The 71409-nt window shown below is 43.7% G+C and overlaps 1 protein-coding gene, 1 long non-coding RNA gene, 1 other non-coding gene and 1 pseudogene across 3 annotated transcripts; 1 reads left to right on the top strand and 3 right to left on the bottom strand.

The window, feature by feature from the left end:
* Nucleotides 1–9896: 9896 nt before the first annotated feature.
* Nucleotides 9897–10359, bottom strand: LOC136336512 (large ribosomal subunit protein uL23-like; annotated as a pseudogene).
* A 30199-nt stretch (nt 10360–40558) lies between these two features.
* Nucleotides 40559–66055, top strand: HAPSTR1 (HUWE1 associated protein modifying stress responses). The gene is made up of 4 exons (XM_066274897.1): nt 40559–40968; nt 41534–41614; nt 50754–51029; nt 63644–66055. The coding sequence occupies exons 1-4, from the start codon at nt 40743–40745 to the stop codon at nt 63886–63888; spliced, it is 828 nt and encodes a 275-aa protein (XP_066130994.1). The 5' UTR covers nt 40559–40742; the 3' UTR covers nt 63889–66055.
* On the bottom strand, nt 48679–48754 carry TRNAA-UGC (transfer RNA alanine (anticodon UGC)). Its single transcript has one exon. It is a non-coding gene; the product is annotated as a tRNA-Ala (tRNA).
* Nucleotides 53906–59915, bottom strand: LOC136334556 (uncharacterized). Its single transcript, XR_010731179.1, has 2 exons — nt 57304–59915; nt 53906–57081 (listed from the first exon to the last, which is right to left on the bottom strand). It is a non-coding gene; the product is annotated as an uncharacterized lncRNA (long non-coding RNA).
* Nucleotides 66056–71409: the final 5354 nt, after the last annotated feature.

Genomic DNA, 71409 nt, shown 5'->3' with positions numbered 1-71409 from the left:
AGTCTCAAAGGGTCTGCTAGGCCAGGCATTGCCTTTTCTATGCTGACCTTGCCTCCCTCCAAAACAGCGGGGACCATGCCTTCCATCTTGTTTAGCATTAAAAAAAAAAAGATTCACGCTTAACTTCTGGGCAAGTCTACTAGCACATCTACATGCCTTCGGGCTGGGGAGCCGAGCTGGCCTGAATGTGAATGTGTTTTGTTCATTCTAGGCCCGTGGATTGATCAGGACTCATTGCGAGGTGAGAAATATTAAAAACCAAAAACAAAAACCTCAACAATCTCAACTTAAGCTGTTTAAAAAGAATAATAATTAAAACAAAGAAATGTATTCACTTTTATAACTGGAGGTCCTGGTGTATGTAGTTTGACTTCGGACAACAAGGCTGGATCAGGGGCTCAGACAATTAAACACCATCCACACCCTGAACCTCTGTGTCCCTCAGCCTTGTCTTCTCGGTGGTATCCTCATTTTCCTGCTTTTCTGGGGGATCCCTGGCAACTTCAGCTTCCTCATGTCACTGAACCAAATGCAGAGGAACACAGAGTTTCTCTGCCCAATAGCACTAAAGGAATCAAGAAATGGAGGCTTGCTTTCTCTGGCTGATCATTCTTGGGTTGTGGTGCTGCCCTAAGCCAAACACCGCAGCCTGGACAAGGGAGAGCACCTGTTAGCTCCCTCTAGGACTCAGTGGTCGGCAAACTCATTAGTCAACAGAGCCAAATATCAACAGTACAATGACTGAAATCTCTTTTGAGAGCCAAATATCAACAGTACAATGACTGAAATCTCTTTTGAGAGCCAAATATCAACAGTACAACGATTGAAATTTCTTTTGAGGGCCAAATGTTTTACACTTAAGCTATGATATATAGGTAGGTACATTGTTATTAACCCGCACGTGGTATTTTGAGGAAGAGCCACATTCAAGGAGCCAAAGAGCCTCATATGGCTTGAGAGCCGCGGTTTGCCGACCACGGCTCTAGATCAAAGGCTGTGAATTTTATCGCACAAGAGGTTGGTAAGAAGGGGCACAGAGCCCTGGCTGGTTAGCTCAGTGGTAGAGCGTAGGCCTGGCGTGCAGGAGTCCTGGGTTCGATTCCCGGCCAGGGCACACAGGACAAGCACCCATCTGCTTCTCCACCCCTCCCCCTCTCTTTCCTCTCTCTCTTTTCCCCTCCCGCAGCCAAAGCTCCATTGGAGCAAAGTTGGCCTGAGTGCTGAGGATGGCTCCATGGCCTCTGCCTCAGGTGCTAGAATGGCCCTCGTTGCAACAGAACAATGCCCCAGATGGGCAGAGCATTGCCCCCTGGTGGGCATGCCAGGTGGATCCCGATCGGGCGCATGCAGGAGCCTCTCTGACTGCTTCCCCCCATTTCCAAATTCAGAAAAATACAAAAAAAAAAAAAAGGAAAAAAAAGAAGGGGCACAGAGGGACTATTTTCACGAGAAAGGGGAGAGGATTTGGGCAGCTGGACCATAAGTAGCCACTGCAGGGTGGAACTGAGGTGCCCTGAGAACAAAATAAACATCTGCAGCTCTAATAGGCTTTAGCAGGTCAGTCACAGAAGATGATACAGAAATGGTCATTACACACATTTGAAAAGATGCTTGAGCACACAGGTAAGCTGAGAAATGCAAAGTAAAACATTAAATGAGATACAACTTTTCCACCTCCCCCATTCATAGAGGCAACATACATACAGTTGTAAACAATTCTACAAACAGAACCACTTTAAAACGGAGCTGAAGCTGCCACCCCAGAGGAGCTGTCTTGCACATCTTATATCTCAAACCTTTAAAACAGGACCAAATAACCTTTGGATTGGGCCTAAGTAACCATGTTTCCCCAAAATAACTCGTTTGCAAAGGTAAGGAGAAAGCAGCTATTATGACTACTAGACTGAAAATTAAAAACGGGGTTTAGAATTAACATGACTATGTTATGCTATCTGCACCCATAGAAATGCCTTCCTTCTGTTGAGGTCATTGTTCCCCTTCCCTTTCTCATAAATACCCATTGCCTTTGTCTCCTAATGGGAACATGCTTTGGGCTTCTGCTTGAGTCAGTGCTTCCTGAATAGCTATTCTTATTGATCTCAAATAAATGCTGGTTGCCTCTCACTTTGGAAGGTCTTTTATTCTTAGGTTAGCACAGTGTTTTTGTTTTTGTTTTTTTACAGAGACAGAGAGAGAGTCGGAGAGAGGGATAGACAGGGACAGACAGAGAGGAATGGAGAAATGAGAAGCATCAATCATTAGTTTTTCGCTGTGCATTGCAACAGCTTAGTTGTTCATTGATTGCTTTCTCATATGTGCCTTGACCGCAGGCCTTCAGCAGACCGAGTAACCCCTTGCTCGAGCCAGCGACCTTGGGTCCAAGCTGGTGAGCTCTGCTCAAACCAGATGAGCCCGCGCTCAAGTTGACAACGTTGGAGTCTCGAACCTGGGTCCTCTGCATCCCAGTCCAACGCTCTATCCACTGCGCCACCACTTGGTCAGGCAGGTTAGTACAGTGTTGGCAAGAGTGTGGGGATCAGGTGTTCCTATACTGGTGATAGTGTGTAAACTGGTGCATCCTTTTGGGTAGAAAACCTAAGATTATTTCTCAAAGGTTTAAACTGCCAGTTCTAGAAATCCCTAGAAACGAGTGCCCAAAGACATTTGAGCAAATGAGGATGCCATCTCTTTCTGATGTTAAGGCTTGTGTTCTTTCTTTAGAAATGAGATGTAAGCCCTGGCCGGTTGGCTCAGTGGTGGAGCATTGGCCTGGCCTACGGGAGTCCTGGGTTTGATTCCCAGCCAGGGCACACAGGAGAGGGGCCCATCTGCTTTTCCACCCCTCCCCCTCTCCTTCCTCTCTGTCTCTCTCTTCCCCTCCTGCAGCCAAGGCTCCATTGAAGCAAGGTTGGCCCGGGCGCTGAGGATGGCTCTATGGCCTCTGCCTCAGGCGCTAGAATGGCTCTGGTTGCAACAGAGCGACAGCCCAGATGGGCAGAGCATCGCCTCCTGGTGGGCACGCCGGATGGATCCTGGTCGAGCGCATGCGGGAGTCTGTCTGACTGCCTCCCCGTTTGCAACTTTGGAAAAATACCAAAAAAAAAAAAAAAGAGAGAGAGAGATGTAATTAGCCTGACCAGGCGGTGGCACAGTGGATAGAGCAATGGACTGGGATGCGGAGGACCCAGTTTCGAGACCCCAAGGTCACCAGCTTGCGCGCGTGTTCATCTGGTTTAAGGAAAGCTCACCAGTTTGGACCCAAGGTCGCTGGCTCAGGCAAGGGGTTACTCGGTCTGCTGAAGGCCCATGGTCAAGGCACATATGAGAAAGCAATCAATGAACAACTAAGGGGTGTCGCAACGAAAAACTGATGATTAATGCTTCTCATCTCTGTCCGTTCCTGTCTGTGTGTTCTTGTCTATCCCTCTCTTTGATTCTGTCTCTGTAAAAAGGGAAAAATTGAGATGTAATTAGTGTTTGAAATAAGGCAGGTATGCCCGGGGTCACTGCAGTGCTGTCCAGCTGAAAGCAGGAGCACTCTTCCGGATCTCACCTCTGCCGGTGTTCAGACCTTGCCACGGTTTCGATTCCTGAGTCTAGATCTGCATGGCTCTCTGGGGACTGCTGGCCTGGACCCACATCTGTGGTTTCAACTGGGTCAGATCATCCCAGCCAAGAGGCAGAGTTGGGATGAGAAAGGAGCCTGCACTATGTGGAGCCCCTGGCGTCATCCCAGCGTAGAACACAGGGGTGCCAAGAATTGGAGGAGTGAACAAGTCAGAACAGAAGGAAGCGGAAATGATGACTCACCTTTGGGTCATGATTTCGTGCTGCTCTGACTTCTGAGTCAAAGGTGATGAGTCATTGCTTTCTTGCCTTTAATTTTTGGACTTCTCACTCATCCGAGCAGGGCAGAGGAAGAGGGGGAAGGGAAGCTCCTAGCAGTTTCCCCGCTCTGCCCCCAGGTAGCCCCCGAGTTCAAATTCAGTGTCTACTACTTACTAACCACATGACTTTGGCAAATTACTGGGCCTGCATTTACCCACCTGCATCCTGGAACTGCTAATGCCTATCTTGCTAGGTTCTTTACCTAATCCAACGACTGAGTGATTGAGCGCTTCCTGTGTGCCAGCACAGGGCCTGGGGTAGTAAGCTAATCAGGCAAAATCTTTGACCCTATAATGTTTACACTTTAGGTACATCCAATATAACGTCAGTTAGAGATAAGCACAGTGAAGGGAAATTAAAACGGGTGAAGAGAAAGAGGATTAAGGGGGCTGGTGGACGCAGATCCTGTTAAATGTGCTTAGTGCAGGGCCTGGCACATCGTAGGGCTCAATAACCAAATATGCAGTTTAGGAATTAAGCACCACGTGGTTTGCAGGACTGAAAGGACCTTCCCTCTCTGGAAAAGTTGCAAAGTGACTCGCGCACAGGGTTCCCAGCCACTGCACAGTGAAGAGGACAGCTGTGTGTGTGAAAGAAGTTTTTTCATTGAGATGGAATTCCCATGACATAAAACGAACAGTTGCCACTTAAAAACGAACAATTTGGTAGAGCGTCGGCCTAGCGTGCGGAGGACCCGGGTTTGATTCCCGGCCAGGGCACACAGGAGAAGCACCCATTTGCTTCTCCACCCCTCCGCCACACCTTCCTCTCTGTCTCTCTCTTCCCCTCCTGCAGCCAAGGCTCCATTGGAGCAAAGATGGCCCGGGCGCTGGGGATGGCTCTGTGGCCTCTGCCCCAGGCGCTAGAGTGGCTCTGGTGGCAACATGGCGACGCCCAGGATGGGCAGAGCATCGCCCCCTGGTGGGCAGAGCGTCGCCCCTGGTGGGCGTGCCGGGTGGATCCCGGTTGGGTGCATGCGGGAAGTCTGTCTGACTGTCTCTCCCTGTTTCCAGCTTCAGAAAAATGCAAAAAAAAAAACAAAAAAAAAAAAAAACCCCGAACAATTTAGTGACATTTAGTATTCACAATGTCGCGTGACCCCCACCACTTCCGAGTTCCAAGGCGTTTTTCAGCACCCCAGAAGAAAACCCTGTCCCCACTAAGCAGTCCCTCCCCACTCCTCTCCCTCCCCAGTCCCTGACAAATGTTTATTGCTCAGAAAAAGCAAAAAAGTGCCAAGGCACAACAAATACACTCATTAAAGTAAAATTAGTACAGGTCTTAAATTCTAGAGGTTACAAACAGCCTGGCTGAGGTCATTCATGCCTAATTATTGCGCCTAATAATTACCTTGACTAATTAGAGCAAAGGTTTTGGAGTGTGTTTCTATTCCCAGACACTGAGTCATCAGTGACCCAGAATAAATCTCTTCCCTCTATTTGTGTCTTGGATCATCCACATGGAAGCACCCCAGCCAACCCCTCAGGGACATTCCACAGGCTTCATTAATTTAATATTTGGAAAACAGTATAATTTGTGTATGTCAGGCCTATAGAAACATGACATTAGTATGTTTTCTTTGTTGGATTCATTTATTTAATGATGCAACTATGCTCCAGGTGCATTTAATATTTATTAAGCTCTTAGTCTGAGCCAGGCCCTGAGACAAGAAGTGGGGATGTAACAGTGAATAAGACAGTTGGGCCTCTGGCCTCATAAACTTAGAGACTAGTGGGGGAAACAGATGCTAAATAAGTAAAGCAACAAATAAAATAATGACAACATGTTAAATGCTGTGAGGAAAACTAATAGAACTCTGCCACAGATTGTAGCAGGAGGGGTCTACTCCTGTTGAATGATCCTGGAAGGCTTCTTGGAGGAAGTGATCTCCAAGATGAGACCTGAACTCCGGGAAGGAAACAGCCAGGTAGAGCTAGTGTTCAGTATTTGTGGAAGGCATATAAAGAAGCAGAACAGCGTGGGCAAGAGTAGTGATGGGTGGTTGTGACATGCATAAACCTTCTGGGTTTGAATTCTACCCTGCCACTGACTTGCTGTATGCTCTTGTACAAGTTATATCCTGTTTTCCATGCCTCGATTTCTCCATCTGTAAAATGGGAACAATAACAATATTTGTTTCATGAGACTGTCATGAAGATTCAGTGAATTAATATTTGTGAAGCACTTAAAACTTTGCCTGGCATGGATCCAGCATCATGCATGCACGTAAGGATCCCAGAATCTTTTTCTTCTTTTTTTTTACATTTATTTATTAATTTGAGAGAGAGAGAAACATTGATTTGTTGTCCCATTTATTTTTATATATTTATATTCATTGGTTGAGTCTTGTATGTGCTTTGATGGGGGCTTGAACCCACAACTGTGGTGTATGGGGAAGACTAGAGTCTGTTGATGGCGATCCATATTCCCTGGCTCACCTGACCTCATCTATAGCTGCAAAGGAGATGGTTTCCAGTTCTCTCAGAGCTCCTCAACTCGACCTGCAGCTCTCCTCTCCTCCACCAAGGGGCACTCTTCGGCTCAAGCACGGGCTTACTCTGGAAATGTGAGAGTTAAAGTCCTGAGACCTACCCACAATCAGTGAGGATAGAAGTCGGTGGAAAAACGCATCAGCGGCTGCGCCCTGCACTGGGGCCCCTCTGACCTGTACTCCACACAGCCTTTCAGGGGAGCACCAATGAAAGTGCGCCTCCATTGCCCACCTTAGTAACCTGCTTGTTAATGCACCCTCTATTAGTTCTTCATTTCCAGTCTCATTTCACTCCCTCATATAGCTTCCTGGAATCACTTCCCAGGACGGGGATGAGGCAAGTCATGTGGCTAGAGTGTGAAAATTGAAAGAGGCACTGGGGCTTTTAGTCTAGGAGCCGTGAGAATCTCAAATTGTTTTCAACAGGCAGTGGTCCAAGCTGATATAAAAGTCCCCTCTACAGCAGCTAATGCATGGAGCTCATTCTGGAGTGGATCGCCTATGGAAATGGACAGTTAGGAGGTGCAGCAAAAGTACATTTTAAGTACTTTATATAAACATGCTCCTATACTCCTCAAAGCAACCCCATTTTGAACACAGGGAATCTGAGATCAGAAAGGTTCAGTGATGTACCCAAGGTCACACAGCAATTATCTGTAAGGTTGCTGGATAAGCTACAACAAAATATGGCATGGAACATACTTACAGTAAAAAAAACTTCACTGTTTATCTGAAAATCAAACTTAGTGGGTGATCTATATAGATATTTTTGCTAAATTTGGCAACCCTAATTACAGACTAAGCCAGGATTTCAGTCCAGGGTCTGGTTCCAAAGTCCTGGCCCTTCTCCCATACTGCCTAGAGTCCTGGGCAAGGATTTGCTCTGATTCACATCCATATCCCAGCTCAACTCACTGGGGCATGGCCGACAGACAGCAAGCCTCCAACAAATGTAGACTGAGTGAACAGATAGAAGGACGCGCCGTGTCAGAGAATTTGGTAGCCTTCTGGCTTCTTTCCCTCATGGTAGTTTTTGAGGCTCATCACAATATAGCAAGTACAATGTTTTTGAAGTCCTTCAGGCTGTAGACGGTGTCCAGGGCAGAGACCCTTCTCAGGAGCCCACTCCACTGGCTAACCCAATATTTCTCTTCTCTCAGCCCATCTTCTCTCCCAAGGGCCACGGACAGCGCCTATTATGCTCTCAGAGTGAAGCGGGAAGATGCATGGCGGTTCAAGGCGCAAGATGTTGAAATAATCCAGCAGGATGCCACCAGATAAGTTTTGAATTCGCCTGCCTCTCTCCAGGCTCGCCTGCCCTCTTCATCACGGTCACCCTAGTCCGGACACCTCCAGCTCTTGCAGTTCTCCCAGCTCCCACTAACAAGAGCCAAATTTTTATTATGGAAAATTTCCAAAAATATACAAGAAGGAGAGAGAATGAAATAGGAACACAATTTTAACAGTTCATCAGCTCATGACAGAGTATCACCCACTCCCCAGCCTCCTGGAAGTTTTCATTCCTCCTCCCCAGGTGATTTTGAAAAATTTGCAGCCTTGGCCCTGGCCGGTTGGCTCAGCGGTAGAGCGTTGGCCTGGCGTGCGGGGGACCTGAGTTCGATTCCCGGGCCAGGGCACATAGGAGAAGCGCCCATTTGCTTCTCCACCCCGCCCCCCTCCTTCCTCTCTGTCTCTCTCTTCCCCTCCTGCAGCCAAGGCTCTATTGGAGCAAAGATGGCCCGGGCGCTGGGGATGGCTCCTTGGCCTCTGCCCCAGGCGCTAGAATGGCTCTGGTCGCAAAAGAGCAACGCCCTGGAGGGGCAGAGCATTGCCCCCTGGTGAGCAGAGCGTGGACCCTGGTGGGCGTGCCAGGTGGATCCCGGCCGGGCGCATGTGGGAGTCTGTCTGACTGTCTCTCCCCGTTTCCAGCTTCAGAAAAAAAAAAAAAAAATCACAGCCTCAGGGACAGGATAATCTGACTTTGTATCAGTTTACCTTGCAGATGTATTATTGTTGTGGCCCTAACTTTATTCCAAGATTCCTTCAGAAATTTGCTTTTGAATCCAAAATTTGGATACTCAAAAGTTTAAAGACCACACACAAAAAAATTAAAAGGAATAAAAGAAAAAGAAAGCCTCTCTTTTGCAATACTCTCAAATTAAAAAAAAAAAAAGTCTTGTCTTCCAAGATTATTATCTTTGCCATGAATTTCAAAAGACTGCTTAGGAACTCATAAAAGCCAAGAATTTGGCTCTTCTGTGCTGTCCTTTTTCTTGAATTGGGTTGGGTCCAGCCTCTGCAAGGGCTGTGGCCAGACTGATTCAGGCCTCCACCTCAGAACCTGGTTTTGCAGAGAGAGGGTCACGGGGTTTCTGTTAAAAAGGGAAACACAACATCGCCAAATGTGCAAAAATATGTTACCCACTGCTGTGTTTATTGTTGTTAAAATAGCATGTTAGTGAATTTAAATGATTTCTCAGAATGTTCACAGGTGTAACAGCCACTACCCTGTTTTTCCACGTGCTTTTAAGTTCTTCAACTACAATTGCAGATGAACTTTCACCAGAGTTCCCAAGTTTGGGGTGCTCATTTTTTATTTAATATGTCACTCTGCTAGGCATTTCTTCAAGAGCAGCTTTCAGGGCTATGCACCACTGTGCACTTGCAAACCTGAGAGGAGAGAAACCAGAAGCATGCCAGGAGAAGGAGTCTGCGAGAATGACTGACTTAACCAGTTAAAGATTATCCACATCCTATAGGTCTCTAACCGACCTCCTGGAGACTCTTAAAACACTCACTAGAAAAACAGGATCTGTAAATAGATAGGGCCAGGGGGCCAGAAATCCCTTTCCCCTTGTTGCCCCGCCCAAACTCCCCCTCCCACCTTGAGTCATGAGGCGCATGTAGGACCTCAGACAAGGGAATCACGCGCCCCTCGCACGGACACTGTAAAAGGTGTATAAGATGTAAGAGGTGCCTGACCTGTGGTGGCGCAGTGGATAAAGCGTCGACCTGGAACGCTGAGGTCGCCGGTTCAGAACCCGGGGCTTGCCCAGTCAAGGCACATATGGGAGTTGATGCTTCCTGCTCCTCCCCCCTTCTCTCTCTTTCCCCTCTCTCTAAAAATGAATAAATAAAAATCTAAAAAAAAAAAAGATGTAAGAAGTCTAACCTCAGGGAGCTCGTGACCTGGTGCTACCAACTCCACATGCTCTACCGGCTCCTAATAAATTCCTCTTCCTCTATTAAGTTGCCTGGATGTCTATTATCCTCCATTTGGGTGTCATTTTCCTGCGACAAACTAGTGTCCTGGATGTCACCCAACATCCCTGGTCATTTGACAGTCTGACTGACGCTCTTGCTTAGCCTTGCATCATCTGATTTCCTCGGTCACAAGCATTGACATTAATGTTGAAGTTAGTCACCTGTTTAAAAAAAAAACAAAACAGTATGCTTTTTTTTGGGGGGGGGGTAAGTGTAAAATTTTTATATTTAGAATCAGCCAGCTGGACTCCATTTAGATGATCCCAATTTTGTTGGTAACATCCAAAGCAGCCTAGTCAGGAGCCAATCGAACATATGCCTTCTTCTCTCCATCAGGCCCAATCATGGTGTTGACCTTGGCCACGTCAATGCCACATAGCTTCTTCACAGCCTGTTTGAGCTGGTGCTTGTTGGCCTTGACATCCACGATGAACACAGACGTGCTGTCATCTTCTGTCTTCTTCACGGCTGACGCAGCTGTCAGGGGGAACTTGATGGTGGCACAGTGGTCATGCTTGTTTCTGCTGGGGGCGCTCTTCCCAGGGTATTTGGGCTGCCTTCTGAGAGGCTGTGTCTTCGGCCTTTGGAAGGTGGGGGCACGCGGATCTTCTTTTTGTGTGGCTGTGGACGCCTTTTAGCACTGCTTTCTCTGCCTTCAAAGCCCTTGCTTTGGCTTTGGGAGGGGCAGGAGCTTCCTGCTTCACTTTCAGCATCATCTTCCAAAAAGATATTTTTTATTTCCAAGCAGTTCCACTGAAATCTGCCAATATTTTTCAACATCAAAAGTCTCCCAGAATCAGCCTGACCAGGCGGTGGCGCAGTGGATAAAGCGTCCGACTGGGATGCGGAAGGACCCAGGTTTGAGACCTGGAGGTCGCCAGCTTGAGTGCAGACTCATCTGGTTTGAGCAAAAAGCTCACCAGCTTGGACCCAAAGTCGCTGGCTCGAGCAAGGGGTTGCTCGGTCTGCTGAAGGCCCACGGTCAAGGCACATATGAGAAAGCAATCAATGAACAACTAAGGTGTCGCAACAAAAAACTGATGATTAATGCTTCTCATCTCTCTCCGTTCCTGTCTGTCTGTCATTGTCTATCACTGCCTCTGTAAAAAAAAAAAAAAAAAAAAAAAAAGTCTCCCAGAATCAGGACTTAGCCAGACAGGATAATTCAGGCGCAGACACGATACAGAGAAACAGAAGGGGAAGGAAGGCTGGTTAGTGGTGAGAGCCACTTACTGAGAATAGAAGTGCTGGTGTTTATCCTCACCTCACCCAACAGCTTCTCTGGTGACCCAACATGCCACAGATGGGCTTAGTTTCCAAACGGGCAGTTTTCCTGGTGACAAAATCAGAATAGCCTGTATGTTCTTACAGCCAGAGGCAAAACTGTTGTGTTTTTGTTTTTTCTTTTTAAGTGCCCAGAATTATCACAATTGGGTGTACGCTGATTGTTTATTTCAATCAATCTTTTATTTTAGAACAGTTTTTTAGATTTACAGAAAAGTTGTAAACACAGTATGTACAGAGATTTCCTACAAACCCACACCTGCCTTCCCCTATGATTTTTCTGGTACTATAAATACCTTACATATCTTACTGTATATTTGTCACAATTAATGAATGAATAGTGATATATTATTGTTAACTACAGTCTATACTTTGTTCATATTTTCTCCTGTTTTACTGAATGCACTTTTTCTGTCCCAGAAACCCATCCAGGACATCACGTTACATTTTGCTTCACGTCTCCTTATGCTCTTCTTGGTAGTGATTGTCTCTCAGACTTTCTTTGTTTTTGTTTTTGTTTTTAAATTGAGATACAGTATTATTCACATATTATAATATCTACCCTTTTAGAGTGTACAATTCAGTGGGTTTTTGGTATCTAATTGTGGTATCTAATTACATAACATTTTCTTCACCTCTGTGAGAAACTGCATACCATGTACTAGTCACTTCTCCCCTCCCCTCCCCCCACCTACCTCCTGGCAACCTTTATGCTTTTATGGATTTGCCTATTGTAGACATTTCATAGAAATAGGATCACAGGCTTCTCTCACTGAGCATAATGTCCTTGAGGTTTATCCATGTTTATCCATGTTGTAGGATCTATCAGAACTTCATTCCTTTTTCTTTCTTTTCGCTTTCTTTCTTTATTTTATTTTATTTATTTATTTATTTATTTTACAGAGACAGAGAGAGTCAGAGAGAGGAATAGATAGGGACAGACAGACAGGAACGGAGAGAGATGAGAAGCATCAATTATTAGTTTTTCATTGCGACACCTTAGTTGTTCATTGATTGCTTTCTCATATGTGCCTTGACCATGGGCCTTCAGCAGACTGAGTAACCCCTTGCTCAAGCCAGCGACCTTGGGTCCAAGCTGATGAACTTTTGCTCAAACCAGATGAGCCCACTCTCAAGCTGGCGACCTTGGGGCTCAAACCTCGGGGTCTTCTGTATCCCAGTCCGATGCTCTATCCACTGCGCCACCACCTGGTCAGGCTCCCTTTCTTTCTTTTTTTTTTTTTTTTTTGTATTTTTCCAAAGTTGGAAATGGGGAGGCAGTCAGACAGACTCCCGCATGGGCCCAACCGGATTCCACCCGGCATGCCCACCAGGTGGCGATGCTTTGCCCATCTGGGGCTTTGCTCTGTTACAACCAGAGCCATTCTAGCGCCTGAGGCAAGAGGCCACAGAGCCATCCTCAGTGCCCGGGCAAACTTTGCTCCAATGGAGCCTTGGCTGTGGGAGGGGAAGAGAGAGACAGAGAGGAAGGAGAGGGGGAGGGGTGGAGAAGCAGATGGGCGCTTCTCCTGTGTGCCCTGGCCGAGAATCGAACCCGGGACTCCTGCACGCCAGGCCGACGCTCTACCACTGAGCCAACCGGCCAGGGCCTCCCTTTCTTTTTTAAGAGAGAGATAGAAGAGGAAGAGAGAGAGAGAGAAGCATTATCACATTGCTTCACTTAGTTGTACATTAATTGCTTCTCATACGTGCCTTGATTGGGGATCAAATCAGCAACCTCAGGCTCCAGAAGGCAACCTTGGGTTTTGAACCAGCAACCTTAGTGTTCCAGGTCAATGCTCTTTTTACTGCACCACTACCAGTCAGGCAGAACTTTATTCCTTTTTCTGGCTGAATAACATTCCATTGAATGGGTAGATCACATTTAGTTTATTTCTTGACCTGGCAAGCCCAGGGTTTCAAACTGGTGACCTCAGCGTTCCAGGTCAATGCTCTACCCACTGCGCCACCACAGGTCAGTCATGACTTCTCATTCTTGATGTGGACTTTGATCACCTGGTGGAGGTATTGTCTGTCACTGTTAAAGTGCCCTAATTTCTAGAGACAGTTGCATCAATTTCCTCTTCACTTTGATTGTAGTTATAATTGCAATATTAAATTTTTGGTGCATAGATCTATCAAAGGGAAGGCTGGCTTTCACTTATTTGACTTGGATTTATACTTTAAATGAAGAACTTTTATTTTTTTCAGATAGAAGACATTGAGTTACATTAAAAATGTCACGCCTGACTAGGCGGTGGCGCAGTGGACAGAGCGTCGGACTGGGACGCAGAAGGACCCAGGTTCAAGACCCCGAGGTCACCAGCTAGAGCGCAGGCTCATCTGGTTTGAGCAAAAGCTCACCAGCTTGGACCTAAGGTCGCAGGCTCGAGCAAGGGGTTCCTCCCTCTGCTGAGGCCCCATGGTCAAGGCACATATGAGAAAGCAATCAATGAATAACTAAGGTGTTGCCACGAAAAACTGATGATTGATGCTTCTCATCTCTCTCCGTTCCTGTCTGTCTGTCCCTATCTACCCTCTCTCTGATTGTCTCTCTCTGTTAAAATACAAAACAAACAAACAAACAAAAATATCATTTACAATAACATGGATAGACCTTGATAACATTATACGGAGTGAAATAAGTAAATCAGAAAAAACTAAGAACTATCTGAATCCATACATAGATGGGACATAAAAATGAGACTCAGAGACATGGACAAGAATGTGATGGTAACAGGGGTGGGGGGGTGGGGGGGATGGGGCAAGGAAGGTGAGAGAGGGGGTGGAGGAGGGGAGGGGCACAAAGAAAACCAGATAGAAGGTGATGGAAGACAATTTGACTTTGGGTGAGGGGTATGCATTATAATCAAATGTTAAAATAATCTGGAGAAGTTTTCTCTCAACATATGTAACCCGATTTATCAATGTCACTGCATTAAATTTTAATAATAATAATAATAATAAAATGTCACACAGCAGTGATTTGCAGAGATTTTTAAACAAATATTTAATATCCAATATTGGTGAAGATGTAGAGAAATAGATATTTAATAGGTTTTTGGGGTAAGGGTGAAGATGGGGAAGAAATTTGGCAATTCAGATCCAAAACCTTAAAATATGCCACCCAATTTCATCAATTCTACATTTAGAACTTTATATAAAGAAAATAAATATGTTCACAAAGATTTGGCCAAAAACAAACAATTCAGTATAGAATTATTTGTAGGAACCAAAAATTGAAAACAACCTGCCTGACCAGGTGGTGGCACAGTGGATAGAGCGTTGACTTCTTTGAGGATGCAGTTCTGAAACCCAGAGGTTGCCAGCTTGGGCATGGGATCGCCAGCTTGAGTCTGGGGTCACCAGTTTGAGTCTGGGGTCACCAGCTTGAGTGTGGGATCATAGACATGACCCCATGGTCATTGGCTTGAACCCAAAGTCACTGGCTTGAAGCCCAAGGTTGCAGGTCTGAGCCCAAGGTCACTGGCTTGAGCAAGGGGTCACTGGCTCAGCTGGAGCCCCCCCCACCCCCATCAAGGCACGTATGAGAAAGCAATCAATGAACAACTACATTTTTTTTTTTTTTTACAGGGACAGAGAGAGAGTCAGAGAGAGGGATAGACAGGGACATACAGACAGGAACGGAGAGAGATGAGAAGCATCAATCATCAGTTTTTCGTTGCGAGACCTTAGTTGTTCATTGATTGCTTTCTCATATGTGCCTTGACCGCGGGCCTTCAGCAGACCGAGTGACCCCTTGCTCGAGCCAGTGACCTTGGGTCCAAGCTGGTGAGCCTTTGCTCAAACCAGGTGAACCCGTGCTCAAGCTGGCAACCTCGGGGTCTCGAACCTGGGTCCTCCACATCCCAGTCCGATGCTCTATCCACTGTGTCACTGCCTGGTCAGGCAACAACTACAATTTGATGCTTCTCATATCCCTCCCTGTCTGTCTGTCCATGTGTCTGTCTCTTGCTAAAAAAAAAAAATGTTGAAAACTGCCTAAGTGCCCCAAATAGAAAATTAGCTTTAAAATTGGAGCAACCTCACAATCTATTGCCAAACAACCATTTAAAAAGATGTAAAGGCATGAAAAGATTATCAAATTTTTAAAGTAGAAAAAAGTGATTAAAAACAGTGTGTATATAAAAATTCTAATTTTGTATAACAATTAGATATATATGTATTTACATAGAAAAAATAATGGAGGGATCTCTATGAAAATGTTGCATTTGTTTTTCAGGCCAATAGTTTACAATTGCTTCTTTCCATTTATTTGTGTTTCCTTACAATTAATGTGTTTTGCTTCTGTGATAAGAAAAAATTAGTTTTAACTTTTTTTTTTTTTTTTACAGAGACAGAGCTAGAGTCAGAGAGGGGGATAGATAGGGACAGACAGACAGGAACGCAGAGAGATGAGAAGCATCAATCATCAGTTTTTTGTTGTGGCACTTTAGTTGTTCATTGATTGCTTTCTCATATGTGCCTTGACTGTGGGGCTACAGCAGACCGAGTAACCCCTTGCTCAAGCTAGCGACCTTGGGTCCAATCTAGTGAGCTTTGCTCAAACCAGATGAGCCCGCGCTCAAGCTGGCGACCTCGGGGTCTCGAACCTGAGTCCTTTCGCATCCCAGTCCCACGCTCTATCCACTGCGCCACTGCTTGGTCAGGTTAGTTTTAATTTTTAAAGTTATTTTTTTATTTACTATATTAAATTATGTGATTTCTGTGTGTTTAGCCATTAACATTTACTTAAGAAAGAAATCTAACAAATTGTCTCATTATACTAGGCCAAGTCCAACTCTACTCTTTATTATTTGTATCAGCCCTGGTCCCTACACCAAAGAGGCGGTCACTCAAATCGAGAGATATGCAGAGAGTGCAGAGCAGGGGATCGTGTTGTGTGCTAAGGCCTATGGCTCTGAGTCAACATTCCTGTGTTGAAAAGGATGAAGACAGAGGGTGGTCCCCAAAACTCAAAAACAGTAGCCCGATGGTGAGAGGGCTTACATCCTGGCACAGACCAACCTGCTGCAACCCTACAGGTAAAGAGCTAGGGCAAGAAATACCCCAACTCATGTCCCTTTCTCCCTTTGTTCTCCTTCTTGGGCTAACTGTTGGCTGAGGCTACCAAACCAAACCAAAGCAAACAAGGTTTCACAGTCCATTGTTAGCTTCTTGGGGCTGAGAGCAGAGAGAAGATGCAGAGTGGGTCTGGAGGGGTGGAGAGGACAATGTCCATGTGACCTTGAATGAGGAGTTTGACCTCTGTGGTACAGTAGTCCCCACTTATCCACAGGAGATGCTGAGTGGGTCTGGAGGGGTGGAAAGGATAATGGCCATGCGACCTTGAATGAGGAGTTTGACCTCTGTGGTACAGTAGTCCCCACTTATCCACAGGAGATGCTTTCCAAGATCCCCAGTGGGTACCCCAAACTACAGATAGTACCAAACCCAATATATACCTCCCCCCCATATGTATATCCCTCTAATAAAGTTTAATTTATAAATTAGGCACTGTAAGAAATTCACAATAATGATAAAATAGAACAAATATAACAATATACTATAATAAAAGTGTGTGAATATGCTCTGCCTCTCCCAAAATAGCTTGTACCGTACTCACCCTTCTTGTGATGGTGTGAGATGAAGCGAGGTACTCAGAATGGTGGGCCATTTAAAACTTATGAGTTTTGCTTGACCAGGCGGTGGCGCAGTGGATAGAGTGTCGGACTGGGATGTGGAAGACCCAGGTTCGAGACCCCGAGGTCACCAGCTTGAGCACGAGCTCATCTGGCTTGAGCAAAAAAAAAAAAAAGCTCACCAGCTTGGATCCAAGGTCGCTGGCTCGAGCAAGGGGTCACTCAGTCTGCTGTAGCCCCACAGTCAAAGCACATATGAGAAAGCAATCAATGAACAACTAAGGTGTCGTAACGAGAAACTGATGATTGATGCTTCTCATCTCTCTTTGTTTCTGTCTGTCTGTCTGTCCCTATCTATCCCTCTCTCTGACTCTCTCTCTCTGTCCCTGTAAAATAAAATAAAATAAAATAAAATAAATAAAACTTACGAGGTTCTTATTTCTGGAATTTTTCTTTTAATATTTTTGGACTGTGGTTGACAGTGAGTAACCAGAACTGTAGAAAGTGAAAACACGAATGGGGAGGGGCTATTGGATAATAGGAAATACATGGGTCTGTATCCCTGGTTCCTGGTACAGACCTACAAAAACCCTCGGAATTGCCTCAGTGACAGGAGGGTTTTCTGTTTTTCAAACAAGCCCCTTTTAATCATGCTTAAGTTTAGACTAATGAGGTGATTTAGGATAGGGCATCTAGGTAACTTCAGAATGGGGCTGGTCACCAGGTCACCAGAAAGACCAAGCATAGAACTCTGGGGAAGAGCAGGGCTGGAGATTAAATTCTGTAGCAACATTGTTTTGTTTTGTTTTGTTTTGTTTTGTTTTAGTGCATGTGCGGGAGAGAGACAGGTATGAGAAGCATCAATCTTCGTTGTGGCACTTTAGTTGTTCATTTGATTGCTTTCTTATACGTGCCTTGACCCTGGGGAAGGGGGGTCCTCCAGGTGAGCCAGAGACCCCTTGCTCAAGCCAGCGACCATGCGTTCACGTCTATGATCCCATGCTCAAGCCAGTGACCTCAGGGTTTTGAACCTGGTTCCTCAGCGTCCCAGGTCAGAACTCTATCCACTGCGCCACCGCCTAGTCAGGCTTGACGCACATTTAATGAGCTTCTGGGTTGGTAAACACATGGAGGGGCTGAGAGAGTGGGCCGTGCCTGGAGAGACACGGAAACTTGGAGTTTCGCCTCCCCCCACACTTTACCCACTGCATTTCTCCCATCTGGCTGCTCCTGAGTGGTAATAATGACTAGCTCTGGCCAATGCAATATGATCAGAAGGGATGGTCACTTCCTTTCTGAGGCAGCAAAAAGCCTTCGCGAGGTTTTCCAGGCTTGTCTTCCCCTTTGTGGAGGAGGCCTGGTGCTGGCAGAAGCCGCCTGGGTCCCTGAGTTACTGCGCATCCTCCAGCTGTGGAGACCAACTCTGGAGGGCCACCCGAACCCAAAGCCAGCTGTGCCTGAGCAAGAAATAAACTTTTGTAACGAAGTTCAGCCAGTCAGATGTCTTTGTTATTGTTATTGTTGCTTGCTCGTTCACAGCAGCATAGCCTGTCCTGACTAGTACAACATACCAGTGGATGTGTCCAGAAAATAACCAGCTGGTTTGTTTGGAGGATCCTGGGCACCGCGTCTCCCAGCTTTCATTCCGTGATCTGGTCTAACAAGCTGCTGCTGCAGCTGCTGGGAGAAACCACAGGAACGCCCTCTGCCAACTGTGTCAGCACCGTCAGTTCTGACGACCGACCGCTGGGGGGCGGGGGTGGAGCGAGGGTGCTAATTTCTTCAATAAGAAAAGAAAATGGCCTTGTGGGATGGTTCTGATCTGCCAGGCCACGATTAATGTGCCCGGTTCGGGCAGAGCCAGAGAACTGGCACATGTTCGCACTCCCATCAGGTCTGCATCTGTTTAAATGTAGCGAGCAGCCTCCAAGAGGGCTCCTCAAGTCTGCATCTCTTCTCCTTCACGTGTTTTTAGAATTCCCTTCCCTTGAATGAGTTGAATTTACTGACTTCCCACAAATGAATAGAATACAGCACCTGATGGACCCCGCATCCAGGAGTAGGTTGTAAAACACAGTGGCACCCTCTCTCTCTCTCCAGCTGCTGGAAGAAGCCAGCTGTCAGGTTGTGAGCGACCCCAAGGAGAGTTAATTAACATAATTATTACCCAGACTATTTTCTTTCCCAACGGAGATGACAAGGAGCCCCCGTTTTTACCCCTTCTCCCCCTCCCCCACACCCCAAGGAGACTTTGAACTGTTTTCTGTAACTAGAGATTAGTTTGCATTTTCTATAATTGTATGTAGAGGGAATGAATTGGAAAGCCCATATTCCCTTTTCTTGCCTGGCTTCTTTCACTCCCCATAATTATTTTGAGGTTCATCCATGTTGTGCTGTGTACCAATAGTTTAATTCCATCTTATTGCTGTGTTGTAGTGTCCTGAATGGACGTACCATAAGCTGCCTGTTCACCTGTTGATGGACATCCAGGTTGCTTCCAGTTTGGGGCTATTACAAATAGAGCTGATGAGAACATTCATGCATTAGTATGGCTTTTTTTTAATCTCTTCACTAATTGCGTAAGAGTGGAATGTCTGGGTCTTAACCTAAGTGTATGTCAAATTGTAACTTCTGGGTGTTTATAAAAAAACACACAAAAAACCCACGAATTCAATAAGCTATATACACCCCTGTGTTCATTTTGGCATGATTTACAATAGCCAAGATATGAATGAATGGATAAAGAGGTGGTAAATGTATACAACAACAGACTACTCAGCTATAAAAAAAGGAATGAAATCTTGCCATGTGACAACATGTGAAATCTATTCAAGTGACAACATGAATAGACCTTGAGGGTATTTTGCCAATAAAACAAGTGAGATGAAGAAAGATAATGCCATATGATTTCATTCCTATGTGAAGTATGAACAAAACAAATGGAAGAACAAAACAACAAACTCACAGATACAGAGAACAAACTGGTGGTTACCAGAGGAAAACAAAACAATTGGGTGAAGAAAGTTAAGGGAGTCAAGTGTATGGTGAATGATGGTAACTAGACTTTTGGGGGTGATCACTTTGAAATGGATATAGACGTCAAATTATAATATTGCACACCTGAAGCTTATATAATGTTATATACCAATTTTGCCTTAATAAAAGAAACAAATTCTTGAATTTTTTTTCAAAGCGATTATACCGTTTTGCATTCCCATAATTCTATAGGATCTTGCACAACCCTGGCACTAACCCACTAAATAAATACCAGAGGTCCCAGTCATTGTGACCACTTATTCCCCAACTCGCTTTACAAATGGCCCCTGGGATGGAGCAGTGCTGTCACAATTGAGGATCACTAGATCAGAAGCTCCTTTGTTCCAAGGGTAGGCAAAGATGAACTCCCATTTAGGAACCAACGAAGAAAACTGTGTGAAATTGAATTTGTGAACTGAATTTATGGTAGCCCGAGGTATAAGATGGTCACAAGAGTGAAAGGTACTATCAGTGGTACATCTTGGCTTGGTCATGGGGGTCTTAAGTTTCTGAAAAGACCAAAACACTCTTATTTAAAGAATTAAGGTTTACATGCAATGGTGGTTAGAGCCCACAGTCAGATGACCCATTTGCTTTCTATATTTAACTTTCTCTCTGGCCCTGGAGCCTCCCAGAACCTCCCTGGGGTAAAAATAAGTGGTGTTTGGTAATTCCTAGCTGAAAGGTGGTACTTAAGTCAAAAGTACACCTGAACTCAGCTAATGTGCGCTAATCACCTACCCCAGCCATGGATCAGTCAGAGGGGAAAAGATCGCGATGATGCAACCACAAGCAGGCATTGCAAGATGCCACCCATGCTCAGACACTTTTTTGATTTCTGAAACCTTCATCCCCAGCTCTCTGTGAAACAGGAGTATGCCTCAGAACCCCCCGAGAGCTTGTTAAAACACTGATTGCCTGGTCTCATCCCTAGAGATTCTGATCTCGTGTAGCTAAAGAAGTGCCTGAGAGTTTTCATTTCTAACAGGTTTCCAGGTGGTAATGATGCTGGTCAGGGGCACGCTCGACCATGCTCTGAGACCCACTTCCTTATTGGAAGCTTCAATTTAAAGTCCAGTGATTTTTCAACCAATGTGATTTTGTACCCCGCTCCCCAAAGGGACAACTGGTACGGGGTGGGGGGAACTGCAACTAGCATCTAGTGCAGGGGTAGTCAACCTTTTTATACCTACCGCCCACTTTTGTATCTCTGTTAGTAGTAACATTTTCTAACCACCAACTGGTTCCACAGTTATGGTGATTTATAAAGTAGGGAAGTAACTTTACTTTATAAAATTTATAAAGCAGAGTTACAGCAAGTGAAAGCATATAATAATAATTACAAGCCTGACTAGGTGGTGGTACAGTGGATAGAGCATCGGACTGGGATGCGGAAGGACCTAGGTTCGAGAACCTGAGGTCGCCAGCTTGAGTGCGGGCTCCTCTGCTTTGAGCAAAGCCCACCAGCTTGAACCCAGGGTCGCTGGCTCGAGCAAGGGGTTATTCGGTCTGCTGAAGGCCCACGGTCAAGGCACATATGAGAAAGCAATCAATGAACAACTAAGGTGTCGCAACAAAAAACTGATGATTGATGCTTCTCATTTTTCTCCGTTCCTGTCTGTCTGTCCTTATCTATCCCTCTCTCTGACTCTCTCTCTGTCCCTGTAAAAAAAAAAAAAGAAAAAAAAAGAAAAAGAAAATAACAATTACTTATCAAGTACTTTATGTCGGATTTTCACTAAGTTTGGCAGAATAAATCTTTATAAAACAACTTACTATAGTTAAATCTATCTTTTTATTTATACTTTGGTTGCTCTGTTACTGCCCACCATGAAAGCTGGAATGCCCACTAGTGGGTGGTAGGGACCAGGTTGATTATCACTGATCTAGTGGGTAGAAGCAAGGGATGCTGGTCAATCTTTTACAATATACAGGACAGCCCCCTACAAGAATTGTTTGACCCCAAATGTAAATAGTGCCTAGGTTGAGAAACCCTGAACTATAGGCTCTTTTCTTTTCTTTTTTCTTAAGTGAGAGGAGGGGAGATAGTGAGGCAGTCATATGCATGCACTCGACTGGGATCCACCTAAAAAACCCATCTGGAGCCAATGCTTAAGTACTGAGCTATTTTTAGCACCTGAGGCTGATGCGCTCCAACAGGAGCTATCCTCAATGCCCTGGGCCACACTTGAACCAACAGAGCCACTGGCTGCGGGAGAGGAAGAGGGAGAGAAGGGGGAGTGGTGGGCGGAGAAGCAGATGGCTGCTTCTCCTGTGTGCCCTGACTGGCAATCAAACCCAGATGTCCACATACTGGGCATACTGGGCTGGTGATCTATCCACTGTGCCACTGGCCAGGGCCACCTTGTTTTTTTTTTAATTTTATTTATTTATTTATTATTTTTTACAGAGACAGAGAGTGAGTCAGAGAGAGGGACAGACAGGCAGGAATGGAAAGAGATGAGAAGCATCAATCATTAGTTTTTCATTGCGTGTTGCAACACCTTAGTTGTTCACTGACTGCTTTCTTATATGTGCCCTGACCGTGGGCCTTCAGCAGAACAAGTAACCCCTTGCTGGAGCCAGCAACCTTGGGTTCAAGCTGGTGGGCTTTTTGCTCAAACCAGATGAGCCTGTGCTCAAGCTGGCAACCTCGGGGTCTCGAACCTGGGTCCTCTGCATCCCAGTCTGACGCTCCATCCACTGCGCCACCGCCTGGTCAGGCCACCTGGTTTGTTTTTCTATTTACTTCTATATTGCCTGTCTTCATTTCCTGAGATGTAAGCTCCTTTAGGAGAGCATTAAATAGTTGGTGGACATGCCAAATGGGTAAACCTGATGTCTTGGAGATAAAATCAGTGCTATGCTGGTAAATGTTTAACAACCGACTCTCTGAAAAGAAAATTCCTTATTGTAGCTGTTTCCAATTGCCATGGTGTAAAAACTCCCATCATGGCTGATTTCAAGCCCCCTCACGATGTCATCGAAGGAAGATTGGGTAAGTGTACACAGCTGGCTAGCCAAGCCCATAGGAGCTGGTCCTAGCACACCAGTGGAAAAAAAAATTATATTAATAAAAAAAGGCTGGAAGGGAAAATGCTAAAATATTAATGATGGAGCAGTGGGATCATGCATATATTAGAAACCATTAAGCTCCAGCTTAATAACAAATGAATTTGAGGGGATGGCTCTTTGTCTAGTTTATGTCTTCCAAGAATGCAATAACAGAGCCATTAATAAGATGAAGTTCCTAATTTCTGGTCTCTATCCAAATTTCTATCCAATTCTTGACTGAGACAATCAGCTGATACAATCTTACATCAACTGTGGTGGGAGTGGGGGAATGGTGCAATAGGGGAGTAAAGGGGGGCTTATAGTGTAGGTGTTCAGGTTCAGGAAGGCAGCACATCTGGAGGGAGCCTATTTATGTCATAGACACATATGAACTTGTACAGAAGAATGCAGGTGGGCTCAGAGGTTTTGGGCTTCTGAGTTCTAAGACAGCAGGGTTAATACCCTTTGTTACAAAGCCTATGGACCGACAGTCATGTACACACTCTGCAGAGCACACACACACATGTGGTTCTGTTACATATACACATGTGAGCTCCCCGTTTCTCAGAGGCCCAGGTCTGCCCCCTCAAACCCAGTGCTGAAGCTGACATGGCTGTTTCGCCTGAAGGAAAGGGCCCTGGGGAATCCAGGTTGCTGGTGAGACATGTATGTCCTACGATGCCTTCAAGGAGGTAAAATGAGGACATATTTGACCATCAGACAAGGCTGCTGCCCACGTGGCCGCAGCAAGGTACTTAGAATAGTTTAAAAACATTATTTGAAATACTCAAGAGCATTAAAAACACATGTTCACACAAAAACTTGCACACAAATACTCATAGCAGCTTCATTCATCATAGACCCAAAAGTGGAAACAGCCCAAATGTCCATCAATGGATGGATACACAAAGTGTGGACTTTCCACATAGTGAAACATTATTCAGCCATAAAGAGGATGAAGTACATGCTAATACACACACACACACATATATTTCAAAGACATTATGATCAATGAAAAAAGTCAGACACAAGGGTTACATGCTTTATCATTTTATTTTTGTGAAACACCAGAATAGCAGGTCCATAGGCAGCAAGTAGATGAGTGGTCTCCAGGGGTTTGGGCCTGGGGCAATGGGGAGTGACTGACTGCTAATGGGCATGAGGTTTCTTTTTTTATTTATTTATTTTATTTATTTATTTATTTATTTATTTTACAGAGACAGAGAGAGAGTCAGATGGATAGACAGGGACAGAGAGACAGGAACGGAGAGATGAGAAGCATCAATCATTAGTTTTTCGTTGCGCGTTGCAACTTCTTAGTTGTTCATTGATTGCTTTCCCATATGTGCCCTGACCGCAGGCCTTCAGCAGACCGAGCAACCCCTTGCTGGAGCCAGTGACCCTGGGTCCAAGCTGGTGAGCTTTTTGCTCAAGCCAGATGAGCCCGTGCTCAAGCTGGCAACCCCGGGGTCTCGAACCTGGGTCCTTCCGCATCCCAGTCCAACACTCTATCCACTGCGCCACCGCCTGGTCAGGCGGCATGAGGTTTCTTATAAGGGTGATGGCAATATTCTGGAATTAGATAGTGGTGACAAGTGCGCAACATAATGAATATTCTTAAAGCACTGAACTGTAATTTTAAAAAGGTAGATTTAGCCTGACCAGGTGGTGGTGCAGTGGATAGAGTGTCGGACTGGGATGCGGAAGGACCCAGTTCGAGACCCCAAGGTCGTCAGCTTGAGCGCGGGCTCATCTGGCTTGAGCAAAAGCTCACCAGCTTGGACCCAAGGTCGCTGGCTCGAGCAAGGGGTTACTTGGTCTGCTGAAGGCCCGTGGTCAAGGCACATATGAGAAGGCAATCAATGAACAACTAAGGTGTCGCAACGAAAAACTGATGATTGATGCTTCTCATCTCTCTCTGTTCCTATCTGTCTGTCCCTATCTATCCCTCTCTCTGACTCTCTCTGTCCTTGTAAAAAAAAAAAGGTAGATTTAATGGTGTGTGAACTATATTTCAATAATAAAAATGGTTTGAGACTTGTTTGGAGGTTCTAGCAGGGGAGCGCAGCTACTCGTATACCCTTGTAGAAGAGAAGAACGTTCCTCTCCTCTAGCGCGGAAGGTCGTCCTTTTCGACCGAGCGTGCAGCCTTGGGAGAGATGCACATGGAGCGGTGAAGGAGGAAGGGGACACTCACCTAGCCATCCAGATCAGCTGAATCAACCCTGGTGATCAATGGGGTGACAGATGTTGCAGCCAGAGATCGCCCTCACATCCAATAAAAATGGTTTGAGGAAGGTACACTTTGTTCTAGTTTTCACATAGGCTAGAAGTGTATGGGCTGACAGTGGTTCCAAAAACAAGGCTTCTAGGAGTTCATTTTAGTGACCTAGGCATGGGGTGGTGGCCGGAGGTCCCAGAAAGAGAGTAAACTTCTATTCTGGATAGACACTGTATGGCAGAGCACACTGGTGCCTGCTGGCATCTCCTTGGTAATCACCGGGCCTGTGAATGTCATTCCTCTGCTAGCAGCTATGACTGTTTGGCTGAGGCCTTAGTCCGGCTGCAGAAGTGTGCTCTACCTGCTCATGGGTGGCTGGAAAGGCTGGGACATTACTAACCCCACCCAGTCTCAACCAGTGATGGACAGACTCCCAGTTTTCTCACCTTAAAGGTCCTCAGAGAGATTGAACCCCAACTGACCATAGCAGTAACCTATCCATGAATGCACCCCGAACTGGCTCCTCTCCTTCGTGGCTTCCCTTCCCTGTCCTGGGGTCACCTCACGAATCAACTACCTTGTTTCTGATCCTTGTTTCAGGTTCTGCTTCTGGGAGAACCCAACCTAGGTATTTTTTTAATTTTTTCATAGTAGACACAGTACTTACCTCATCAGAAAATAAATAGTTTTTCAACTCCTGAGATACCCAAGAATAATCACCTCATCTCTGGAAGGACATTCTGGCTGAAGTAGAGGTTGAAGGTATTTATCAAGTGCCTACTATGTGCCAGAAACTGTTCTAGGTATTGGAGATGTAGAGATGAACAGGGCAGCCCTTATGGAACATTCTGGGGAAAGGGGTGAGGAGATATGAGCAAGTGAGAAGATGAATATGCCTCATTCATCCCAAGATTGGTAAGCACCATGAAGAGCAATCTGGGTGAAGTGGTTAAAAATGCTGGGGTTACCCTGGCTGGCCAGCTCAGTTGGTTAGTGTGTCGTCCTGATACTCCAAGGTTGCTGGTTTGATTCCCATCAGGGCACATTCATGAATCAACCAATGAATGTGTAAATAAGTGGACAGCAAATTGATGTCTAGTCAGGGAGGGCTGCTTGAAGGAAGTGACATTTGAACAGAGACCTGAATGACAACAATGAACCTGACAGACTAGGACCTGCGTTGTGAGAACAGCCAGACAGTGCCTTTCTACTCAAGAAGGTCTGTGGACCAGCAGCCTTGGCGTCGCTGGGAGCTTGTTAGAAATGCAGACTCTTGCCTGACCAGGTGGTGGCGCAGTGGATAGAGCATTGGACTGGGACGTGGAGGACCCAGGTTCGAGACCCCGAGATCGCCAGCTTGAGTGCGGGCTCATCTGGTTTTTTGAGCAAAAGCTCACCAGCTTGGACCCAAGGTCGCTGGCTCGAGCAAGGGGTCACTCAGTTTGCTGTAGCCCCCTGGTCAAGGCACATATGAGAAAGCAATCAATGAACAACTAAGGTGTTGCAACGAAGAATTGATGTTTCTCATCTCTCTCCCTTCCTGTCTGTCTGTCTCTATCTGTCCCTCTCTCTGACTCTCTCTGTCTCTGCCACAAAAAAAAGAAAGAAATGCAGATTCTCAGGGTCCAGCCCAGACCTACAGAACCAGACTCAGCATGTGAACATGATTCCTGGGTGATTTGTGTGAGTCGTGGATTGAAGACGAGGGCCAGCATTACTGTTGTTTCAGGGTGCGGGCTGTGGTCAGCAGTGTGACTCTACTGTGTAGACATCTTGTCTCAATGAGAAGCTGGTTCTCTTGTGACACCAGAGTTGACAAATCTAAGCCTTTTTGTTTTCAGAGCTGTGTTACTTTTAAAAGTTTTCAGAGCTGTGCCACTTTTAAATGTTTTCAGGAAAATCAAGGAATCATTTAGCAGTCAGAAGCAGACCTGAAAAACAGTCTATTAAGAGGTGCCTGGCCTGACCAGTCGGTGGCACAGTGGATAGAGCGTCGGACTGGGATGCAGAAGGACCCAGGTTCAAGACCCTGAGGTCGTCAGCTTGAGCGCGGGCTCATCTGGATTGAGCAAAGCTCACCAGTTTCAGTCCAAGGTCACTGGCTCCAGCAAGAGGTTACTCAGTCTGCTGAAGGCCCACGGTCAAGGCATGTATGAGAAAGCAATCAATGAACAACTAAGGTGTCGCAACGAAAAACTGATGATTGATGCTTCTCATCTCTCTCTATTCCTGTCTGTCTGTCCCCATCTATCCCTCTCTCTGACTCTCTCTCTCTGTCTCTGTAAAATAAAAAAAAAATAATAAAATTTAAAAAAAAAGAGGTGAGTGTGATGGTAAAATCAGCATTGAGCTGAGGTGTGCCTCCAACCCAGGCTCTGAGTACCACCTGCAAAGTTGCATCAAGTTGGGAAAGCCAGAGGCAGCCTTTCTGAAAATGCCTTGAGTTGCCTGTGATTCATCCCTCAGATGACAGAATGAGAGAGCACATTTTTGACCAGAGTACTACCTGATAACCCAGAGCAACTTGCAGCTACAGTTGCAGGCTGAAGACTAGCCATGGAAGGAGCATTCTGTTCTAATGGGGAAAAGTTGAATCAACAGTGGGTAAAAGCAAAGTGAAAGCACACACACAACAAACAAACGAACAACAAACAAAAGCTCAATCCCCCCAAAGCACAGACTATCACATTTATTTAGCACTGTGCAAATTACTGTGAACATTACATTATATAACAAGTAATGAGTTGTGTTCAGCTGACCACCTTTGCTTATATAAACTAGAGGTTTTTTCCCTCTACTTAAAAAATCTAGAGGTAGCCCAGGGTCATCACAAATTCATCAGAAACTTCCTCCTTTCTACTCCACCATCCTTAGCATATGGCTTCCTTCCTCAAGGTTACCTCATGGTCAAAGATGGCTGCTACAGCCCTGGCTATTTTGTTTGTGTTCCAAGCAACAGGAAGGAGGAAGTAGCAAGAGCCAGAGAGCAAGCCAAGTTAGTTCCCTTTAAATAGCTTTCCTGGAAGCCCCACCCAATGACTTCCTCTTATTATTTCATCATCCTCCCGCAGTTGCAAAGGGGGCTGGGAAATGTAGTCCTTAAGCTGGGCTCATTGCCCACTTGAATACAATTTAGGCTCTGTGAGCAAAGAATACTTGTGAAATGGATATGGAAAAGGGTCCTAGCCAACTCTGTTATGCATATAATATTCCATTATATGTTCAGTTTTGAGAAACCTTTAGGAAAATTTCCCTTGTGAGGTCTGAAATACTTTGATTCTCCTGGGTAAAAGTTTTTCTGTCTTATAGATAACACGCTAGCAGTATTTCCTACTTTTTTTTTTAAGCCCAAGATAAGCTGCATTTTAAAACAAGGGAAGAAAAACATGTAAGATTTCTCATTTCTGCTAAGAATCTTGTTCTTTAAAATTTAATCTGGTAAAGTGTGTTTTTACTTAAAATAGAGTTTAGAGAGAAACATGTCCTTCAGTATACCAAATGAGGTAAGAGAGTTTTGACTGGGCTCAATCCAGTAGTGGGATTCAAATAATTTAACAATTTGTTCTCTCCCCTAATGACCATTTTAGGTATAAAAAAAAATGATATACCAAAAGGTAGTTTATTGTTTCATGCATTTAATATTTAAATAAGAACAATAAAAGAGGTACACAAAACTAGATTATGAGAGTTTTGAAATATTAAATAATACCTGACAAAAAACAATAAAACTGTTATTTAAGATATTTCCATATTGCTTCTTGATTGGCATCCTCACTTGCAATGTTTTTCATCTATGGACAGAATGAACATTACTATAGGCACTTAGAATATGCTGTTGTGCAGATGAACATTAAGAAAGAGTAAGGAATGTAATTTGTGGTTTCCACATTGGGGGGCTGCCCAGGCGCCCACCTTAGAGAGAACGCTGATTACAATTGCCATTTTAGCAACTGGTTCGCCAAACTCAACAAAAAATTAGGTATTGGTTCTGCTGAACTGGTGCAAACCGGCTGAATCCCCACTACTGGTTCAATCATGAGCTTGCCATTTCTGCCCCAGGAAAGGAAGTAAAAAGTGGTCAGAATACATCTCTTTGCCCACTTGCTCCCACACTTTCCAGAACAGTCCTCTAGCTGCTGCTGTACAAGATGGTTGTAGAATGTGAGTGGTGGGCCCTCCAGGTCCACCCTCATCTTCAGGCAAGGCATAACATCTTTGGAGTCTAAAACTATGTGAACAGTCAAAGAGCTTCACCTGCAGTAGAGAGCTAAAAGCAGCATGAGTAAGATCTAGATGCGGTGGTTTTAAAATATATCCCTGAAGCCTGAACTGTGGTGGCACAGTGGATAGAGCATTGATTTGGAATGCTGAGGTTGCTGGTTCAAAACCCTGGGCTTCTGACCTGTGGTGGTGCAGTGGATAAAGTGTCGACCTGGAACACTGAGGTCGCTGGTTCAAAACCCTGGGCTTGCCTGGTCAAGGTACATATGGGAGTTGATTCTTCCTGCTCCTCCCCCCTTCTCTCTCTCCCCTCTCTAAAATAAAACCCTGGGCTTGCCTGGGCAAGGTATATATGACAAGCAGTCAATGAACACCTAAAGCAGGGGTAGTCAACCTTTTTATACCTACCGCCCACTTTTGTATCTCTGTTAGTAGTAAAATTTTCTAACCGTCCACCAGTTGCACAGTACTGGTGATTTATAAAGTAGGGAAGTAACTTTACTTTATAAAATTTATAAAGCAGAGTTACAGCAAGTTAAAGTATATAATAATAATTACTTACCAAGTACTTTATGTTGGATTTTTGCTAAGTTTGGCAGAATAAATCTTTATAAAACAACTTACCGTAGTTAAATCTATCTTTTTATTTATACTTTGGTTGCTTCGCTACCGCCCAGTATGAAAGCTGGTACGCCCACTAGTGGGCGGTAGGGACCAGGTTGACTACCACTGACCTAAAGTGAAGCAACTGTGAGTTGATACTTCTCATTCCCCACTCTTTTGTAAAATCAATAAATAAAATCTTAAAATAATAATCTCCCCAAATTCTATGATATTCCTCTTTTCAAAAGTTAGGATCTAATTTCCCTTTTTTGAATGTGGCCCATACTTAGTGTCTTGCTTCGAAGGAAAAGAATGTGGCAGAATGGTGCTATTGACTTCTGAGCCTAGGTCATAAAAAGGATGCCTTGGTCCCGGCCAGTTGCTCAGTGGATAGTGTTGGCCTGGCACACGGAAGTCCTGGGTTCAATCCCTGTTCAGGGCACACATGAGAAGTGACCATCTCTTCCCTTTCCTCTCCCCCTCTGTCTCTTTTCCCCTCTCACAGCCAGTGGCTCAACTGGTTCAAGCACTGGCCCTGGGAGCTGAGGATAGCTTGGCTGATTCAAGCATTGACCCCAGACAGGGTTGCCGGGTGGCTCCTGGTTGGGGCTCATGTGGGAGTCTGTCTCTCTATCTCCCTTCCTCTCACTTAAAAATAAAAAAAAATAAAAAAAATAAAAAGGATGCTTCTGCCTGGTGTTGTTTCTCAGCTCACTCACTCTGAAAGAATCTAGCTGCCAGGACACCCAGGTAGCCTTTGGTGAAGCTGAGGTCTCTCACCAACAGTCAGCATCAACTTGCCAGCCATGTGAGGGTGCCATCTTGAAAGTGGGTCCTCCAGTCTCACTCTGGACTTCAGATGACTGCAGGCCTGGTCAATACCTTGATTACAACCTCATGAGAGACCCCCATGTCAGAGCATCCACCTGAGCTGCTCCTGAATTTTTTGTTATCGTTGTTTTAGAGTCTAGACCAGGGGTCCCCAAACTACGGCCCGCGGGCCACATGCGGCCCCCTGAGGCCATTTATCCGGCCCCCGTCGCACTTCCGGAAGGGGTACCTCTTTCATTGGTGGTCAGTGAGAGACGCAAAGCATGGCATTGCTCACATACAGTACTACTTCCAGTGACGTGGGATGCACGCCTCACGGCTCCGGAAGCACGTCACATCACTTGTTACATCTAGCAGTGACAAATATGGAACCGGACATTGACCATCTCATTAGCCAAAAGCAGGCCCATAGTTCCCATTGAAATACTGGTCAGTTTATTGATTTAAATTTACTTGTTCTTTACTTTAAATATTGTATTTGTTCCTGTTTTGTTTTTTTACTTTAAAATAAGATATGTGCAGTGTGCATAGGGATTTGTTCATAGTTTTTTTTATAGTCTGGCCCTCCAACGGTCTGAGGGACAGTGAACTGGCCCCCTGTGTAAAAAGTTTGGGGACCCCTGGTCTAGACAATAAGTTTGGTTTGTTACACAGCAGTAGGTAACTAATACACCAGACATTAAATATTATGAGAGGAAATACATTGGCTGGTTTCTGCCTCTAGGTGTCCTAAAGCTTCTCATTTATGATTAATCAAGTGGATGGTGCAGGCTAGAGAAAAAAAATTACACTTAATTCTAGAACATTTGAAAATAGTCTTAGCCATCTCATGATGTGGTAATTACATGAATACTGCACTTGACAAACCAAGAGAAAATACAGAGTCCCCAGCCCCACTCCTGGGGACTACATTCTAGAGCTTTGACTGGGTCCCAAAGACGTATACTGTATTTCTAAAAAGCCCTAGTTAGTTCTGAGGAACAACAATTCACATGTTCTAGAAGCATACCTAGGCTATTCTAAAGCTCTATTCTTCTGCCTTTGGGAGAATTTTCTAGAGGAAATCCTGCTTGGCCCCAGGTTCACTTCATCATTGAACCTCTTCGTTCATCGCACCATCCTGGTTCACTGAAAGATCAGACTGGACTAGGAATATGTGACTTCTTAGTGAAAACGCTTGGACAGACAGGAAGGGAGAGAGATGAGAAGCATCAACTCATAGTAGCGGCACCTTAGTTGTTCATTGATTGCTTTCTCATATGTGCCTTGACTGGGGGGCTCCAGCCAAGCCAGTGACACCTCGCTCAAGCCAGTGACCTTGGGCTCAAGCCAGAGACCATGGGGTCACGTCTATGATCCTACACTTAAGCTGTAGACCCCGTGCTCAAACTTATGAGCTCGTGTTCAAGCCGGACACCTTGGGGTTTTGAACCTGGGTCCTCAGTGTCCCAGGCCGACATTCTATGCACTGTGCCACTGCCCGGTCAGGCTCAATCCTGGTTGTCTTGCCTGTAAACAATGTGGTTTTACAGGAGTTATTTAACCTCTCAATGCCTCAGTTTCCTCATCTTAAAAGAGGACAATTGAATAATATGGATCAGGGTTTCTCAACCTCAGCACTACCCATGTTTGGGCCAGATAATCCTTTGTTGTGGGGCTGTCCTGTGCATTGTAGGATGTTTAGCAGTATCCATGGACTCTACCCATTAGATGCCAGGAGTACCGCCCTCCTCCTCGGTTATGCCAACCAAATATCTCCAAATATTGCCAAATGTCTCTCAGGGGGCATATGTGCTCCCAGATGACAACCACTGGGCTAGGTCACTGAACTCTGTGCATCGTGCTTAGTAAATGATAATTATGATTATTTTCTCTTTTCAGATTGCAACACTGTTAGGTTTAAGCGACGTTTTCACTTGTGTTTTTAAAGATACTACTTGCATTTTTCTGACAAAATTATTACTTTTTAAAATTTAGGCAAAATGGTGAATCTCACATTATGTAAATTTTAGCTCATTTAAAAAAAGTATGTGAAAAAGTATGTGAGCATCAGCAGCAAAAGAAAAAAATGAACACATTGTATTATATCAAACTTTCTACCATTTGTGCTTTCAAGGATACCATTAATAAACTGAAAAGACAACTCACGAAATGAGAGAAAATATTTGCAAATCATTTATCTGATAAGGGACTGGTATCTAGAATATACAGTGTGTCCGTAAAGTCATGGTACACTTCTGACTGGTCACAGAAAAGCAACAAAAGAGAATAGAAATGTGAAATCTGAACCAAATAAAAGGAAAACCCTCCCAGTTTCTGTAGGATGATGTGGCAGCATGTGCGCATGTGCAGATGATGATGTAACACCGTGTATACAGCGGAGCAGCCCACGGCCATGCCAGTCGAGATGTGGACGGTACAGAGGAAAGTTTAGTGTGTTCTGTGGCTCGCTAAATTTGAATCCCTGACCAAAGTGCAACGTGAATATTGGCGCGTTTATAACGAAGCACCACCACATAGGAATAACATTACTGGGTGGGATAAGCAGTTGAAGGAAACCGGCAGTTTAGTGGAGAAACCCCGTTCTGGTAGGCCATCAGTCAGTGACGAGTCTGTAGAGGCTATACGGGATAGCTACCTAAGGAGCCCTAAAAAATCAGTGCATGAGCCCACATCGAACTGCACTGAATAGGTATGAATCTGGGAGAGTTTTCCTTTTATTTGGTGCAGATTTCACATTTCTATCATCTTTTGTTGTTTTCCTGTGTCCGGTCAAAAGTGCACCATGACTTTACAGACACACTGTAGAACGAATCAGACAACTCAACAATACAAAGACAATTCAGTTAAAAAATGGGCAGAGGACTTGAATGGCTAGATGAAAAACAAATGACCAATTAGCATGTTGGAGGATGTGGGATATTGTCCTGGCTGGGTTGCCTAGTTGGTAGAGTGTCCTTCCAATAAGCCACGGTTGCAGGCACATACAAGAGTCAATCAGTGAATTCATAAATAAACGAAATAATAAATCAATGTTTTTCTCTCTCTCAAATTAATAATAATAATAAAAAAAGAGTATCAATGATGAAGAAGTGTGCAACTTCTGCCACCGTGCCTGAAAGGAGCAAAATGGACAAGTTGTGCTCTTTCTTCTGCTGAAAGATAAATGTGCAGAACTGGCCTCCTTATTCCATTGCAAGAGAAGTGAAATGCAGAAATCCTGCATTTAATATGGCAACATTGGTCCTAAACTTGGACTGGTAATTGTATCAAAATACACAAAAACATTGCTCTTACTTAAACATGCTTGCTGATTTGTATGCTGTTGAATGTTAAGTAAAAGACTTGTTATTCTATCTTGTTATTTTTATTGCCTTTTTATGCTTACAATATTATTTTATTTTTCTCATGCGTTTTGACTCAAGGCCTTGTGTCTAGCTTTGACCTTTTCTGGCAGTAATTAATCTTTGAGACAATTTTGCTGCCTACTGTGATTAATGCATTCATTATCACAGAGAAGCTATTGATAGTATGTATTCTCTTGCCATTTCTGTGTGGTAGTCAAATAGACCAGGGAAAAGATGGACTGTCATTTCCATTTTAACTCAATTATGTTAACAAGTAATCTTGGGGTGTGGAAAGCCTTTCTAAGCCTGATGCAAAACTCAGAATCTATAAAGTAAACCACTTGCCTATTTAAAAAAATGTGCAAAAAAAAAAAAAAAAAAAAAAAAGAAAAGAAAAAAATGTGCAAGGCAAGAAAAATGCAAAACCATAAAACAATAACAACAAACAAACCAATGACTACGTGGGAAGCTGCACTAATCAAAGTACAACCACAAGAAGACATCCTTTTTCCACTTATTTGAACAACAGTGCAAAGAATTTTACAATACTATACTATTGACATCTCTGGAAAAATAGCGCCCCAATATTTATTGGAGGCAGTGCCCATTGCTCTGCCTTTCTGAAGGGCGTTTTAGAAGTCTTATACAATATTTGAGTCATATACCTTTGACCCCAAAATACTATTTATGAGGAAACATATTTGCACATGTATGTACACACATGCCAAGATGTTCACTGCAGCACATATATACAAGGATGTTCATTATAGCATTGTTTATAGTAGTCAAATACTGGTATGACCTAAATTCCATCGATAGGTGTTTATAATCAATCCATACAATAAAGTATTCCACAATATTTTAAAAGAGTTTATATGCTGATGTGGAAAGATGTCCAAATTATGTTAAGGGAAACAAGTTTGCATAATAGTACAAATAAAATGATCACCTTTTTTTTTTTTTCTGTAAAGGGGGGCCATACAGGTATACAGCTATGCATATACCGCATGTGCCAGACACATAGATACAGCTTCCAAATATTACAAGTTATTACTTGGAAACAGGATTGAGGTACAATGATTTTTACTTTTCTCTTCATACTGTTCTGTACAATTGGAACTCTTCAGTTGAAACATGGAGTACTTTTGCAGTAATAATAATAATAATGAAACCAGTGAGTACAGAAAAAAAGTGTTTTCACCAAGTGATTCTACTTCGTGGAATTTATAGAAAGGAAATAGTTGAGCGAGTGTGTAAAGATGAATGTACAAGGGTGATGGGTATATGTTATCGTATTAAAACATAGGAAACCCAAATGCCTTTTAGTAGAGAACCATTAAGCACATTATGATGTGCCTATACCCTGGGTTGCTATGTGGCTATTAATAAGAAGGAATGAGGCCCTGGCAGGGTGGTTCAGTTGGTTGGAGTGTCACCCTGATACACTAAGCTTTCCAGTTCAGTCCCCAGCCAGGGTGTGTGCAGGAGACAATCAGTGAGTGCATAGGTGGTTGGAACAACAAATCGATGTTCTCTCTCTCTCTCTTTCCCTTCCTCTCTCTTTTAGAAATCAATCAGCCTGACCAGGCAGTGGCATGGTAGATGGAGCGTTGGACTGGGATGCGGAGGACCCAGGCCCGAGGTCGCTAGCTTGAGTGCGGGTTCATTTGGTTTGAGGCAGGCTCATCTGGTTTGAGCAGAGCTCACCAGCTTGGACTCAGGGTCGCTGGCTCAAGCAAGGGGTTACTAGGTGTGCTATAGCCCCACGGTAAAGCAATCAATGAACAACTAGGGTGTTGCAACGAAAAACTGATGATTGATGCTTCTCATCTCTCTTCGTTCCTGTCTGTCTGTCCCTATCTATCCTTCTCTCTGACTCTCTCTCTGTCTCTGTAAAAATAAATAAATAAATAAATAAATTAATTAATAAAATTAGGGGTTATTTTCAAAATTGATGTGAAGCAGTAAAATATTCCCTAATTAAAAAAAAAAATCAATCGCCCTGGCCGGTTAGCTCAGTGGTGGAGCGTCGGCCTGGCGTGCAGAAGTCCCGGGTTCGATTCCCGGCCAGGGCACACAGGAGAAGCGCCCATCTGCTTCTCCACCCCTCCCCCTCTCCTTCCTCTCTGTCTCTCTCTTCCCTTCCAGCAGCGAGGCTCCATTGGAGCAAAGATGGCCCGGGCGCTGGGGATGGCTCCTTGGCCTCTGCCCCAGTCGCTAGAGTGACTCTGGTCCCAAAAGAGCGATGCCCCGGAGGGGCAGAGCATCGCCCCCTGGTGGGCGTGCCGGGTGGATCCCGGTCGGGCGCATGCGGGAGTCTGTCTGACTGTCTCTCCCCGTTTCCAGCTTTGGAAAAATACAAAAAAAAAAAAAAAAAATCAATCAATAAAAAAAGGTTTTTTTTAAAAAGGAAGAAATGGCCTGACTAGGCGGTGGCGCAGTAGATAGAGCGTCAGACTGGGATGCGGAGGACCCAGGTTCGAGACCCCAAGGTCGCTAGCTTGAGCACGGGTTCATCTGGGTTGAGCAAAGCTCACTAGCTTGCACCCAAGGTCTCTGGCTCGAGCAAGGCGTTACTCGGTCTACTGAAGGCCTACGGTCAAGGCACATATGAGAAAGCAATCAATGAACAACTAAGGTGTCTCAACGAAAAACTGATGATTTGATTCTTCTCATCTCTCTCCATTCCTGTCTGTCTGTCCCTTTCTATCCCCCCCTCTCTCTGTCTCTGTCAAAAAAAAGAAAAAAAAAGGGAAGAAATGAGGCCACTATATTGAGACATGGAAAAGATGTCCTAAATATATTATAAAATGAAAAATAGCCTGACCAGGCGGTGGCACAGTAGATAGAGCGTCGGACTGGGATGTGGAAGGATCCAGGTTCGAGACCCCAAGGTCGCCAGCTTGAGTGCGGGCTCATCTGGTTTGAGCAAAAAGCTCACCGGCTTGGACCCAAGGTCGCTGGCTCCAGCAAGGGGTTACTTGGTCTGCTGAAGGCCCATGGTCAAGGCACATATGAGAAAGCAATCAATGAACAACTAAGAAGTCGCAATGCGCAACGAGAAACTAATGATTGATGCTTCTCATCTCTCTCCGTTCCTGTCTCTCTGTCCCTGTCTATCTCTGCCTCTGTAAAAAAAAATAAATAAATAAATAAAATAAATACATAAAGGAAAATAAAAGGTAGGCTTCACAATAAGCTGTGTAATTTATCCTTTATATTGAAGGGTTTACAGGTACATATTGAATAGTCTGGAAAGGTGTTAAAAATGAAAAGATATATTAATCCAGTTTTCTTGAGTCATCAGGCTCTAGTGACTTTAAACGGGTGCAAAGTTTCCAGATCTTAGCTGAAAGATGTCATATTTATACTGGCCTCCCAATTCCAAAGTTGGAGGCTTATCAAAGATCCAAGAGCACTTTCCCAAGTGCCTTGAGTGCTCGTCTTTATTCAGTGATTTTGTGTACTGGTACAGTACTCAGTTCTTTTCTTACTTATTCTCCTTTAATCCTGAGAGCAAACACTATGCGTTTCTGTCATCATCTCCATTTATGACGCTCTGGGAAACCTAGTAATTTGTTCAAAGTAACTGAGCTAGGAAGTACCTGTACAATTATTTAGAAAGATGGCACCATCTCATTACCAGAAATAAAGTAAGTATATACGATTCAAGTCAAACCACGTAATTCAGGGTTCTTTAAACCTTTCCCATGTCTGGGCCTTTGAGTCTATCTACCATTCTGCTCTGAGGGGCCTCTTTCTTCCAGGAGACTAGTCTGTGCTTCAAAGCCCATTAAAAATGCTTCTTCCTCCAGGAAGCCCTCCCAGATTCCCATCACTAATCTGATTTTATGCCCTTATGCCATTTACATATGCCTCCTTTCACAGTGGCCTCCTGTGAGCCTCGTCCAACAGCCCTTGAAGGTAGGTCATGAGCACCTGCCAAGTACTGATGTGTAACATGTTGCTTAGGTTTTATAAAGGGCATTCTAAAATGGGGAAAAAAAAATCACCTGCCAGAGCCTGTTCTCCAGAGTTATCACGTGTGTGTGTGTGTGTGTGTGAGAGAGAGAGAGAGAGAGAGAGAGAGAGAAACAGAGACATTTAAAACCTTGGGAAGGCTCAGAGAAATCTTTTCTCACAAAACATATTAGTATGTACGTAGATTAACCTTTTTTGCTGTAAAAATAACTGACAATTTTCAGATTTCTTTCTACTGTTATCATTATTGAAAAAAGATTTTTCATACTGTAGAATAAATTGTGTTTTTGTAGAGTCTGTACAAAATAAGTAGATCCCAGGCTGTGTGCCTCTAATACTGGATGGACAAAGTGCCCCGCCTGCTGCGTCCCCCTCCACTTTGGTAGGCTTGATGAACTCAGGGTTCCCCTAAAACCCCTACTTTTGCCTGGCACATCCTTTCTGTCATGGCCTCTAGTCTCCCTTTCTTCCTAAATCCAAATTATTTTTAGATTCAAACAAGAACAAGACTACCAAGATTCCTGTTCTAAGAAATTACTTTTTGGTAAGAGGAGCATAAGTAAACCAACATATCAATAGCAGATCATTCATTGTGATGCAGGGCATGAAAACAAACAACAAACAAACAGGCAATAGGAGAGGGGGAAGGGGCACTACTTTAAAGAGGCTGTCTGACAAGTGTTTTGTGCTCAAATAGCTTGCAGGGGTCTCAAACTCGCGCCCGCAGACTAATAAAACTTCGTGGATTAGTCTGCGGGCCAGTCTGCGGGCCGCACAAAATTGGTGGGCGGGCCGCGAGTTTGAGACCTCTGGTTAGGGGCTATTTGAGTAGAGCCCCGAGGTTAGAGGAAGAGATAGAGGAGGGGGAGGGGGAAGGAGGAAGAGGAGATTCCAGAGAGAGGGAATTGCTAGGGCAAAGGCCCTGAGGCATAAAAGAGTTTAGTGTCCGAGAGAACAGAAAGAAAGCCAGCGTGGCTGAGCAGCGAAAGCCAAGCGGAGAGGCTGGTGTGTGATGAAAACAGAGGAGGCGGGGCCAAATCTTGCAGGGATTTGCAGGTCTTGGGTGGGGAGGTCCGATTTTATTACAGAAGTGGTGGTTTTAAAGCCAAGTTTGTAGGAGCGTAATCCGGCAGCAGGTGGGAGATGGTGCTCAAGGCTGACTTCTCCAAGCCCCAAGTGGCTCACGGCCCCGCCGGCAGTGTGTAGACTGTAGAGGGTCAGTTTTGCCTCTGTATGATCAACGCCCATTTACGTGGCTGCTTCCTCTCCAGACTCGGAGCCCTAGGGGAAGCCCCGGACCGCTGACCGCGGAACGCAGCCCCCTACCTTGTCCTCAGCGGACGCACAGCGCCCGTCTGCCCCACGGGTGACAGGGCGATTGCGCACAGCGGGTTAAACCTGAGGTTGGAGCAGAACTTCCTCCCTGGAAGCGGGGCCTCCCACTCGGCACGGCCACGCGGACTCGGGAAGGAGGAGGCGGAGGCTGGCACGTGACGCAAGCGGCCGCACGTGGCTCAGGAGTGTGTTTTCAGGACAGGTGGAGAGGCCCCCACGCTCTGTGCCTCCGTGAGTGCGGCAACCCCTCACCTTCTCCCGTTCCGGTTTATTCTCGGTTTCGCGGGCCGATTGGGTGACTACTGCAGACTAGTCCAGAGACCGTGTCCCGAGGGCGCAGGGTAGCTCGCCAGGACGGGTGGGGGCAGAGAAATCCCCACGCGCTCCCCATGACAAGCTGTGTGCATACGGACCGCCCTGCAGCCCACGGGAAGGGTCCGCTATCATGCAATCTTAAAAGTTTTTCTTCGGGCTCTGAGGCACAATTTGCCCATGTAAGAAATGGGACACTGAAATAAACAAGATGGGAGGCACTTTGCACATTTGGACACAAATTGGGAGTTTTATTCAATTTCTTTACTTCTTTCTTCCTCTTGGAAGCCCAAAGGGCCGAACTACGTAGGCTGTCACCCACCACATCCCTCCTTCCCTGCAGCACTTTGGCCGGACTCGATTTTCCTTTTCCTGGGTCGTGGAAGCGTCGTAAGAGCCGTCCTGGGGTGCGGTTTCTGGGCTGGGTCACGTGGCTCCGGCTGGACGTCCCGGGGCTGGGGCAGCCGACAAGTGCGCTTGCGCATATACTGGGGAGGTTGGCTCGGACGCCTCTACTGTCAGCCCTCCCCCTCTCCTAAGACTTCATCCTTCCTGACATTTACTCCCTTCCCCCCGTCTATTGGTTATATTAGGTAGACATCTCGGGGAACCAATCACAATGCTGTATCCAGATATCGGCACGCGGAACCAGTTGAATCGGACCAGTGGGGAACCTAGGATGCGGACGCGCCCCAATCAGGGAGGGGAGCTGGGTCCCAGTGGGCGGCGCTTCTTCAGTCAGCATGTGGGCGGGGGAGGGCGGGGACCAGCAGCCGCAGAGGCGTCGACGGCAGCAGCGGCGACGACGTCTTTCAGTCTTCGGTGTGGGCTCGGCGGGGCTAGCAGGGCTGCGGGGAGGGCTAGGTTGTCACCAGCGGCGGCCCTAGGGTGGGGGTGGGGTGGGCCGCGGCGCCATGGGGGAGAGATAGAAGGGCTCGGACCTTAGAGGCGAGAGGCGGCGGCGGTCATCCGGCCCGCAGCGACCTTCGGCGGGGCCCGGGGTGGGGAGGCCAGGGGTGGGGAGGCCCGGGGCGGGGGTCGTCCCGGACAGCGCGGGGCCGCGGGGCGGGGCTCGGAGGCCGTCGGGGAGCAGGAGGCCTGGGCCGCCGCCAGGAGCCGCCGCCGGCCGCTGGGCCCCGCCGCCAGGCCGCTCGACGACGACGCTCCCGCGGGAGCCTAGCCTGAGAAGGACGCGGCGGCGGCGGCGGCGAGGCCGCGGGAGGCCGCGGAGGATGGAGGAGCGGAAGGAAGAGGGCGAGGCCGAGATCCAAGAGCACGGGCCGGAGCACTGGTTCTCCAAGTGGGAGCGGCAGTGCCTGGCCGAGGCCGAGCAGGACGAGCAGCTGCCCCCGGAGCTGCAGGACGAGGCGGCGGCCGAGGCGCAGCCCGAGCACAAGCAGCAGAAGCTGTGGCACCTCTTCCAGAACTCGGCTACCGCCGTGGCCCAGCTCTACAAAGGTGAGGCCCGCCGCCGCCATCTTGCCACGGCCGTCTCGGGCCGGACCCTCGGCCGGGAGCCCGGGAGCGGCTGGCCCGGCCCCGGCCGCCGCCGCCGCGCAGCCCCCTCCTCAAAGATGGCGGCGCGGGAGGTCGGTCCTCGGGGGGCGGCCGGGCGCGGCGCGGGAGGAGCCCCCTTTGGGGGCCGGCCCGGAGGAGTCCATCGCTGCTCGGGTCTGGCTGCCGGGCGCCCCCGGGCCGGGCCGGGCCGGGCAGGGGAGGAGCCCCCAGTCACAAAATGGCGAAGGGAGGCGGCGGGGCTCGCCCCTATTGTGCCCGGAGCGGGCCTCGGGGCGGGGACTGGGAGGGGGCGCCTCCCTGCGCCGCGTCTCGGGCTCGGGCCGCGCCTGCCAGCCCCGCGGCGCCCCTGCCACCTCGCCGCGACCCCTTTCCTGCCTTCCTCCCGGTCACTGTGGGATCCCGAAACCCTTGAACAAAATGGCGAAACCTAATATGGCCGTTCCGGAGTGACTGACGCCCAAGTGACATTTCTTTCTGTTTCTTTCTTTTTTTATCACTCTTTCAGACCGAGTGTGTCAGCAGCCTGGACTTTCTCTTTGGGTCCCCTTCCAGAACGCAGCCACCGCTGTCACCAACCTCTACAAAGGTAAAGATAACCTTGCTGCATTGCCGATTCAGGGAAGGGCACCCCGCGTCAGGGTGTGCGTCCTGCATTCCAGGTGTCTTGGTTGCCTCTACCTGGACCCAGACTGCCGCATTTTTCCTGCTTTTGAATCCAGCCACTAACCTTGAATACTTGGCAACTTAGGACTTTTGCTGGTGGTCTAGCTAGATCAGTGATTTTTCAAATGGGGGCGATTTTGACACCCCACCCCCACGCCAGGGTACCTTTGGCAATGGCTAGGGGCATTTTTGAACGTCATTACTGAGAAGGGGTTTGCTGACTAGCTTGCATCGCACAGGACAGTCCTCACCTCCACGCCCCAAATGTCAGCAGTGTTGAGGTCGAGAAGTCATGAGCTGACACCGGGTGCGAGGAACTTCTCTATTGAGAAGGCACCCAAGGGAAGAGTTTGTGGTTTTGTGCCACTGGCGTGTGGGGATGCGGTGGGGGAGACTTGTAAGCCCCTGGGAGTAAACATTCTTTGAGATAGGCAACTTAGAGCGTGATAGTTACAGCATTTAAGTGGGTCGAAAACTAGCTAGTTGAAGTAACCTGTGGTCATATTAATGTGCTGCTCTTCCCTACAGTCAAATAATTGTCTTAAAAACTTTGTATCTGCTTGCCCATTGTTGACAGGAAATCTGGGATCTGAGTGTGAATTAATAGGAGTTGTGTTTTATGGTTAGAGCCTTTCTGGAGTTAATTGCCCTCCTCTGTGATGACAGGAAGATATGCTAAGTAAACATTCTTGCCCATTGTGCTCTTAGTGACAGTGGGTTGAGATTTTGTGTTTCTGATTTTGAAGATTTGGAAATTTGGGCTTGCTTTTCTAACTTTTTTGGGGGCAAGTTTTCTATGGAAAAAGAATTTGAATTTGTTAATGTTAGGAAATACATATTTAATCAAATGCGTTCAAACTTCTAGAAGTTGCTGATAACAGTAATGGAACTTTGTGCATTACAAAATTACCAAATAGGTTGTTCAGTGACTCGATTATCAGATTCTTATTTTTGTGTAAGGACGTACAAATGGTGGTGATATTCTATAAGAATATATTGTGAGATTTCTTGGGTAGAATTTGCATTTTTTGGGGACAGTAACTTGAGAACATAAACTAAAACTGGTTGAGAAGAATGTTAATTTTAAGGAATGAGGAACTAATAGTCCAGGTTTACCAAGGAAGGGGAAACATAATTAAATGGTGCCCCAGTGGTCAACTTTGATTTTATGTGACTGAGTTTCTTAAATTTTGGCTGGAGTAATTTGCTTTAACATCCATCAGTGCTTGAGAGTCTTGAGCATTATTTGGAATGGCTCTTGGTTTCATGCAGGCAGGGAAGTTTGAACTGAGACATGGTACTTAGTTTTTAAAATACTCAGATTTCTTGGCGTATAAGTTACACACAGTAAAATCACTCTTTTAATGTGTAAGCTTGACTTTGACAAACTCACTGTTAAGAAAAAACTATCTCCCCCCTCTAGCCCTTAGCAACCACTGATCTGATTGCTGCATATAATGCTTTTCTCTAATTTTCCATAATTTTATAATTATAAATAGAGCCTCACACAATGTAGCATTTTGTATCTGACTCTTTTCCTTTTCCCATAATGTTTCTGAGATTGATCCATTGAGTTCTTATTGCATGCATTAATAAATAGCTCAGTGCTTTTTTTTTCTTTTGCTGAGTAGCATTCTGCTGTATGGTGGTACCACAATTAGCCATTTACTTGTAGCAATTGCTTTTTGCTTAAAGGGGAAGACAGCACATTTTAGTGCTTTCTGTATGCTAAGCCCTTTGCCTGGGTCACAAAAATAGGAATGTGCTTAGCTTTTTTTGTCAGTTTTAGGTGCTGTTATGTGCAGATTGTATCAGTCTGGGATGAAAGCTGGCAGTTTTATTTGGTGCTAATTCTTAGTATAAGAAGATGAGCTCAGAAGCTGAACTTTGAAATTTCTAATTTGAGCATGTACTTGACTTAAAAATGCTGCTTATAATTTACTAGTTCAGAAAACTTAGACTTTAAAAAACAACAACAGGAGGTTCTTGCATTATTGAAAATGCTGATTGTCAGACTGAACTACTTTTATTTTATTTTTGTTGAATGCATTCCTTTTTACCTGATAGAAAAGGTAAGTTGTGGTTTGTGGAATTTGGTAATGTAGCAACATTATTCTTAATCTGATATAAGGAGTGTGGATAGAGCTCTGCAGTTACATTTTTCCTCTTTAGGGTGTGGTCTTTAGAGAACACAATTCAACTATAGGAATAATTTGGTACTTTAAATAGAACTAATTAAATTGGCAAGATAGTGTCACAAGTGTATGCAGCGTTAAGTGGTTGGTAAATTTCAATCAGAATAGTCATGGTTCTGATAAAGTATTTTAATATATTAATAATTTACAGGAGGGGAAATTTGGGGGTATCCCTTTAAGTGGGCAGTGCTCCTGTATTTTGAATGATTAAGCACTTATCTAGCAAGCTAAAAATGGCTCATTTTGCAGCCTGGGGATAGCTTGGCACATTCACTAGCTTCTTCATAATCTCTAAAACGAGCAGGTTGGAAGGTCAGAATTGAGGTGCAAGCCTAGGAGAGAGGAACCTTTTGATTGCCTGTGGTTTTTTGAAAAATTGCAATTTTCAGTTAGTTTGGTAGGAATGTGGCTGGAATGATTTGGGAGGAGAGTGAGTTGGGGTGCCCTTTGAGTGTGGACAGAATTCAACAAAATTGAAGGCATGATTCCTTCTACTCCACAAAATAGGGCCACACTTGGACATCCCTTTTTGGAAAGGGGAAGAAAAATCCTTGATTGCTGGTTCTTGTTTTTACATTTGATAACTCTAAAGAGGGTGGTGTTTGTGCAATACTCAGTCATGCTATGTGTCCCTTGCCTAGTCTAGTACATTTTTGCTGTCTGCAACTAAAGAAGGTAGTGAAAAGTTTACTTGGGTTATTTTAATCTAGTTTAGCTTGATGTTTACCTGGGAAATACTTGGCCAATCCTGTATGTTTGCTTTTTAAATCCACTACCCACCCATCACATTTCCTTGGGTCATTGGTTTCCAGTCCATGTCTCTTGACTCTTCTTTGGAAAAGTTCATATTCACTTTATCTAATTACAAATTTCCTCCTGCTTTGGGGCACTTACTCAGTGGAGAGGTTGGACTGGTGGTTCTGTGGGACAAGGCCATCCTAGGGAACCTCGTGGTCAGACTGAGGTGGGTGCTGATGCCCGAGCTGTTCAGCAGCTCCTATGAGCCAGTGTTGATCCTATACTGCAGATCCCCCTTTTTTTTTAGTTCTGCTTCTTTAGTTGTTTCTCTCAGCTTGTTTTTCTTCATTTCTTTTTTTTATGCTATGTCTCCTTTCTTTGTCCTTTTACGTGTTAAAACTGCTTCTGAAACTATAGTTGCATGGTGAGTTCTTAAGAGAGTCTCTTGGTATTGTTTATATACATATTTAAAGGTATTTCTGGTCTCCCTTTGAACAGCATTTGCCCCAGGGCACTGTACTCTGGCAGTGCTTGAAGAAGGCCAGCATCCTTGTGGAGTCTAACTGCTGTATAATCTGAGTTCAGAATTTAGATTGTTACTACATAGCTCTAAGGTCCTGGAGCAAGGTATTTCACCATGTGCTCCTTCATTTTCTTAACTAAGTGGGGATAAGTACCCACGCTCTTAGTTTAGTGCAGGCCTATAGTGAGTATTCAAGTGTTGAATTCAAGGTTGAGTGTTGGTGGTCAGGTTCTATTTTTCAGATGTTTCTGGCTCTGGGCAGTACTCAAGAGGAGGTGAAGATACTCAGCTTATTTTTTGTCTACACTTTTTTTCCCCTGTGTTGGAATAAGCTTTGTGGTGTATACTTAAGAGGAAGGGAAGATATTCTAGTTTATTTTTTTCCTACACTTTGGATTAAATTCTGTGTGTACTTTACTCCTTCATTATTCCCTGAAAGGGCTAAATGTAAATAAAAATTTCCGGTGATAAAAATAGTATGGTGCCTTTAAATCCTTTTTAAATATCTTGGTACCAAATTCTGTAATATTTCTATGGCTGTTTCAGCGGGTTATTTTGGACCTATACATAAACTGAAAGTGAATTCAATGAGCATACTGAAAATTTGTGAGCTAGTTGTGAGTGGTTGATACACAAACTAGTGGTCAGAGCACAGGCCACTTGGAGCACATACTGGGATTTCATTTCCTTAACAGTTTCCTGGAGCTGTTGTGACTCTCCTTGCCACAAAAAAACTTACTGAACTTGGAGACTGTACAAAATGCTTTAGTATGGGTCACAATTAGAAGCGGTCTTAAATTGTTTTAAAATTACAATTAGCTCCAGTTATTCCTAATACTGTTTTTAGATTGTAAATTATTATAGAAGACAATCGTTTTATTAGGTGTAACTTCTCTGTAAAAGACTGTTTTGGCTACAAATACCAGGAAAATAAAAGGCTTAGATTCAGTGGTTTGAACATGGATTGGCTCCTCTCGAACTTGCAGGTCAAGGGTGTGAGGTTGACTGAATTCAGTGGCTCAAATGCCCTGATCTGTAGTTTCCTACTCCTGTGTGTTCAACACGTGCAAACATGAGCTTTGTTTTCAGGCTAATTTCAGTATGTTGGCAGCTCACATTTTAGGGGCTGCTCACTCAATGAAGGTTAGAAGAGCCCGAAAGGATTTTTTCCCAGGGGCTACTAGCATATGACTTCTACAGTCTCTTGGCCAGATTTGGGTCACATGCTTACTCAGAACCAGTATCATAGCTATGGTTTGGGTTTGTGCAGATTAATTTAGGATTAAACCACATGTTCCACCCCTTGAGCAAATGTGTAGCAGAAGCTTCTCCTAGAATTATTAGAAGGAAGGTTAGATGCCAGGCACTGTGGCTGCAGTGATTCTTCCTTGGTTCCTGTCCTTTGTTTTGTGTGGTAGGTGAAGATTAAGTAAATATATAAGTAGCTAGAAGTTAATACTTAATTTTGGGTAACTATCTTGTTAGGAAATGTATCATAGTTATTTCTTCAACAATTAGATAGGTTTTTTTAGTAGACTGTGATTCAGATCTTTGTTTCTAATGAAACATTTAAAATACTTTTCTCCTGTGGCAGACTGATTGGTTAGTACAGATTCAATTCTTATTTCAAGTATTTTTGTAGCATTAGTATTCCTTGAAAGTGCTGCTTAGATATAGTGGTGTGTTCCTTTAGTTTGTGGTCCTCCAGGGAGAATGGGAAATGGCTTTTCTATTGTTAAGGGAGAAATACCATGTAGAAGGAACTATTTTGCCTAACTTTGGACAAAGCCCTTTGAACCTCAATTGCAGTTCCTTGTTTATGAAATTGGGTTATCTCCTCTGGCTGACTCATAGGCTTGTATCAGAAAAAATATAATTAGTTGAAATCTGATTAATTTTGTTAGTGTATCATGTAAGGAAGTTTTGCATTTGGTCTTGACCTCTGAAATCATGGTTAGTTACTTGCTGGCCCTGCCAGAGGTGGGAGAATTAGATTTCAAAAAATCTCGTGAATTAAATTTCAGCTGCTTATATAAAAAATATGAAACATGGTATGCCTCCTGTGACTGGCAAATAAGTAGTTGTGACTAAAATTTCTGCTGTATAAAATTTCTAAAGAGCAGGGATTATTTTATTGAAAACTTGGTTTCAGTATACATGGGGGAAGTATCAACAGGGAGACTGGGAGGCCATAGATTTTAAGGCAAGGTCTTCTGGGATTGGAATGTTATGAGTTATGGAAAACAGTTGGGAACTGGAAGCAGAAGGAAAATATACCTAGGGAAATGAAGGAACCTTTTTTGTTTCCACGATGCTGTTTGGTTTTGTTGAGTAGTCAGAATTAATTTTCCCTTATTTCTAAAATGTTTGCTGCTACTTTCCGTGTGTTCCCCCAATCAGTGCTGAATCTGTCAGTAGGAGTGCATTTCCAAAATAACATGGTGAATGTTGCCTTAGTGATATGCAATATTTAGTCCTCTATTGAATGTGGATGTGATGCTCCTACTTAGAATTTGTAAGAATTCATTCTTTCCTGAAGGACAGGGGTATAATGGATAAGAAACAGACTTGAATAAAATTATAGCTCTTGTATAACATGTATTATCTTGTGACTTTGGTGAATTTACTGGGCTTAATAGCTGTTTCGTCATGTACAGTAAGGGAACAGTAGTACCACACTCAAGATACTTAAACTAACCTTTTCTCAATTGAAGCTGAGTATATACGGTACTAACAAACATCTAATAAATAACTCATTGTTAACATTATTAAACAAGTTAGTTTAGATTATTATAACAACCTTTTTAAGGGAATAGTATATTAAAAATGGAAATTGGCTAACTATAAGTAGTCTCTTTTTATCTATTTAAATAAATATATATATATTTTTACAGAGACAGAGAGAGGGATAAACAGGGACAGACAGACAGGAACGGAGAGAGATGAGAAGCATCAATCATTAGTTTTTCATTGCGCATTGCAACACCTTAGTTGTTCATTGATTGCTCTCTCATACGTGCCTTGACCGCAGGCCTTCAGCAGACCGAGTAACCCCTTGCTGGGGCCAGCGACCTTGGGTTCAAGCTAGTGGGCCTTTCCTCAAACCAGATGAGCCCACACTCAAGCTGGTGACCTCGGAGTCTCGAACCCGGGTCCTCTGCATCCCAGTCTGATGCTCTATCCACTGCGCCACTGCCTGGTCAGGCTCTATTTAAATTTTTTTTTTTTTTTTCATTTTTCTGAAGCTGGAAACAGGGAGAGACAGACAGACTCCCGCATGCGCCTGACCGGGATCCACCTGGCACGCCCACCAGGGGTGATGCTCTGCCCACCAGGGGGCGATGCTCTGCCCATCCTGGGCATCGCCATGTTGCGACCAGAGCCACTCTAGCGCCTGAGGCAGAGGCCACAGAGCCATCCCCAGCGCCCGGGCCATCTTTGCTCCAATGGAGCCTTGGCTGTGGGAGGGGAAGAGAGAGAGAGGGAAAGCGCGGCGGAGGGGTGGAGAAGCAAATGGGCGCTTCTCCTGTGTGCCCTGGCTGGGAATCGAACCCGGGTCCTCCGCACGCAAGGCCGATGCTCTACCGCTGAGCCAACCAGCCAGGGCTCTATTTAAATATTTTAAAGAACAAGGCAGCCCTGTCCGGGATAGCTTGATTGGTTAGAGCAGGGGTCCCCAAACTTTTTACACAGGGGGCCAGTTCACTGTCCCTCAGACTGTTGGAGGGCCGGACTATAAAAAAACTATGAACAAATCCCTATGCACACTGCACATATTTTAAATAATAAAACAAAATGAGAACAAATACAATATTTAAAATAAAGAACAAGTAAATTTAAATCAACAGCCCTGGCCGGTTGGCTCAGTGGTAGAGCATCGGCCTGGTGTGCAGGAGTCCTGGGTTCGATTCCTGGCCAGGAGAAGCGCCCGTCTGCTCCACCCCTCCCCCTCTCCTTCCTCTCTGTCTCTCTCTTCCCCTCCCGCAGCCAAGGCTCCATTGGAGCAAAGTTGGCCCGAGTGCTGAGGATGGCTCTGTGGCTTCTGCCTCAGGTGCTAGGATGGCTCTGGATGCAACAGAGCAGTGCCCCAGATGGGCAGAGCATCGCCCCCTGGTGGGCATGCCGGGTGGATCCCGGTCGGGCGCATGCGGGAGTGTGTCTGACTGCCTCCCCATTTCCAGCTTTGGGGGGAAAAATATAAATCAACAAACTGACCAATATTTCAATGGGAACTATGCTCTCACCACCAATGAAAGAGGTGCCCCGGGCCGGATAAATGGCCTCAGGGGGCTGCATGCAGCCCAAGGGCTGTAGTTTGTAGAACATCATCCCTAAGCTCAGAGGTTGCCAGTTTGATTCCTGGTCAGGGCACACACAGGAACAGTTGTTCCTGTCTCCTGTTCTCTCCCTTTCTCTCTCTGAAGTCAATAAAATAAACATAAAAAAAAAGAATAGGAAAAGAATCTAAGAACAAGACAGACCCCCTAGGACTGTATGATGTGTTAACTGCATTTAGAATATTATGATTGAACGTCATGTTCAGGCAGTTTCTGGTGTGTGAACAAGAAAGGTTCTGTAGGTTTGTTCTTTTTTTATTTTTATTTTTTTTAGATTTTTATTTATTCATTTTTAGAGAGTGGGAGAGAAAGAGAAGGGGGGAGGAGCAGGAAGCATCAACTCCCATTATGTGCCTTGACTGGGCAGGCCCCAGGTTCTGAACCGGCGACCTCAGCGTTCCAGGTCAACGCTTTATCCACTGAGTCACCACAGGTCAGGCTGTAGGTTTGTTCTTCATTTGAATTTGTATGGAAGTTGGAACAGCAGGTATACTTACCTATTAAATGCAGTTTAGACAGATGTTTAACATAGTATTTGTTACCTTTCTGTGCATATAAATTTATACTTAAGCATTTAAAAAAAATCCTTAACCTACCTTGGATGATGTAGAGAAGGTGATGGGACTTGTAGGAGAAGATGGGACTGGTGTTAGTGAGTCAGGGTCTGATTCTACTGCTGGAGTCAGTTTCTTAAAGTTGGCATCAGTGGGGGTTTGTAGAGAGCTTTTCTTTTTCTCATCATAAATGGCCCTGAAGCACCTCAGGCCTTTGGTTTCTGTACAGTAAACTTTGGTGAACCCTTTTGTGTCAGGATCTTGCTTCTCTAACTTTGCCATTCCTGCTTCAGTGAGATGTAAAGGAGAAAACTTTGCCGGTTGTGGAATTTCTAAGTCCGTTTTCTTCTGTAAAATCTATCATCTGCTGCTCTAGTTCTGTAAGATCTTCATTGGTTAGTTCTTTGCCATAGGAGTCGAGTAACGATTATTTTCACTGATGTCCAACTGCAGTTGATTACCAGTAGCCCTTGTGGAGTTTCATTTGTAAGTATGAGTTGTATATAAGTCGGATGTTTGTAACTCTGGGGCTTACTGTATAACATTTGAAAGACGAACAAAGTATAACTCAGTTTGATTACTCACTGATAGACTTAGAGAACCCTATACTTTGTGATACTCATTTTGTTGATTAACTTGTAAAATGGTTCTGTTTAGCAGAAAATGCAGCATGGCTGTCCTGATCATCATGTATCATTTTCTTCTTTCCTAACAGAAAGCGTGGATACCCATCAGCGAAGTTTTGATATTGGAATTCAGATTGGCTATCAGCGACGCAATAAGGATGTGTTGGCTTGGGTTAAAAAGCGCAGAAGAACTATTCGTAGAGAAGATTTGATCAGCTTCCTGTGTGGGAAAGTTCCTCCACCACGAAACTCTAGAGCTCCCCCAAGACTGACTGTAGTGTCCCCTAACCGAGCTACTTCAACGGAAACTAGCTCATCTGTAGAGACTGATTTGCAACCCTTCCGGGAAGCCATAGCTCTGCATGGTAAAGCCGTTTAAACATATTTCTTTGGAAAATGGTTAAGAGTGTGCCTGTGAATCCATTTTCACATTTAGGTTTAGGTCCAGATATATTGACTGTTTTTCTTGTCTATTATAGTAACTACTTGCTCTAGAAATGTTTAAATAGAATGTAAGCTAAGAACTCTTATGGGAACTTTTTGAATGTTAGCTAGCCTATTCTAAAAAATGTTTTCAGAAAGTTTGAGCTTACTGATTTTACAGTAACAGTCTTCTGCAGCATTGATTAGGATTTATTGTTTTACACTTACGCTGTACATGTTTTCTTATTCTGCTGATTCAAAAAGGAAATTCTTGTGTTTAAGAATCCTACCACATTAATAATTGCCTGGAGGAGCCTAGTCAGTGAGAGGCAAATAAGGCAGGTAATTGTTGGGCTAACTCTCCTGGGAACTCCCTTTGACACACCCTAAGTTACTGAATGTGCCTGTGGAGGGTGAGAATTGATGACCCGAGTGGAAGTGGACAGATGGAAGAATAATTGACTTTTGTTAGGTCTATGTCCCTTAGGTTCTTGCTTTGATAGTCTAGTACATCGCCATCTCCCCAGCCAGACCTGCCATAAGGCATTCTTGGCTGAGGGGTTTAAATATTACTGGAGAAGCCTCTGGGGTATGTATTGTAGTTAGTGAGTCTGTTGTTGCTTGTTGTTCCCTAATACAGACTTTCAGATAGAACTGCGAGAACCACTTCTCTATAGGCCAACATTTAATACTGCCATAAAAACAAAACAAGACTTTAAGATTTGGTTGAACCCAAGGTGAAACTGGATTGTGCCAGTGACTAAGGTATATAGAAGTGATTAGTGGTTAGGTCATGAGTCCTAAAATTTCTGGGCCATAGTGTAGGTCATCTAAAACAAAGTAACATAGTGATTAAAAATAAAAAAGTGTGATGTATACAAAGGGCTTCTATATCCGTGACACTTAAATAGTTCTAGAGATTCCTGTTCTTTGGCAAACCTTGATTCTTTACCTTAAAATGAGAACATGGGGTTTGGAAAGTGTTGAGTTTTCTCCCCCTCTCCTGATTGTGATAAGTTAAAAATATAAAAACATTTATTGCAAGAAATTTCATGATATATGGATGTAGTTCTTACGACTGCTTGCTGTTTCTCTTATAGTGGATTAGTTACACCATCAGAACTTTTGAAACTCAGGCAAAAAACAGATTGATCTGTTCCTGTTGAATTGCAGTTTCACATTTTTTTTTTTTTTGTATTTTTCTGAAGCTAGAAACGGGGAGAGACAGACAGACTCCTGCATGCGCCCAACTGGGATCCACCCAGCACGCCCACCAGGGGGCGATGCTCTGCCCCTCTGGGGCGTTGCTTTGTTGCAACCAGAGCCACTCTAGCGCCTGGGGCATAGGCCAAGGAGCCATCCCCAGCGCCCGGGCCATCTTTGCTCCAATGGAGCCTCGGCTGCCGGAGGGGAAGAGAGAGACAGAGAGGAAGGAGAGGGGGAGGGGTGGAGAAGCAGATGGGCACTTCTCCTGTGTGCCCTGGCCAGGAATCGAACTCAGGACTTCTGCATGCCAGGCCGACGCTCTACCACTGAGCCAACCGGCCAGGGCCCAGTTTCACATCTTTTACCGTTAAGTTTGGAAAACTTAGTGGAAGTATACATAGGTTGTTAGATTAATTTTAATGCATGGTAGTATTTGATGTAGTTGTCTTTCTTTCCTTAAGCGTTCTGCTTTTATCATCAGGTGGATTTACAACTCATTCCATACTTGTCTTATTAAACTGTCTTTTTTCTGTATTATGCTATACTTTAGAAGATAATTTTAAGAAACATGAATTCTCTTGTATTAAAATTTAATGCAGTTGTATATAGGGATGGGCAAAAGTAGGTTTACAGTTTTTCGTATGGAAAATACGAAATGCAAGAATGATGAAATGACAAGAATAAACTCAGTTTAGTGTAATCATGACTGTAAACCTACTATTGGCCCTCACTGTAAATGGGCAAGACAGCCCTCTCCCAACTCCCTTTAACATTTTTTTAAATTCAATCTGTTCAACTTGTGATATTATTTTCCTTACCTTTGGGAGTTTTAATGATGATGTAGTTTTAGGAAGAGACTCATTATAATTTATGGTTAAATTGTGAGAGTTTTAAAATGTTCACTTATAAAGTGGTATAGAAAAATAATCCTTTCCTTCAATAAACTTACCAACTAGTGCCGAATCCAGAATATATTGCAAACTCAATGCACTCTTATGCTTAGGGTTCATACACTGAGTTCAATTCATGTAGTTAAAATTATATGTGTTGTGGTAAAGTAATAGGGCCTCTTGAAAAAGAGTGTGCAGAAACTTGAATTACATTGAAGTTTGTGCTCTAGTGGTTTTAATGAACATAAGCATATTGGAAATGCTAGTCTCATTTCAGTGTTTAAAGTGATTTGAATGATGTTTAATGGTAGGGCATTGTTAACTAAATTGTAATGCAGCTAAATGACTAACTTTGTAACGAGGTGTCCTCCTGGTCTGTTTATTGAATAGTCTGTAAACTGAAGCAAAAATTGTCCTGATGATCCTTTAAAGTATATTTTGAAACATCTTATTTAGGGCACATGCTTGTCAAAAATTGGTTTTGCATATAATTTGCTTAGCCAGATATACAGAATGTGACAGGGTCAAGCTGAGTTCTGGGAGTTCTGCATTGTAGAGAGAGTCTATATTCATGAAGTTTTGGAATGCAAGAGGGGATATCGGAAAATAATTGATATGTTGAGGCAGACTTCTGAGTTTATAATCAAAGCAGACAGTAAGTGTAGAAAGTCACGCTGATTATTCTCTTCCATGTATCTCATGTTCTGTTTTTTGATAAGAGATGACAATTACTTTTATAGTTTCCTTTATCAGCTCCTAAATTTTCACCTGCACCAAAAGTGCCCAAGTATACCTAAAATATGCCCTTTATTTAAAGAAAAATGGCAAAGATGTAACATATTTGTAGCGTATACTGTATTTCCCCATGTATAAGACGCACTTTAATTTTGGGGCCCAAAATTTGGGGGAAAAAAGTGTTGCATAAAGTTATTGAACTCGGGTGTTATTCATCATAAAATTCATACAACTCGTCATCACTTGATTGTCAAAACTCCCATCCATTAGCTTGTCCTCATCTGTGTCTGATGACGAATCAACTGTCGTCATATATTGTCTTGTCCTCAGTTCCATCTATGGCATTTGAAATGCCACAACCACTGTAGAAGACACACCCAGTTTTTAGACCCCAAAGTTTTTGAGAACACATACGTCTTATACATGGGGAAATAATGGTATATATTTCATGTAGACAGTGAGGGCGCAATGAGTAAGATCCTCTGATCAGTACTCATCAGCTTTAGACTTAAGTTCACAGTTTCAATCAAAAGTACATCAATTTATGGTTATCAGACAGATTTTAAAATAAAAAAATGTCAACTGAGGGTATTGAGACTTAAAGAATGTAATCCATTGCTTTGTTTTGGCACGTATTTTCTGTATACCATGCAATCTAGTCATCTGGATATTAAACTTTGAGAAGTCAGACACACATAAGCATATGCTAAATTTATTTCTATTCTTGCTTTTTAGTTCTAGTCTTAAGAACATTATTGAAAACTTCCTGAGTGCTGAATACCTATCACCTTGTTTTTATGTAAAGTGATTTCAGATAGCCCAAAATCATCTGGACCTTTGTGTGGTTTTCTTACCTTTCTCATCCCTCTTTTAGTTATTTCTCTTCTAGAGATTTCCCTTTTCTTAGGCTCCCTGTTGTTTCTTCAGGCTCTTCCACGCACTTGCAAACACTTCAAGGGCCACCTCAATCTTAATTGTACTTTTAGTTTAGACTTTCTCTCCTGACTGCAGATATGTGTGCCCCATTGTCTTCTGGTGACATTTCCACTGGGTGTCCCACAGGCATTTGTCTCATACAGATTCAAACTGGACCCCATCCAGTCCCAGCCACAACAAATGGCAGGTCTTTTTCTCCTTTAACCATGCAGCAGACATGCACATGGCAGATTCTGTGCAGTCTCTGGGAATGTATAAATAAGTGAAGCACTTCCTTTTCCGTTGAGGCCAGCACATGCTTGGATATTTTAATGTCTTGAGCATGATGTGTGTGAGATATTCTCAGGACAGACGGACATTTCATGATGTAAGCCTGGCTGTGGGTTCAGAGAAGGCTCTCTGGAAGAGGTGGGGCCTGGGCTCTAGGAATAGTCGTCCTGGTTTTGTTTCCTCATAAGGGGCTGTGGAGAGGTAGGCTTCAAGGTGAATAGCTTGTGACCTGTTGGATTTCTGTTTCAGTTTATTAGGGAAGAGTATTTAAACTTTGTATACTGTAAAGGCTACTTTCCTAGTATGACCTTGGGCAAGATGGTTAGCCTCTCCAAGGCAGTCTCCCGTTTTGGGAAAGATGATATACAGTGCTTTATAAGGTGATACAGTAAATGAGAAACTATGCACACTACCTACCCCCTTCCAACATCACTTTGTGTTCTTTGACTTGAGAAGAGTAGGACTTCTGGTTAGTTGTTAAGTCCTATGAGTGCCCTATGCCCTGGATGCAAAAATAGACGTGGAGCTTCAGTGGCCTTTGATGATACTTTTCTCCTTTTTAGTAAGGATGGCTTTTAAAAATGGCAGAAATCACTCCAGAGGGAAGAATGAAGTTAAAACTTACTGTTAACTACTTCTATTAATTGCTGGGATCTTGAGCTTTTTTCTTGTTGCTATACATCAGTGAGGATGGTGATACTCTCTTTGTACTGTATGGAGAGAGAGATTCTCAGTTGACTTGCTCAAGCAAGTGCTGTGTCTGGAAAAGCTTAGGTTAAAATCTGGTGTCTTCATTCTGAGTTCTGTTTGTCATTGGGGATTTTGGTGAAAGGGGTCCAGAGTAAGAATGGGGCATGTGTTCATGGAGGGGAAGGATAGGGGAAAGAGGAAGCAGGATGCCAAGTAGACTCCACTCGTTTGATAGCTTTATTTAAAGCCTTGCTCTTACTCAAATTATCTGACAGGTGGTGTTTATAGGTTTTTGGTCCTTGTTCATATCATTCCAGAAAAATCAGAGACACTGAGTTTCAGAAGTCATTTCGGTAACATTCTTGACTGCAGTGCTAGGGACTATTGGTCCTGGGTTGGCCCCCTGTAAAGTTCATCTGTTCAAACTCAGTCTAGTACAAAGGATCTGGTGTCTGGAGGGAACCATTGCTGTTACTGGCATTTGATTTTAAGATAGCACCTTGCCCAACTCTAAGTTCATTTCATGTTTAAAACAAGTTTAAAAATGCAGTGGGGCTGCTGCATTCACTAGCACAAGTGCTGAAGGGATTTAGGCTAATACAGGCATTCTAGCCTTCAATGGAGAATTTCAAAAGGAAAGATTTTTCCCTCTCCTCCCCTCCCCTCCCCTCAAGAATATTGTGAGTTAAAACAAGTAGCTGTTTGGTGAGTATTGAAGTCTAAAGTTTTTTGTTTGCAACCCCCCTCCCCCTCTTTTTTGGTGAATGTAGAGTTATGAGTTCTGACTTGTGCAATTAAAATCCTTCTGTGGAAGGTGTGGTTATTTAAAAATAAAATCTGTATTATTATTCAGTAGCCTTTCCTGTTGCCCAACATTTACTGAACACAGTAGATACCAAGTGCTCTATTGGAAGCTAGTGGTGGAAACAGGTGATACAAAGACGAATCAAATAATCTTGAGTTTCTAGCGTAAGACAGTTTGATGTTTATAAACCCAGGCAGTCAGGTTGAGGGACAGAGCCATAGCCTTAGGAGGAAGGCTTCATTTCTGCCATCTTCTTTTTTTGCCTGACAAAGTTTTTCTCTGAGCTATGTGGAGATCCTTACTCTCTTAAATCAGTAAGTTGCTTGACAAATTCTTGAATCTGGAGAAACTGAGTGTAGGGCTAAGAAAAATGCAATTGTTTGAAATCATTTTCAGGGATATAAGTTCAGATAGGATTTTTTACCTTGATAGAAACATAAGGCAAGTTCCTAACTTGCCATACTTTATACAAAAAACTGATAATCGGCCTGACCTGTGGTGGCGCAGTGGATAAAGCGTCGACCTGGAAATGCTGAGGTCGCCGGTTCGAAACCCTGGGCTTGCCTGGTCAAGGCACATATGGGAGTTGATGCTTCCAGCTCCTCCCCCCTGTCTCTCTCTCCCTCTCTCTTTCCTCTCTAAAATGAATAAATAAAATAAAAATTTAAAAATTATTAAAAAAACAACAACAAAAAAAACTGATAATCCTTTTCCCCTAGAGTTTATGGCAGCCTCTGAACCACAGGATTTTTTTTCTTTTTTGAGCACAGGTTTTGGCAGCTTTTTTTGTTATTTTGTTATTTTTTAGTCTGTGTGCACTATAGTGATAATAGAAGTTACTAAATGGTGCTGAGGACAGTTCTTCTTGGTAATATATATATATATATATATATATATATTTTTTTTTTTTTTTTGTATTTTTTCTGAAGCTGGAAACGGGGAGAGACAGTCAGACAGACTCCCACATGCGCCCGACTGGGATCCACCCGGCACACCCACCAGGGGCGAAGCTCTGCCCATCCTGGGAGTCGCTATGTTGCGACCAGAGCCATCCCCAGCGCCTGGGCCATCTTTGCTCCAATGGAGCCTTAGCTGCGGGAGGGGAAGAGAGAGAGAGGAAGGAGAGGGGGAGGGGTGGAGAAGCAGATGGGCGCCTCTCCTGTGTGCCCTGGCCGGGAATCGAACCCGGGACTTCTGCACGCCAGGCTGACGCTCTACCACTGAGCTAACCAGCCAGGGCTTCCTGGTAATATTTTTTAGTTGAGGTCTAGTACATTTAAGAAGAAATTGTGTTTGGTTTTCTGTCTCTCCCCTTCCTTGTCATTCTTCATCCCTTCCATTTATAAAGCTAAGTATTTAGACACAAATTTTTGACAGTTTAATAACAAAATATTAGATTAAGTATTCTTAAACTGATGATATATTATAAAAGAAAATCTTTGGAATATTCTGTTGTGGAGGACTAACTGAAACTGACCAGTGGGGGATTTCTACCTATCCATCTTTCAAAATCCCCTTTTCTTTTCTTTCTTTTTTTTTTCCTTTTCTTCTTGCCCACACTCCTGGTATAGTGTGTGGGATAAGAAGATTCTTAATAAATGCTTGAATGTTGTGGTCTGCATCTTCATGAATACCAGAACTGTCAAGAGTTAATTTACCAGTAAAGTATTTTAAAAATTTATTTGGAAATGAAGATGTAGGAGATAATGCACCAAAGCATTCTTATTTCTTGATTATTTTGTTTTATTATTATTACTTTTTTTTTTTATGATAAAGACAGAGATAGGGACAGACAGACAGGAAGGGAGAGAGATGAGAAGCATCAGTTCTTCGTTGCGGCACCTTAGTTGTTCATCGATAGATTTCTCATATGTGCCTTGATGGTGGGGGGGGAGCTACAACAGACCGAGTGACCTCTTATTCAAGCCAGTGACCTTGGGCTCTAGCTGGTGAGCCTTGCTCAAACCAGATGAACCCTCGCTCAAGCTCCTGACCTCGGGGTTTCAAACCTGGGTCCTCCGCATCCCAGTCTGACGCTCTATCCACTGCTCCACTGCCTGGTCAGGCTAATTTTTTTTTTTTTTATTTTAAAGAATATTTTAAAATTAAAATTTCTATGAAGGCTGGAATTTCTAAATTAGGCCCATTGTTCAGACCAGCTTCTGAGAACAAGAACAATTAAGGTAATTAAGATAGCATTACAGGTTTTGATGATAAATTGGGATTGTCTGTATGGTAAGGTTAGATAATAGTTGCTGAACTGTCTAGGGCTGTTAACTAAGCTCCCAACAGCGATGCAAATTGTTTTGAACTTGCAGTAATATTCGTGGGGCATGTTTTTCATAGAGGTGATGTGATAAAGGAGCCCATGTAGCCATGCCTCAAAGCCAATTTACTTACCTAGTACTTATATAAAACCCACTGGTAGTTAGGAAGGAGTTTAACAGTGGAGTGTATTTTTCTTACTAGGTTTCTAATTTATAAACACTAATTTCTTGGAAAATTTGAAAATTTTTATAAAGTAAAAATTCAGTATGTTGTTACCCAACTATACAAAATAACTACAGTTAAATGGTGCATTTTTTTCAATGTATAAATATTGAAATTATTTCATAGTTGAGATCATACTGCGTATATGGTTCTGTATCTTGCCCTTTTTTTTTTTTCATTTTAACGTAAGCATTTTTTCCATGGCATTAAAACTGTCTTTGAAAAATTGAAAGCATTCTGGGCTGTCAGTATAACTAAAAATGTTTTCTCGGTGTGACACATGTATCTTTGTAATTGGTTTGATCTAGTGTGCTTTGCTTCAATAAAAGTTCAGTATTACGGTACACGGATTGGGGTGGGGAGTGGTATCTACTTCAAAATACTTAAGTCTTCCTAGTAGAATTTCTTTTTCAGTGATTGAACTATGCCTGGTGCATTTAAAACACCATATTTACACATAAGGGCTGCTTGCTTAAAATCTCAGAACACAACTTTGTGAAAAGGGAGTATTATCCATCTGAATAGTCAATTTCAAATGCAAGAATACCAGTTTCTTAGGGTTCAGTCAGGATGTTAATCACTTTGTTCAAGTTGTGGGGATTTCAAATCCCTCCTTTCTACTGGAGATGAGAAAACTGGTGGAGCAGATCTACGGGGAGTCCTGAACCTGTGCTCAGTGGATCAACAGTAATGACAAGGTGCCCTCTCTTCTCTGGCTGGCCCTCTGTTCCCACAGGGCTGAGGTGAGGGGAAAGGGAGGAAGCAAGTAGAGAGTGTAGATGTGCTCCAGGCCTCAGGGCTCTGCTCTGAATTCGCTCTTTCTCTGGTTATATGCGACCTGACAATGTGTTGATAAGCTGGAATCACGTGTAATTCTCAAAACAGGATTTTCTTACTATGCTAAGCATGAACTTGGTATGAAAATAATAGTTATGTGCTACTTTTAACAATTTGCCATGTAATCTAGATTTCTATGACCTGGACTTGTAACTTTGTTTTAGCTCCAGTGGGAGCTTTCCTAATCTTTTTTTTTTCTCACTCCTTCACTAATCATTTTAAATGGATGCAGAAACTTTTAAACTGATAAAGTTTATCTTGTATTAAGCAATTGAGACTTCTGTCTAATCATACTACTTGTTCTGTTGCTTTTGTCAATTGATATTCCCATAGCCCTTTTGAAAAAGTGTGATTTTGGTAGAAATCAAGTTGTATGCCCTTGGGCTGTACAACTTCATTTTTAGTTCTGACGCATGTTTAGATTCTCTGTACTTGTATAGGCCTGATTGTTCATGTGGCTTAGCTAAGGTTTCCTAAAGCATCTTCTAGCAGCTGTCATCGGTTTATTAAATAAAATTTGGGCTGTTTAAAATACACATTTTTTTGGGTGGTTAATCTTAATTTTTTTTTTTTTTCCCACTTGGAAAGTATTGGGAAGATTAGGTAGTTCAACTTTGAAAATAAATCTCATTGCTGAGAATAGGTAATAAGGAGACAGTGTTGCATATTGTGGTTTTACTTTAGCTGTTAAACTAAACCCCAAGTCATACACTCAACAGAAAAAAAATTGTGATTTTTATAGAAGTTACTGGGGAATTTTCAAATTGATCAAATTAATGTTTTCTCTCATCTTTATGGAGAATGGCAGTTGGCGTTCCTGTCTTTCTTCTGATGGAGTGATTTATGAGCCTTGGGTGTTTGTCCTTTCTTAACATGTTAAACATACTGCCACGGAATTCCTACCTTTAGAGGGGCATGGGGGTGGGTTTTCTTGAGGTGGTTTTGCAGTTTCAAATGATAGGGGCACCCAGAGTTTAATTACTGAAGTGGTCCAGTTTATTGCTGAAGGTTCATATTTTGCAGTAAAACCTTAGAACCTCTTGCATTATGAAATGGATATGAAAAGATGATTGTTTAAAGTATGTGGACATCTTTTACTAGTGTGTTGTGAGCTTTGAGCTTAGAAAGGAAGGCACAGCTCTCATCTCAAGGAGTTTATAGACGTGAAGAACTTGAAAGAATACCAAGAATTTGGAAATAATTTCATTTTTAACTTGATGGCAAAGCTTTGAGTGAATAGAGCCACCTGCGTTTATTTTCTGGTGTTGGAGAAGTGTATGTAAGTAAACATTAAAAGCTTTGGATTTCAAAATATTAGATAGGACTTTGAAGCATTATTTTTTTTTTTCAGAATTCATTGTTACGTGCCAGGCACTGTGTAAATTCATTAGGCAGAGATGAAAAGACACGGTTTAGGAAGAGTTGAATGTGTGTTGTGCTACTACAGAAAACCAGCCCGAGATGCTGCGTCCCCTTTTATTTTAATAAGCCTGTGAGGGCTGGGGAAGAAGGAGCGCAGTTCCTTTTGAAAATGTTAAGTTTAAGATGGTCAACAGGTAGTTAGAATAATGGATAGGTCCTTGAGCTCAAGAGAAATGTTTGCTCCTGTGGCACTGATATGGGAAACAATGGGTAAGTGAAGGGGTCAAGCAGCCAGCCTGGGTGACAAAGTGTTGGGCAGAAGAGAAACCCATAAAGGCCAGAGGAAGGAGCGAAGAGTTTGAAGCAGGAAGGGATGAGGAAATGAGCAAGAGACTAAACAGGAGAGAGAGGTAGAGAACCAGGAAATAGGCCTTGGGGGGAGATGCTGGTAGAGCCAGTGGGGAGCAGATGTTGGAAGAGGGAGGCACAGGCCCAGCCAGTGTTTTTAAGGGACTGCAAATTAACTGATACAGGTAGTCATGATTCAGTTTTATTGGGGGAGTGTAGAAGGCAGGAAGAGAAAGCAGTAACTGTTCAGAGATAGGGCCTATGGCAGACCAGGCCCTGGACCCTAAAGCCACTTCCATGATAAAGTAATTTAGACTTCTAGGAGGGGGAAGTATAACAGTGAATAGGGATGTAGAATCTGCTTGAATCTGAGTCCCAGCTCTTGCTCACTAGCTGTGTGACCTTGGGTGGCTTGCTTAATCTTAGTTTTTCATCTACAAAATGAAGATAATATAGATGTCATGGGGTTCTTTTGAGGATGAAATGGAAAAATACTTAATGTAGTGCTGGACACAGGAAGTACTCCAATATTAGTGCTTATATTCTATTTTTTAAATAGATGCTAGTCTTGGAAAGCTGTTTAGAGCTTAAGAGGGACAAGATCAGATCTTGCCCCAGCAGTGGGAAGAGCGGATACATTGTCTACAGGCAGAGGAGTGAGGGGACAGGTTGGTTAAGAGCAGTTTAGAGGAGAAGTGTGGGCTGCAGAACGTGAAGCTGTGGGTCTGAGAATGTTCACAGAATATTTGTGGAGAACAATGTCAAAGGGAATTTCATAGATTTATGTGGTGTAGGAAGCAGAGAATTCTTTTTAAACTTGATGTTCACAATTAAATCATATTTACCGAGCATAAAATTTGAATAGGCTTCTCTGAAACCAACCTCTAAGCTTATTTTAAGTCCTGTTTGGGAACGTTGATTATACTAGGTTATGTTATATATAAATTTAATCAAGCAGTAACAAAGTCCCTATGTGAGGCTAGAGTAGCATAAGGGGAAATGCTTGAGAAGGAAAAGACACTGCCAGTGATATGGTAGGTTGTTAAATCCAGTGATATGGTTTATGTTTTCTTGCCTCACTCATGCTTTTTACAGGTTTATGCTGAACATTTAGGAGTGGAACACGTTTGCTTCCTTAACGGTTCAAGAGTATAAGGAATTGAGTGTTCAGCAATGAGTGCTGGGTCTATTGGATTTAATAACTTACTGTAAAAAAATTACTGTGCAAGCAAAGCAGCAGGAATTCTTACGCAGTGCTTGCCCTCTCCCCTTTCTCTAAAGGATTGTAGATGATAATGAGTTAGGTTGTCATAAGGGGGTATCTACCAACCAAATAGAATCCAGATCTTGGGTGATCAGGCAGTCTGATTTGTCTAGGGCAGACTCATTTTGTACTTGATGTCCCAGCATCATTTTTGGTAGTGACCCTTTTTTGGGTTTGATAGTGTACTTGACGATTTGGATGATAAATTATAAAGTCACCTTAACTAGAGGGGATGTTGGGACAAACCCACACAGGCCTGGAAATGATTGCTTGTTTTTCCCTTTGTGTGCAGACACACATCCTCCTACCCCACAGACACATCAGAGGAATGTGTTGGAATGGGGACTTTCGACAACCAAATTGTTTAAAACAAGCACCTTCGGTCTTCAGCTGTAAATTGCATACAGTACCTAGCTAAGCGAGTAGATGGGAGGATTTCATGTTCTATTTGTACACCTAGCACAGTGTTTGTAACATAATCTTCCAGTAGTTGGTAGAATTCTACCAATATTTACAATATTGGTAGAATTACCAATGAAGTATCTTATATTTCAGGGCCAGACAATTCCTCTTTCCAGAATAAAGCTTAACTGCTCCCTGGGGACCCGTTACAAAGAAAACAGGCAGACATCCTTTGACAGTGACAACATTGACAGTAAAATGGGCTGCTTTCAAGAAGGTTGAATAATTGAGCAACTCTAAAACCTTTTTTCTTCTTCCTAGGTCTTAGTGGTGCAATGGCTAGTATAAGCGTGCGTTCGAGTACCCCAGGCTCTCCTACACATGTAAGCAGTGGATCGAATGCTAGTCGAAGGAGAAATGGACTCCATGATGTCGATTTGAACACTTTCATATCAGAAGAAATGGCACTCCACTTGGACAATGGTGGAACTAGAAAGCGTACCTCAGCCCAGTGTGGCGATGTCATAACAGACTCACCAACCCATAAACGCAACAGAATGATCTAAACTGAAAACATTTTCACACCTACCATGCTGCTTGAAAGCCACTTGATCCTCAACATATACTATTATCGCAAAGGAAACATGAGGCCATCTTCCCGTGTTCACTGTTTAAGACAAGTGAATTCTGTAGTGGTTGCCATAAAAGGAAGTTCTAGGTATTTACAGTAGATGCCTCTTGTAACTATGGCTTTCTTAAAACTATAATCCTAGCAGAGGACATCAGATATTGTGTAGTCGTTAGCAAGATCATCATAGGCAAACATATATCCGTTCTAAGGCTAAAAGTGACCTTAACTGTATTTATTCTCAAAGGGAAAGGAAATATCAGATGTTTATTTGGTTCTAGAATGCTTTTTCTTTTTCTTTTATTCCCCCACCCCCCCCATTTCCTGCTGTGTTGAGTATTTTGCTTCAACAGTATTGCCAGGTTCCTAAAATTGTCTAAAACACGATTTGGCTTCCTTGTCAAATCTGCAGGCTTCCATTTTGCACAGCAGCACTGTACCCTGCACCTGGTTTCTATATAGTAACAGTGTGCAACTTCTAATTATTGGACTGTGCCCTGTTTTTAGTTTTCAAAGCAGTTGCTTATTCTGGTGATTGTGTGATGTAAAGAGGTGCTATGATGGTCATGCAATTAATACTTAATATTGAATCAATACACAGAACTTTGTTGGATTCACTTTGTGTGTGTTAGTGCTCTAAAGGTAGCAATATTATTAAATCGTCCCCAGATTAACCCTGTAGACTTAAACTCCAGTTTTAAGACAAGTACTGCTTCCCATGCAGGGTACTATCCTTATGGTAAATGTAAACATGTAGACTGCACTCAAGGTGACCTAAAGTAGAAAGGTCATGAACTTTGAGAGTGGGCTTCCTTTTTTGGTTTAGTATTCATGAGAGGGAGATGGATGGTGGGAGGGTAGGTAGTCCAGTCTTTCTGTCCAATTTTACATTTTTCATGAGTGCCCTACTTTGTGCAGTTTCCACTGGAATGGGTGGCAGGTGAAAAAAAGTCTTTTTATCTGCTCATAATGTGATTACAAGTTAAACAGCAAAACCCAACTCTGCAATCCCTCTCCTAAAAAGCACAGTTTGGAATCATTCTGGAAAAGATGGAATCGCATGGAGGTAAAAGCTCTCACTAGATTCCTCTTTTGAGTAATTATAAGACCTCTTGTAGCTACAATGTTTTAGAGCATGTTTCATCTTCATTTTTAATATCTTGAACTGAATGATAGTCATTTTTTAGGTGAAGAACTGATGTCAGCCTGCCAGGTACTGTAATTTATTCTATCATATTATTATATAATATATATCAAGTAGGACAGTGAAAAATGTTTCCTTGCAAATTTGTAGTCCAGTATCAGTTACTTCCTATTTTTATCCGTAAAAGACCATTGCAAATCCAATGTAAGGGTTTTTCCAGTAATTTACTCACAGCACTTTGTTCAAGTTTGCAATTTCTTCAGCCATTTAGTAATATCTTTATGTGAAGAAACTTTGCTAAGTTAACCATAATCCATAATACTCATTGACCGGGTGGGATGTGAATGGAATGTTAGAAATGTATGAACTAAAGTTCTGTAATCATTATATATAAAACCTTTATTTAAAAAAGTCAATTCCGTACTAAAACTAGGAATGAACGTGAGGTATTTCTAAATTTTAGCAAAAGTGGGTCATTTTTGTTCAAATATTATAGCAGGAAGAATTAAAGCAATCTGTCATTTTACCTGAAACGGACAAGCCTCTGTATTATGAACACTTCCAAGCTGCCCTTTGGACTATACCAAGAATAGCAGTTGGAGTTACCTGTTTTTCTGTTGTTGTAAATTTAGATTCTGGAATTGGGGTTTGGTGGTGTGATATGTTGCTCACAAGTGGCCAGAACTCCTACTCCTAAAGGATTTTTTGAGATTGAGGAACACATATTTAATCTCCCCTTTATGCCTTGGTTCTAGTTCCTCTTTCCAAGTTGAGTGACAATTTTTTGGGAGTTTTTGTTTTAGTTGGTGCTCTGACACTTAATCTCAGTACCCTTTACTCTTGATTGTCAAATTTTGATAAAACATGTGCCATTTTCTTTGGTAAGAGAAAGCAGGTCTTACTGTCTGCCAGAACACAATTTATATGCCTATGGGCTCCATTAAACTTTTTGAAAACTTTAGCATTTGTTACTTTTTTCCATTGCATTTAATCACCTGTAACTCCCTTCTCCCTTCCATCCCATTGCTCTCCTGTGCGTCCAGAGCACAGACTAACCTCCAGACCTAAGATTAGAAAGGGGAAGGATTTCTCTGGGGGAAACTTATTTCCGACTGCTCTATTTTTGAAGCCTTTTTCTTGTACCATTTTAGATACAAACAAATCATGGAAGATTGAGTATTTGTGTGGTATTTTTAAAATAATGATTTTTTTTTTCCTTCAGTCTCTTGAGAACATTGAGGCTGAATTTTAAAACATAACACTTTGCTTTTGGGGAACAGAATCTCTTTTCATCTTAAGTTGATTCTCTGATTCTTTTAGACATCATAGCTCATTAGTTCTGTTCCTGTTACCCTAACTTGGCATGAGTGGGTTGAAGTCATCCTTATACTGCAGCGTTCTGAGCATGGCTGAAGCATTAAAAACTTAATTATAATGTCTGCTATTTTATAGAGCGAAATTAATGGAAAACATTTGGCTGAATCTAAAGACCTGCAGTCAAATTCTTCAATGTGGTTTACCCAGCTGGAGTAGTGGTACACACCTTAAATCATTTAATGAATAAATAATTTAAAAACCAAAAAACCTATGGGGCTTGTCTGCAGTTTTGTTTTGGTAATCATATCTGAACAATTATTTGATGTAATCAAATGAAATCCAGGCTTTTAGAAAAGAATGAGCCTTCTACTTTTTTTTTCTTCTAAAGGCTATTGGACCTCATTAAATGAGTAATTGTGGCTTGGGATCGGGTTTCCTTACAGCACCTGAAGCTGGACTAGCTTCCTTTATAATCAGGGGATGGCCAGGTCTGATTGTGAGGGTGAGCCAAGCCCAGAGCAGTGAAGGTGTAAGATGGGAAGAGATGATATAGAAATGAGGCCTTTAGTTGGGGACATGACCAACATAGTTCAAAGTTTAAAAAATTAAGCCTTAGCCAGGTAGGTCAGTTTGTTAGAGCATCGTCCTGATACACCAAGGTTGTAGGTTTGATTCCTGGTCAGAGCACAAAGAATCAACCAATGACTGCATAAATAAGCGGAACAACAAATCAGTGTCTCTCTCCCTTCTCTAAAATAAAAAAAATTTAAAGAAAATTAGGAACAAATAGCTAAATTTTTGCCACAATTACTTACTGTTTAGATTTTTTGAGAGTTATAGTGACTATGTTAGTAAATTAATCTCTTTGCATTTTATTTCATACAACTGTCACATTGTCCATTAAGTTGATTACTTAGGTGTCTAGTGATGAGGTTGGGAATCTTTTTTTTTTATTTTTTTTTATTTATTCATTTTTAGAGAGGAGAGACAGAGAGAGAGAAGGAGGGAGGAGCTAGAAGCATCAACTCCCATATGTGCCTTGACCAGGCAAGCCCAGGGTTTTGAACCGGTGACCTCAGCATTTCCAGGTCGATGCTTTATCCACTGCGCCACCACAGGTCAGGCGAGGTTGGGAGTCTTTTGAAATACATTCTGTCCTCTTGGAATGGAGTGACTTGGACGTCCCGCCAAACAAGGTCAGAAAAAACTTGTTTATTAAAGTGAAAGGTAACTTAAGATTCATTAGTTAAAGAAGATTGTTCTGATCAGATGTTTGTAGTGCCTGTTCCTTCCCCACCCCCTTGGAAAGCTGTTAAAACTTTGATCAGTGTGGATGACCTTACCACCTAAGGGTAGCTTCCAAGACTCCATACTGGAATGTTTCTGAGGTGTGTGATGTTTTAGAGGGGACAGTATTAGGCTATTATTCCATATGTTGGACTGATGCATTTGACATGGTGAGATCCAGTATTTTACTTCCTGTGATGAGATACACATGTTTTCTGTCAAGTTCAACAGATTGCAGCCTGTGACATGAGAGGGTTTTGAGGGTTCAACACAAATTTGTAGCCCTCAGTAAAACTGGGAAATTTCACTGATGCTATTCCAGTTCCTCATTTTATATGTATTGAATTAATGCTTTAAAGAACATCTAAAACTGCAAAAACTAAGCTGTACAACAGCTTATATGCAGATTTTTCTGCATTGTAATGTATATTGTGATGTTTTACGATCAAGTAGTATGCTATTTTATTGGTGGGCCTTTATGGGAGTCACAGGGTTTCCTAATGTTGGCACAGCAGTGAAATTGTAGATTCTTTAGGTTTTTACAGGATAATTTTCTGCAGGTAAAATTGCTGGCTCAAAAGAAATTCGTATTTAAAATATTGATGGGTCCTACCAAAGACCCTTCTGCAAGGAACAGTTAGTACTTCTACGATCATGGGGACAGGAATGCCTTTTCCCCTGTGTCTTAGCCAGTGTTGGCTCTCTACTACTTGGAGGCAGAAGTGAGATTACCATGTTCATTTGCTTTTTGCCCCCTCATAGGGAGAAAGAATCTTTGCTTGAAATTATGTGGATTTGCATGCTGACTTCATCACTTACTAAGTGCAAGAACCTGGGCCTCTCAGCTCAATTTTTGTCTGTGAAATGAGTAAAATAGAAAAAAAATGACATGAAGCATAATGACTTGCATTCCACGGATACTTTACATTTGTAACTCACCTCCCATCAGTGGACCCCTTGAGGACTCTGGAATGGCTGATAGTTTTTATTAAAAATATGCCATTGAAAAAATCAACACATGCATTGTAAAGAAAAGTAGTGGACATCAGTACGGAGGCCTCTTTAACTTGTCCTCCTCCACGCTCCCCAGAGGTAAAAACTGATTAGTTTTGGAAAGTAACTTTCCAAATTATTTTCTCTGTTTGTAAGTCTTTTGTGCATGTAGCCATTAAAATATGCTGGTCGATGGGTGGTAATTTAGGAGTTCATGCTGGATAATGCACTTTAGTGAGGTAAGTCATTTTGGGAGATGGGAACCTGGAAGCTCCAGTCTTGAAAAAAGACTGACTTATTCTGGTGCAGTTTGAAACCAGAGGAGGGGGTGGGTACCAAACACATGGTGACACTTGTGTGCTATGAAGTCTTGTCCACATGTGAGTGAGATCCTATTTTTCAGACAGATTGAATGCCTTCCAAGAAGATGTCATGGACCAGCAAGTACAGGCAGCCTAACTTCATTGGTACTTAACCCTCAGGCAGGGAGCCATGCCTTTTGAACCCAGGTTGAGGTGTTTTTTGCTGTGTGCTACAAGGGCTTTGGTGCAGCCCCGTCGCAGCACAACTGTAATTGTTAGGGTTGTGACATTTCTTCCTTTTAGGTATAGTGGCTGTGTTCTCTGAGCTGGTGGAAATGTTCGGGGCTCCAATCATTTATGGAGCTGCCTTTGAGAGCTTTAGGGGTCCTCCTAGGTTTTATCCAACTTCTGCAACAAAGGTTTGGGGTTACCTGGGTCAGCCTGCCACCACTGGTTTCCCTGGGCTGCTTTCAACACCTGGGGCCAAGTGGATTCATAATCCAAACGTCTGTTTCCATAAATCCACTAAGGTGTGTGCCACTGCAGCTTTAAGATGAAAGGAAAGGCTTTCAGACCATTGATATTTCTCAGGAGTGGTGTTGCCAGAGCTGAAATCCCTTGGGGGAGAGGGAACACTCCCGAATCATTCTTGGGTGCCGCGGGAGGAGATTGATGGCATTTCCCATCTTCTCTCCTAAGGTGACTGTCATAACCACAATGGCAGTGTTGATTTCAAAGTGCATCTAGAAATTGGTCACTGCCAAGTTCCAATTTGCTGTTTGAGGTTTCTCAGGTTAATGTAAACAGAACTGTTTGCTAACACAGTTACAGTCTGTATATTAAGGCTTGTCTCTTGCCCCAGTGTTTCTCAAATGTTTTGGACTATGATCCACAGAAACCCTCATCACTCCTCCCATCAAGACCTCACATGGAGACACACATATCCACCATAAGAAAGACAAGTTAGTTGTGCCTGACCAGGCAGTGGTGCAGTGGATAGAGCATCGCACTGGGATATGGAGGACCCAGGTTTGAAACCCTAAGGTTGCCAGATTGAGCGTGGGCTCATCTGGTTTGAGTAAGGCCACCAGCTTGAGCCCAAGGTCGCTGGCTTGAGCAAGGGGTCACTCGATCTGCTGTAGCCCCCTCGTCAAGGCACATATGAGAAAGCAATCAATGAACAACTAAGGCGCAACAAAAAAATTGATGCTTCTCATCTTTCTCCCTTCCTGTCATTGTCTATCCCTCTCTCTGTCTCTCTCTGACACACACACACACACACACAAAAAGACGTAGAGCGGTTCTTAGTTGTCTGTGCGGATGCACTGCCCTTGCGGTTTCCTGCTGTTTCATTGAACAGTATACTGTGTGAGCTACCGCATTGATTCCACAGCCAGTTTGAAGGCCTAGCTCTCAGGATGTCAGGACCAGGCACAGAGTAGGTACTTGGACATTTCTTGAATGAGTGAGGAGATAAAAGGTGGCTTGAGGCCCTGGCCGGTTGGCTCAGTGGTAGAGCGTCGGCCTGGCGTGCAGGAGTCCCAGGTTCGATTCCCGGCCAGGGCACACAAGAGAAATGCCCATCTGCTTCTCCACCCCTCCCCCTCGCCTTCCTCTCTGTCTCTCTCTTTCCCTCCCGCAGCCGAGGCTCCATTGGAGCAAAAGATGGCCCGGGCGCTGGGGATGGCTCCATGGCCTCTGCCTCAGGTGCTAGAATGGCTCTGGATGCAACAGGGCAGCACCCCAGATGGGCAGAGCATCACCCCCTGGTGGGCATGCCGGGTGGATCCTGGTTGGGCGCATGCGGGAGTCTGACTGCCTCCCCGTTTCCAGCTTCGGAAAAATGCAAAAAAAAAAAAAAGGTGGCTTGAAATTTTTTAGATTTTCATGAGAAGTCCCTATTTTTTCTCGTATGTCCTCAGTCTGTCAAGAAGCAGGGTGTGGTAATTAAGAGCAGGACATTGGAGTTGGGGAGGTGTAATGAGCCCTGGTCTGTGCTATGAAGAAGATGCCTGGGATGAAGGCTGGCCCATGGTAAGCACTCAGCTCATAGCCATTAAATTGGTCACTTCATCCTCCATCTGACTGGGTAAAATTCCTTTTTCTTCGAGTGTGAGTTGGAGCTCTTCTGGGTCAGTTTTTTCCACATTCTTTCCCTTCCAGTTTTGTGGTTTTCTACCTGCTTGCGAGGACCAGCCGTGGTCAGGATGTGTTCAGGCAGACTAAATGGACCCCTTGGAGATGGACCAGGCACCAGCATTTTTCCAGCTCCAGTAGGGAACTACCGTCCAAGAACTTCTGGTATATTCTGCAGAGAATTCTGAGGCAAATGTTGCTTAGGCTCTTTCCGGATTATTACCTGGTAGATGGCCAGTGGTTCTGGGCTTCCTCAGGGCTTCCTTGGCTGGCCTTGAGG

Source organism: Saccopteryx bilineata, chromosome 4 (assembly GCF_036850765.1).
Source record: "Saccopteryx bilineata isolate mSacBil1 chromosome 4, mSacBil1_pri_phased_curated, whole genome shotgun sequence".
NCBI lineage: Eukaryota > Metazoa > Chordata > Mammalia > Chiroptera > Emballonuridae > Saccopteryx > Saccopteryx bilineata.
This window is presented reverse-complemented; position numbering and strand designations above follow the sequence as displayed.

What these genes read in the sequence shown, in the direction of transcription:
- HAPSTR1 (XM_066274897.1), top strand. Translation starts at nt 40,743, where the DNA reads ATGGAGGAGCGGAAGGAAGAGGGCGAGGCCGAGATCCAAGAGCACGGG. An exon ending in TGTCACCAACCTCTACAAAG is followed by an intron (nt 41,615 to 50,753) that starts GTAAAGATAACC and finishes CTTTCCTAACAG; the next exon opens with AAAGCGTGGATACCCATCAG. An exon ending in GGAAGCCATAGCTCTGCATG is followed by an intron (nt 51,030 to 63,643) that starts GTAAAGCCGTTT and finishes TCTTCTTCCTAG; the next exon opens with GTCTTAGTGGTGCAATGGCT.